The sequence below is a fragment of the Pezoporus flaviventris genome, unplaced genomic scaffold, assembly GCF_033815535.1.
Source record: "Pezoporus flaviventris isolate CSIRO_AGI_PZ_B2104156 unplaced genomic scaffold, CSIRO_AGI_Pfla_v1 ptg000096l, whole genome shotgun sequence".
Classification (NCBI taxonomy): domain Eukaryota; kingdom Metazoa; phylum Chordata; class Aves; order Psittaciformes; family Psittacidae; genus Pezoporus; species Pezoporus flaviventris.
In genome coordinates, this window is record NW_026892644.1 from 3,740,499 (window position 1) to 3,796,601 (window position 56,103).

A 56,103-nucleotide genomic window follows, 5' to 3' on the forward strand; every position below is an offset into this window, starting at 1 on the left:
TAGGTATCCAAAACCAATGCTTGTGACAACCAGTATGTTGTATGTATGTTACTTTATTCCTCTCCCTTTTCTTTGTGCTTACATGCACAGCCCTCTTCTGCAGTGTACAGTGGATAAGTGGCTGCTACAAAATGGGAGCCTCAGGCCCAGGGTGGTTTTTTGCAGCACCCCATCCATGGCCCCCATTCATGTGTCAGTCCTTTTCTTTCCACAGGAGTTGTCATGCAAAAGAACAGTTCTCTCACTGCATCAGGTCTCATTCTGTTGAAAGTAAATGGTCATGAATTGTTTTGCTTTTATGTTTTTTTTTCAGGGATAAAGATAGTTTTCATGTGGTTGCATGTTTTCTTGCTACAGGGAAATATATGTAATGGTGCAAAGTATTTTCTCAACTTCAGGAAAATATTTCTACAGCTGGAAGTTTTAGTAACCGTTTTTTCCCCCCACTCTACTTTCATCCTTTTTTCTTTTTTCTCTCCACAAAAAATACACTTGAGATTTGTGTTCCTCTGGTTTTCAGCTTGGCCCCTTTCAAAACTGACATAATTTTCAGCCTGCCACCTGTCCTTAAGCCCCTCCTTAAGTTGTGTATATTTCCCATTCATGAGGATTTTCCAGTGTTTCTCTGCTTTGCTTTTTTTTTTCTGAGGGAAAGTTTGAACCATTCCCATGAGTTCTGTCACTGAATACCACCATGAAGAGACCATCACTTCCCTCACCACTTTCCCTCCTCAGGAAGCTGCAGAGAGCAATGAGGTCTTCCCTCAGCCTCCTTTTCTCCTAACTAGACAGACCAAGAGTCCTTTAGCCACTCTTCACAGGACATGCCTTCCAGCCCTTCCATCAGCTTTCTTGCCCTCCTCTGGATACATTCAAGGACCTTCACATCCTTCTTAAACCATTGTCACAGAACTACCCACAATACTCAAGGTGAGGCAGCACTGACTCAGTACAATGCAGCTCTTGACCCTACTGTCAACCAGCACACCCAAGTCCCTCTCTGCAGGACTGCTCTCCAGCCACACCTCTCCCAGTTTATGCTTGTGCCCAGCATTACTCCACCCTAGGTACTGAAGCCAGCATTTGTTTGTGTTAAATTTCACACAATTGACTGCCCAGTGTTCCAATCTATTCCAATCCTTCTGCAAGGCCTCTTGTTGAAGTCAGGAGAATGAAAACCAAGCTCTTGGACCCAGTTTCCTCATTTACATTCACTGACTCGTATTCAAGCTCGAGCTCCAATGTATAATCTGCATTCATAGTCCATAGAAAAATCACATAGTCACATTTACAAGATGCGCTATTCCTAAGCAGATAAATGTGAGCTGTCTTCCATGTTTGATCACTTGAGTAAAAGAACTCAACTTTTTTTTACATAGTAACATACCAGTGTAAACCTCAGAGGTTAAAACCCTATGTTACCACTTCCTGTGTTCCTCTGGGCAGAAACCTGCTCTTTGCATTTTAAAACACTCCTGAAGTGTTTAAACTTAAGTCCTGCTACTTCAAAGAATAACTGGTCTGTCTTCACTCATGTGTGGCATCTTTCTCTTGAGAGGAAGCCAAAAAAAACTGTGAGAAAAACATCTTACTTGAATTGAGGCTATTTCTGCTGTGCTGAATCTTTCAGTCTTCACACCAAATAGTCACAATGCTTATGTACATTTTAAACAAAGACTTCAAGTATGCGTTATTCCCATAGATTTTGGATATGTAAAATCTGAAATTTCTTTTGTTTTTTTTTTTGGGGGTGTGTGTGTGTCTGTCTTCCCCTCCATTTATCGGGTTTCTGTTTGAGGTTTGTTTGGTAGGAAGGACACGTAGGAAGTCAAGGAAGAGGGCCAAGAGACCTGCGTGGCTAAATAGGGAGTTGCTGGGTATGCTCAAGTGGAAGAGGAGAGTTTACAGGTCATGGAAGGAGGGGTTGGCCACTTGGGAGGAATATAAGGCTGCTGCTAGAGGATGTAGGAAGGCAGCTAGGAGGACTAAGGCATCCTTAGAATTAAACCTGGCAAGAAGGGTCAAGGACAGCAAAAAGAGCTTTTTCAAATACATGGCAGACAAAACTAACACCAGAGGCAATGTAGGCCCACTGATGAACGGGATGGGTGCCCTGGTGACAGAAGATACAGAGATGGCAGAGTTACTGAATGCCTTCTTTGTCTCTGTCTACTCTGCTGCAGGCAGTCCTGAAGAGCCCTGTACCCCTGAGACCTTAGATGAAGTCAGGTCAATGAAGCGGTTTGCCTTAGTCGTTGAGGAATGGGTTAGAGACCAGTTGAGCAATCTGGACATCCATAAATCCATGGGTCCAGATGGGATGCACCCGCGGGTGCTGAGGGAACTGGTGGAAGTCATTGCTAGACCACTCTCCATCATCTTTACCAAGTCTTGGGAAACGGGAGAGGTGCCTGAGGACTGGAGGAAGGCAAATGTCACTCCAGTCTTCAAAAAGGGCAAGAAGGAAGACCCGGGTAACTATAGACCGGTCAGCCTCACCTCCATCCCTGGGAAAGTGATGGAACACCTTATCCTTGGTGCCATCTTAAGGCATATCAAGGATAAGAGGGTTATGAGGGGCAGTCAACATGGCTTCACCAGGGGGAAATCATGTTTGACCAATCTCTTAGCCTTTTATGAGGAAATAACACGGTGGATGGATGATGGCAGAGCGGTGGATGTGGTCTACCTTGACTTCAGCAAAGCATTTGACACAGTCTCCCACAGCATCCTCACAGCTAAATTGAGGAAGTGTGGTCTGGATGATCAGGTAGTGAGGTGGACTGCGAACTGGCTGAAGGAGAGAAGCCAGAGAGTTGTAGTCTATGGGGCTGAGTCTAGTTGGAGGCCTGTAACTAGTGGAGTGCCTTAAGGGTCAGTACTGGGACCACTATTATTTAATATATTCATCAACGATTTAGATGAGGGAATTGAGTGTACTATCAGCAAGTTTGCTGATGACACTAAGCTGGGAGGAGTGGCTGACACGCCAGAAGGCTGTGCTGCCATCCAGCGAGACCTGGACAGGCTGGAGAGTTGGGCAGGGAATAACTTGATGAACTATAACAAGGGAAAGTGTAGAGTCCTGCATCTGGGCAGGAACAACCCCAGGTTCCAGTATAGGTTGGGAAACGACCTGTTAGATAGCAGTGTAGGGGAGAGGGACCTGGGGGTCCTAGTGGACGACAGGATGACCATGAGCTAACACTGTGCCCTTGTGGCTAAGAAGGCCAATGGCATCCTGGGGTGTATTAGAAGGGCGATGGTTAGTAGGTCGAGAGAGGTCCTCCTTCCCCTCTACTCTGCCCTGGTGAGACCGCATCTGGAATATTGTGTCCAGTTCTGGGCCCCTCAGTTCAAGAAGGACAGGGAGCTGCTGGAGAGAGTCCAGCGCAGGGCAACAAAGATGATTAAGGGAGTGGAGCATCTCCCTTATGAGGAAAGACTGAGGGAGCTGGGTCTCTGTAGTTTGGAGAAGAGGAGGCTGAGGGGTGACCTTATTAGTGTCTATAAATATATAAAGGGGGAGTGTCACGAGGATGAAGCCAGGCTCTACTCAGTGGCAAACAATGACAGGACAAGGGGTAATGGGTACAAACTGGAACACAAGAGGTTCCACTTAAACTTGAGAAAAAACTTCTTCTCAGTGAGGGTGACGGAACACTGGAACAGGCTGCCCGGGGAGGTTGTGGAGTCTCCTTCCCTGGAGACATTCAAAACCCGCCTGGACACATTCCTGTGTAACATTATCTAGGTGTTCCTGCTCCGGCAGGGGGATTGGACTAGATGATCTTTCGAGGTCCCTTCCAATCTCTAGCATACTGTGTGATACTGTGATACTGTGGTTTTGTTTTGGTATTTTGTATTTAATTGCTTTTAAATATAACTCTAATTTCTTAGAAGTTAAAGGTTAGTTTTCCCTAATCTTGACTGAATAAGAGCACAAAAAAGGCTTAAAGCTTGTCTAATTGGCATTGTGTGTAAAAGACAGCATCTACATATTCCTTAATATATTTAAGCTTCTCTTTGTTTAATACTCAGGCACCACAATTCCTCTCACCAAATTCCTTTTTGTAATAACAGGCCTTGGGGCAAGGCAATCATATTTATGATGTCATTAAAAATTATAAGACTCGAACAAAGAAATCATCTGATGTATGAGACAATAGAACTGATCAAACATGAAAGACTATCTGCTTGGAGATAGACCATCTTGTGAAGTAGAGCCAAAGATGACAGATTATCTTTCTGTGTCTCTCCTTGAACAGATGAGAGAACTCACTTGGGTATTTCACATTTTTTTACTTCCATCTAGTAAATCTGTGTAAATCTTGCTTTCATTCTGTTAATTTTGCAGGATTCATTAAAGTGAAGGATTCTAAAGAGTTGTTACCAAGTAGTCATTCTAGAAATACTTGTGAACCCCATCTCAGCGGAAAAATTGGAAGATAGGTGCATACCTTTCAGAATGCAAAAAAAAAGCTTGTAACTATGTAGGAAATCAAGAGTAGAGGCCAGTACATTAAGTTGTTCCCATACAGTAGAGCTATATGGTTGACATTTGTACTTGCAAAGTGTACACATATCAGAGACTTGGATGACATATGTGAGCACCAAAGGATGTAAATAGAAATAATGCACTAGAATTAAGGAAAAAAAAGCTAAAAATGGACAATGAGACATGTTAGGTGGTAGTTGCCAGTGCAGTTGGCTGCTCCTCAGGTCTGCTGTAGATTTTTTTTGAAGTATATGTAGTATTTGGCAGAAGGCAAAATAAGAATGAAGGTATTCAGATATCTGTACTGTGCTTGCATTAATAACTTTTCAGGTATTAACAGGCTTGCATTTGATTATCTTTTGATTAGAAAAGTGAGATTCTACTCTAATTCCTACAGAAAATAAATACGCACTGACATGAGGATTAACCTATAAATCTTTTCCGTATTTGATGTCTATGATTCCTTGAACACACGTGTTTTATAAAAAATTCAAATAAGACTTAGTAAATAAAACATTAAAGCCCTAATGTACCTTGCAGCTTGAGACACATAGTATGATTTGCCAAACAGGGAAAAAATAACCAGAAGGTATTCCAGCTATCTATTTCCCAGCTATTTCTTATGAATCCAAAATATGTAGAATAGAAAAACAGAAATAGAAATTTAATAAGTACTAAACTCTTACCTTTAGTCAAAATACATCAACAACACAGTTTTCCTCTAATACATTTTCATAGATGAGTAATGCTAGTAGGTATTTCCTGCATTATTTCATTCAGTTCTAATAAAAAAAAAAATAGGTCTTTTCTGGATGTTTGCTGTAATTTTTCTAAGGCATAATAAGTCAACCCCTATTTGGGTAAAAAAATAATTTGGATGTAAGTTGTGAGCTAGATCAGTTTCTTTGTCACCTTTTCATAGGAACAAAGTCACCTACAAGTCAGAAAACAGATCTGTCATCTTCCACAGTAGAGCTAAGTTGGGAAAAGGGATGCATTCAGCACAACCAGGAGGAGGAGAACTGCACAGAAGTTGGAGGCATGTATTTAAATTACCAGTATATTCAGAATGTCATAGTGCTTCCCTGTATTGAAATTCAGTAGCAGTTGGCAGTTATTGCCCAGGTCCAGATGGTATGTAGTCATTGAAATCCTCCTTCGTTCTCTGTGCTCCTCTCACAGAGGCCAGTTTCAATTATGCACTTGAAGCAGTGCAGGGAAATCTGTCTTCTTGTGCCTTAAGACAAACCTCCCTCTAAGGAATCGGAGAGGACCAAGGCCCCTGTGGTGGCAGGGTAGACCATATCTTAGCTTGGCTTGCTGCCTTCCCCTTATGCATTTGATTGCTATCTCAAGAAGTTACTTCTCTCCTGTTTTGCCTGTGTAGGATGTTCAGAAGAGCATAGCAGGAATCTTTGCAGCCTGGCACCTTGTGTTCTTCAGTGCATTGCACCCTCTAGCTTCCTCTCTGACACAGCTGATGTATTCTTGACCACCTTCCGCCCTTGTTGCCCAAAACTTTCAAAGATCTATTAATGACTACACGACTGAAGGAGACCCAGAACTCCACTGACTGGGGCAACTGCTAGCTGTGGTTTCCTGGGGTGAAAACATTAACAGTAATAATGCAAGATTCTCAAATAATTCTCTTTTCCAAAATTGATAGATTTTTCTAACTCTGGATTGCAGAAATAACAGAAAAATCAAATTGTTGCTCTATGCTATATTTTATGTATTTTAACCTATGCTAGTAACGAACCATGTTGTGCCATGTGTTACATGTCTGGGATTATTATAAAGGCGATTGGAAAGATTGTATTTTGCTGGAGGACCATGAGCAGAGTCATGTTGTATATGCAATATGTGGAAAGTAGTCTTTTTAAAAATTTTAAATGACAATGAAAGTGAGAGAATCAGTCACTTGAGAGATTTGTGGAGGTAGCAACAGAATAAAACTGCGAAAAAAATTCAAAATAATGTCTTTGTATTGCATGTTTGTTCCAATCAAATTTTGCATAAGGGATAACTTCTGCACATCAGTAGTTTCACATGTGTCTAAAATGCTCAGACTGCAGAATAGCTGCCTTGCTCTTACATGAACCCAAGTAATCACAGTACTTCTGATGTCAATTTGGTCTCAATATTAAGTCATTAATAATTCATAGCTGATTTCATGATACTGTGATTTTTGTTGGGTGCTACTTGTGATTTTCACTTTTGCTGAATTAGTCATGTCCTGATTAATTATGCAAATTCTGATGATTTTCATCAATAGAAATAATCTATGCTTGAGTGTTGACAATTATTCTTTCAACTCTAATCAATGTTTCAGCTTAGATTTCAATCTGGTATTTTGGTGCTAGCGGAGAAAATCAGTGACCCAAAGAACTGACTGTTGGAAATATTATTGTTTGTGTGGACCTTCCTATTGAGTAGCTACACGTTACAGAATATGAAAGGAACAAAACATAAGAAACAAGAAGCCAAACAAGTTCCTGCTATATATAACATGCTGTACAGTAATTTCAAAATCAAATAAGAATGAAGATCATTAACACTGCCTCAGCTAATGTTTCACAGCTCTACAGAGCAGCAACACACACCTTTCCTTTCTTCCAAACACAATTACAAGAGTGATAGCACTTCAATGTTTAATATAGGTCCATTTTAAAATAATACAGTGGTCCAAGTTTTTAGGTTGACACAGAAGAATTCGTGGCTAAGAATTAATCGTAAGCTGTAAGAAAGTATCTCTTTTTCCCTCCTTTCTTACATGATATAGCTGCCTTTGAGAATATGAGCTCTTACAAATCAAAAATATTAATTATTCTACTTTTAAAAATCCCAGCAAAAGAGGCCACAGCTTGCTGAGATATTTCTGTGCTCCATTTTAAATGTCAGACGGTAATGGCAGTGTCAAAGCACAGTAGAGATGCTACCAACAGGGTGATTCTATCAGCATGGAAAGGCATGGCATGTACCTCCCTGACTCTGATCATTTGTCCTTAACAGCAGGGATCATTTCTGCCACTGCAAGGTGAAGTGGAAGAGGACTGATGAGGTTAAAACTAAGCTGAGTTTTCTTTGTTAGTTTAATTTTAACCTGAGTTATTTTTTGATCAACTTTATTGTAGGATTTCATGAACAATTGTGCTGGCATGAAGAAGGGGACACCTGAGGATTAAGAATAAATAGCAAAAGGAGAAGCAGACTTCTCTTCCCACCTCCCCAGTCCCCTTTTAGCAAGAGTGCTGGTTTGAAATGCTCATGAAGCTATGGTGTTGTTCTCTGTCCTGCTGTGGTCTGGTTCATAGGTGAGAAGATAAATCTTGGCTATCTCCTTATTCTCAGTTGTTCTCCGTTTGGACTCATCCAGACTACTGTTATTAATTATAAATATTAGTTTGGTGCGTGAAAGAGCCTTTTAAAATGTGTGTTAATTAAACCCGTGGTGGTGGGGAAAGCAAACAATGGCAATGTTGGATATACAGTTTCTTCTGTGTATAGCATTTTAACTGCAATAACATGTCCCAGTAGAAGTGGTATGTGGGGGATATCTACCAATTACCTACATTTTATCCTTGCAGAATATGACACTGAGTATCAACCAACTCAATTTGGGAATTTCACTCTTAACAATAGCAACATGATTTAGGCCCGGTCCAGGTCCAGAACTTCGAAGTTTGCTTCAGAGCCATCTGAGGTTGTGATCAGTTGTCTTGTCAGAAAGCTTTTGGTCAGGTATTTTGAGAATAATGGCCAGTAATGAAGAAGATTGTAAATTTTTTTTTATTTTCTTTTTCTTTTTAAATTAATAGATTATTGCCCAATAGAATTCACTGAACAGAGCAATTCTGAGTCAACCTATGATGGGTACTGTAGGAAGAACGTGAAGCAAGACATCATCATAGGCTCACTGCTTCGCAAATAAAAAGTTTTATCACGGATCTTTTGCACTTGGTCCTTTTTTTTTTTTTTTTTTTTTTTAACAGGGTGGATAATTTCTCCTGGCACTGGGGACAACCAAGATATTGAGAGTTGCCTTTTAGGGTGGCTCAGCTGTGTTGTCTTCAATGTAGAAGATTTTGGCTGAGCATTGAATATATCTTTGTTTAATCAGGTTATGGCAAGAGGACACAATCTTACTAATAGCTAGTAGTTCTGTAGTGGTTTGGGTAGAACCCAATTCCCATGTAAAAGATGTTCTCTTTGTCTATGTTCACACTGCTGTGAAGAAGTAAGCATGAAGCCACTGCCAGCCTGCAGGTTTTGGAAAGGCAGGCTAGCTGCTACGCTTAAGAGAAAGATCCCTAAGTGAACACTTCTGAGCTCATTTTCCTGCCATGTGGATGGGCCTTAATGCTCTTGTGCCTTGTATGGCTCCCACTACCCGTTCCATCAGGTCTTCTGACAGATTCCTGCAGCCAGCACTGGGGCAGACACAATGGCCCAAAGCCTTTTCTAGCAAGGCTGAAATCTGCTCATAAAGCAAAGGCAGATGAGATGTATTTACCAGGAGCTGGCTGAATTTAGGCTACCTGCAAAAGAACTGTCAATGTGGAGAGCTGCCAAAGTTCCTGGCAACATTTAAATCAGCAAGATATAGATATAGCACTGAATAGTTTTGAAATCAGCATTTAAAGAAAAACATGGTCTGTATTGGATATGTTTTCCACCTCTAATCTATGCAGTTATGTATAGAAAGTGTGGTTCTCCTCATTCATCAACTTTGTGCACTGTATCTTTATTAGCCTCAGTGAGGCTGTAATAATGACAATAGAGCATATATTCTCTGCTGAACTGTGCGTACTTTGGAAGGTGAGTGAATTTGTCTGCACCAAGATCAGCTCCTGCTTCCCCTTTTTCATTTGCTTTGATTCATCTTTCTTGCCAAAGAAATTTGGAGGCAGATTTTTTCCAGCTGCTCCTGCAAGAGTGGAGAAGTACGTATTGAAGTGATGTGAAGCATTCTGTCCTCCACACATCACAGCCAGCCTGTTCCTAAGTGGGAATTGTGCCTAGCTAAATTTTGATCCGTATCATTCCTGAGACATGTTACGCAGCACATACTGCAGTAGCTCCTCTGTACACTCTTTATGCTTTCTGAGCTTCTTCCTGTGAGAAAGGATTTATGAGCAAATTTGTGTTTTGTTAACATGTGATATAATGTATTGCTGTTCTGGTTATGACATTATTATTTTACGTGCTGTAGATGAACATGCAGGGGATGTCTTTGACACAGGGTAAGAAAATGAGTGTTACTGTCCAAAATGTGAGACAAGACTGCAGTAACACTAGTAAAAAGAAAGGTCAGCACAACCTTAATATGTATGGTAGGCAGTGATACTGCACTATTGCACTCACAGAACTGTTTAGGTTGGAAAGCACCTTTTGAGATAAACTACTTCAAACCAAATTATTATTTGTACAATAATATGCAATGGTTAAGGAAATACTTCTCCTTTGAAATATCCCTAATTTTCTGTGTATTTATAATACCCATGAAGAGAGTATTATTAAAATATTTTCCCTAAATAATATGAAAGCTCCTGCTGCCAGGAGCTGTTAACTCCCCAAGAAGGCTGCAGTGGGGATGGGAGTGCTGCTAGTATGTGAAGCAGTCTGGACCCTTCCTCCTCATGCTATAGCACCTCTGTATCTCTCGCTGCAGCTGTAGTCCTGTGCCTCTACAGAAGCTCAGTGCTGCTGCAGGTCTGGGGAAGAAGGTGGACATGGACTCCTAAATAAGGCACCATGTGAGAACAAGATGAAGTGGACAGCAGTGAACCACTGCACTAAGCATGCACCTGTGTTTCTGACGTTCTTAACTGCCTAAAGCATTTCTGAAAATTGGCTTTTGGCCACTAGAACCTGTGCAGCTAAGTGTAGATATCTCACAGTATCTAAAAGTAGGCAGAAGTAGACAATCCAGCCTCCACAAACATCGTCTCTGGACTTCACGAGAAGCCATTTCAGGAAGGCAGAACCATTCAAAACACACAAACAAAGTCACTTAGAACAAATCAAAAGCAAAATGTAGTTGAAGGGATGTGCCTGGAATTTGCATCCTGCCTTTAGATACTTCCACCTAATCATTAGATCTGGTTTTATTCCTAATCAAAAATATATGGAATGAGCTGTCTTTATTTTTTTAGTAGAAGCCATGTAATTGCAGTTGTGATGACTAAGGATGCAAGTGAAGTAAGGCTTGGAGAGAGAGGTAATTTCTTTCATCAGCCTAATTCAAACTGCTGGAAAGTCAGACTTCTCTTTGTGCTTGTTGTTTGTTTTGTTCTGGTTTTCTTATTTGGGTTTTATTGTTTGGTTTTGTGATGTTTGGGGGTTTTTTTCTTAATCTGGGTTCTGTTTTCTGATAATAATTAATTCATCTTCAGAGCTGAAGTTTCTTCCTGTACTTATCCACTCATTCAGATTACATTTGCCATGTCTGGCAGCCATGCTGCAGTTGCCCAGAAAAACTGTGCCATCTGTTTTATTGACTGGGACTTGATTTCTCTTAGTTTAGGAGTCATAGAAGATTTCACATTTTCAGATGATTGCATATATAGCAATACAGCTGCCTTTGAAAAAAAAAAAGAAAAAAGTTATCTGCTTTACATGTACTTTGCATTCTGAAGTGGATTGTCCAGTTTTGGAAATGTTTTTTCTTTAATTGTCCCTTCTTCCAACATTTTTCCCAGGCTACCAACTATCAACCTCTGCTGCTTAGCTGCAAAAGCCTGTGACTGCCTCTTTTGTGTAACAATTCACCGTTCTGCAGTGCTCTTCTCTTCTTCCTCCTTTTCTACCTTCTTGTTGGCTGTGACTACTGATGTCAGCTTTATGTGAAACCACATTTTGTGGGTCAGCCTTCACCTTTATATCATTAACAGCACAAAATTGTCCTGACACCTGACTGATAATTCCAGTCAAATAATGTACAAAAATATTAACCAAGAAGATTCCTTATATAAAAATTCCTCAAGGAACCCCAAACCTGGACAGCAAACAAATGTAATTCATTACATGCATCTATGTTGATTAGTATCCGCTAGTTTTTTTGTCATTTTTACATATAGGTTTGTTGTATATAGCAAAGAGTTTTGCTCCATGCAGATAGCTACAAGAGGTGTAGTGAAGCGGTGTGCAAGCATAGAGGAGGGTCTTGAACTGTTACATGTATGGTTTTAATTAACCAATTTACTTTGAGCACCCTATATGAAGAAATGAAGGGGAAGTTCAGGTTAGATATAAGGAAGAAGCTCTTTACTGTGAGGGTGGTGAGGCACTGGAATGTGTTGGGGAAGTTCAGGTTAGATATAAGGAAGAAGCTCTTTACTGTGAGGGTGGTGAGGCACTGGAATGTGTTGCCCAGGGAAGTTGTGAATTCTCCATCCCTGGCAGTATTCAAGGCCAGGAGTCCTGGGCAACATGGTTTAGTGTGAGGTGTCCCTGCCCATGGCAGGGGGGTTGGAACCTGGTGATCTTAAGGTCCTTTCCAACCCTAACTATTCTATGATTCTATGATGGCCGTAGAAGAGATGTGGCCTGTGATTAGCAGCAGGTCTGTAGAAACTTCAAGGGAAATACACTAAAAGATTTGCAAGACCAACATGAAAAATTTAATATAATGTAAATGGGAGAAGTATGGGAAGACACTTAATATCAGTAGCATTGTTGCTTGAGTAGGCCTGTGGTCTGTTCAGTAGAGTCAGATATCTGTGGTAAGGTGGGCAAACATTTAATCACTGAAGTAGGTACTGCAATGGCAAGCAGCTCTGTGAGTTTTAACTTGCAAGAAGGTGGTTCAGCTCTCAAGGGTCTGGCAAGTACCTGGTTGGGAGATCCACACTAAGGAATTGGGATTCATAGAATCATTTAGGTTAGGAAAGACCCTCAAGATCATGGAGCCTGACTGTTCACCTTGCACTGCCAACTCCACCACTAAACTACATCCCTAAGCACCACATCTACATGTCTTTTAAATACCTCCAGAAATGGTGACTCAACCACTTCCCTGGGCAGCCTGTTCCAGTGTTTGGCAACCCTTTTGGTGAAGAAATGTTTCCTAATATCCAGCCTAAGCCTCCCCTTGTGCAGCTTGTGTCCTATCGCTTGTTACTTAGGAGAGGAGACCAACACCTACCTCTTTCCATCCTCCTTTCAGGTAGTTGTAGAGACTGATATGGTCCCCAAAAAGCCTCCTTTTCTCCAGACTAAACAACCCCAGTTTCCTCAGCCATGCCTTGCTTAGACTCCCATTTGCAGTATGTACCCATTCATTTTTTCACAAGTGCAGATCAAATTATACCCTTATAGGATATAACAAGTTAAATCTACACACAAGCTCGGCACTTCTTTATGTCTGTTATTTTCCAAATGTCAATAATACTTGCTCTAACAGTATAATGATGTCAAAGCACTGCCATGCACAGGCACTTGTTGAGTTGCAAAAGGAGCTGATGCAGATTCATTTCCTCCCCTCCCAAACAAACTTAGCTTTTTCAAGTAGCTGAAAACAGAGTCCATTTGACCCCTCCCAGCACCTCTAATTAATCTGGCATGTATCATAACCTACTCTAAAATGATCAGAGTTATTTGGCACCTTTTGATTTTCAGGTTCATAAGTATTGTGTTTGTGAAAACTAGGGGAGTCGTGACAGGTTTCTCAGTGCTTGAATGAAAGCTCATATGTCTCACGGTGACTTGCTCAGTTCATAGTGACTACGGTTCAGGAGCTGGGGAATGATCCATTTTCTACTAGACTTCACACAGAGCTATTTGACTTTATACAGTTTTTCTGTTTTCCATCACTTTCCTTGTCTTTTCTCAAGCTCTAAATTTGACTCTCAGAAGCAGAAGAACACTTCAGTGTTGTGAAATGGAGCAGAATATGAAGGCAAAAGCAGAATTTGTTATAGACTTTATCATGCAAGTACTTCCCTTTATTATTTTATTGCTGTATCTAATGCCACATGGGACAAACTCTTTGCTGATTTTCTAAAATCTTTCTCAAGCTTTGAGATTCTATTTCCTTTGTAAGAAAAGTTATGGTCCTCAGATTTTATTGGTTATTGCTTTGGTTTTTCTTAATTAAAAAAACAGTTTTGTGTTCTGACTTTTTGGCATTTGTATTCTGTCATCCAATTGTCTTTTATTCCCTCCCCTTTGTTTTTCAATTTTACAAAGCAATTAAAAAAATAAATAATGAGAGTGTATTAATTCCAGTCTTTTCCAAAAGGCAGATTTGGAAATTTCTTTTTTGTTGTTATTCCAAACCCACTATGGCCTTTTTGTCATAAAGCTGGTGTTGCTGTTCTGCTTTTTTAAGTCTTTCTCTTTGGCAAAGAGTGTGTTTGCATTTTTCTGCTCTTTATGAATCATGAATTGCTTTTTTGTTCTCAGAAGAAAAGTGAAGAAAATAATGAATTGAGACTGAGTATTGGTTATACCCCATGGAGTCTGTCAGAAGTGCAAAAATAGATTACGGCGTGCTGAATAAAAGATCACTAAAGACTATTCCCTTAACATTCTAAGCTAAGGCTGGCTCCATCTGCAAACATTTGTTTTGCTGAAGGAGTATCTAAAAGGTTGTCAGGCCACATAGAAGATCAAAATTTAAGCAGAGACAGGACTACCTAGAAACAGTAATTCCAAGACTGCAAGTAGTTTTGAGGGCTAAGAGGAAGCTTCGAGTAAAATGCTTGGGGCACCCCTCGGATTCTCTGTGAAACTCTAAATTACTTTTGAATTAATTAATGAGACAGTTTCTGTTTACAGCGATAGACCTAAAGCTAAGGTCCTGTCTTGGAAAAAAAAAAAAAAAGAAAGAAAAGGAAAGCAAATGATGCACCTTGTGATGCCTCAAGGGACAGTTTTGCAATCACGCTGAGCCTAATTGATGAACATGTTGTGCTTGTGCTAAGTCCTCAAAGATTTCACAGCACATCAGCAGATATGCTACTATTCACAGTTCAGTTTGGTATTATTTAGTTTGTGTCGTTGCTGTGGAACTGTGGTAAAACAACATGTGATTTCATTCCAGCCAGTTCCCCCATAAAAATCATCCACCAGCCCATGGTATTATTCATGGAGGCACACCTGTGTGGCTGGGTTGGATTAGATGAACAGTAACAGCAGGTTTAAACAACAAGGAGAACAATTTAATGGAGACTGATTTAAAACATGGAGCTTTGTCGTTATGGGGAAGGAAAGAAGCAGTGAGAGATGCTGTGATTTCAGCTTCTTCAATAACTCTTGTTTACGAATGAGAAGAAACAGGAGAATCCAGCCTAAGGTAATAATGCTTGGCATTTGTTTTTCTTGTTTGATGTACAAATGTTTGTATTAGATTATGGCATACCTGTTGTGAGGAATGGAAAATAACTATTAGAAAACGGAAGACAGTTTGATCAGTTCTACCATTTGCCATCAATTTCATATGATATTGGACTAGTCATTATCTAAATTTGTTGAAGTGGAATTAAGATGACAATTTTTAATGAATGCATTAACATTATTAATGCTACAAAGTTAAACACAGGAGTGTCTTGTAGGTTTTTGCATAAATGGTAAGCAAAATTAGTTTGTAGAATCTCAGAGCACCTAGGGTTCTGCAAAAGATTTCAGATTGACCTTTAGGTTTACATGAGAGGATTTTTAGTTTATTAAAAATATACGTATATTGTAGACTATGTAGATTGTATATTGTATGTATATTGTAGAATATGTATATATTGTAGGCCTATTTTTTATATAGAAATCCCAGTAAGTTGTATTAATCTGAAATCAAAAGTTCTGCCTTTTTAAAAACGTGTGTTTCTCACTTTAAAACTAACATTGGGTTGTTCTGTTTAAACTGACCTTCTACAGGAAAATCGATTTGAGGTGCTATTAATTTTACATTAGAATAACCCCTCTGAGGTAATATAGTTGTGAAAAGATGCCCCTGGTTTTCTTCCCCAAGAGGTCACTATATCTGAATGAATATGTGAATGTCTGATGTCAGTAATATTTGAGAAGGTATTTAGTAAGTGTGGTTCTGAACTATACAATGACTGAGACACCTTGATTCTTCTGGACTAACTTCTCCAGCTTCCACTCCCAGTCATTCACAGAGGTGAAACAAGCATTTCCCAAGACTGGTAGAAACAGCTGGAGCTCTTTCTTGAAAGGAAGAACTTGCATGCTTTCAGGGCTTGACAGGAAAGCTAAAAGGTTCTTTTTTGTCATGATAATGATCTAATTTGCTTATCATTTTTGTTTTGCCTATGACTTTTCAACATATCTAGAGCTGTGTTTCATCTGTGCCCCCCCACTCAATTTAAATCAGCTTATCTGGTCATGGTCCGATTCCTGCTTCTCAAGTGATTCCTCTTTAGTTTGTGAGTCCAGGAGTAACCGTATTTTCTGTTCTTGGAATAGTCCTAAGAACAGATTGATGCTTTAGAAAAAACTGTTTGAGCACTGATTTCTAGGCTGTCCTTTTGTTTGCCTAGTCAGTTTCCTAGAAGTGATGATGTTGCTAGGGTCCCGGTGGCTTTGTACAATCAAAGAACTGTTTGGAAAATCCCCATGTACTCAAATTCTGTTTGAATTCAGTTGTGGACCTTTGCTCAGACACTAGGAATTATCTCTCAAGTTTGTAATAATTACACCCTTAGCTATATAATGCCTTCATTTCCTCTTATGTAAAATTGCATTTGTATTTCTAGCTTTTGATCTCTTTTAGAACTGAACAGCATTATTAAATTTGGGTGGTTGTGGCTTTTTTTTTTGTTATTTGCTACGAAAAAGAGCAGATCCATGGTAGGAATTGTTAATAAGCTTTAAAGAGCCAATATCCTAGCAAGTAATTCCAATGTCAGAAACTTGACTTTATCATTTCCCAAGCTTTTGCACTCTTCTGTGGAAGACACACACAAAAGAAGACGCATTTCTTTTCTGTGTCATAGTCACAGAAACTATGTAATTGGCTTTTCCACTTCCCATAGACTTGAAACAATTGGTTCACCTGATAGAATCTTTGCCCAAACAAATGTATGCAAAACTTTAAATCAGCCATTCCCTTTGCATTGGTTTTGCAGCAGTCTTATTGACATAGCTCGTATGCTTTATTACAGCAAATAGAGCAGGAGCGACGTAAGACATTTTCTGGCAATTCCACTCACATTATACTTTAGGGATTTTAGGCACCTTCCCTGCTTCAGCCTGCAGTGGCAGCATTTGACTTTCTCCATGCCACTGGCCAAGCCTGTACATATGCCACAGCATAGGGCTGGAGACAGTGTTCAGTTCATTGTTCTTCTGTATCTTTTATCCTTGCTCAGATCAGGAGTGCTGAAGTGCAGGAGGAGCTCAGTAAACAGCACAAAGAGCAGAATTAGTCTAATTTTAGGGATGTAAAAATTTGGGATAGCTAGTCTACATTATATGCATAGGCTTGTTCTCAAGCCAAGCCAATAAAAAAACAGGAATACTTTCACAGGGAAATTCATTTACCTTGAATATTCAGGCTAAGATGAAACAAAACGTCTACTCACTGCAGAATGCCTGATCCTTTACAGGAGAAGTACTTCAATTTCCTTTACGCCTAATACTATTCTACCTCACAGAGATGTTGGCAAACTTAACAGATTTGTAGTTAAGGCTTTGTCTGTGTGATCACAGCTAGTGATTGCACCCTTGAAGAATTTATCTGCCTTTGGATTTAGCTCCTTTAATTAAATATATTTCAGAAACAGGTATTAAAAAGAAATATAGTTACAAAGTCCAGAAATATTTTCGTCAAACTCAACACAACCTTTTTGTAATTTATAGCTGAAACATTTTATGCACTGCTTTTTATTTCAGTGTACCATGACTGAAGCTTAGTAATAATCCTGAGAGATTTCTCTTGCTTTGAAAGTACTGCTGAGAAATGCAGGAGAAAACTTTATACAGTTTCTTGTGTTGTCAAAAATGAGTTGGTCCTCTTCAGGTATGAGGAAAGAATCACCCTGAAGATGATTTTTATTCCTGCATGACATAACACAGCAAATTTGAATGTTCTTACAAGAAAGTAATAAAATTAAATGAGAATAGAAAGCATTACAAAGAACGGAAACAAATCAAATAAAATAAAGTACAGGGCATTATTCTTAATGGGGCATAGTTCAGTCCTTCAGATTTGTCCTTCACTCCTTTCTATGTAGACTATCCTGAGAATGCTAACAGTTTTTCAACAGAGTCAAAACCTGTGTAAAGGCGTATTACAAATCTTCTAATTAAAAGAATCTCTGCACTGCAACAAGCCAAGGGAATGCAGTGTGCCGCTTTCTGCTACATACCCCACCTCATATACCTGGCACAGCTGGCTGGTAAAGATGAGCACTGAGTGTTATTAGCGAGCACCAGCAGTGATTGTGGTGGTGCTTCATCTATGTAGTACATAAATGTGATCTCAACAGGGGACTGCACTGAGAATTTCTAGTATCACAGACCTATATTTTCACAGAATATATGCCACACACTACATTAATTAATTCCCTTCCTGTGAACTTTGGTGAAAATCGCTCAGAAATGCTTAATATACCTGCGGGAGAGAAGAGTTGAGTGTAACTAGCTGTATGTGCTCACACATGATGGTTTGTCTGTATATGTTTGTGTGGGAGTGGTTTAACTTCAATAGAATTGATGTGTGTTTGTACTGTTTAATTTGTGTTCCAGCACATGGCATCTCCACACATTGCCAGGGCTAAACCTGCCCTGATGGTGTGACACTCTGGTGTTTTGGCCAGTGAATGAGAAGTTTCTCTTGTATGGGAGCACTAATACCGATACAAGAGAGTTGCCGACAAAGCCTGGAAGGATGGAAAAGTGGGAGTGATGGAAGTGGGAGCGATGTGCCTTCTAATAGGTGCACCTCAGCAATTATATTAGGCAAGGGCATTGCTGGAGCACCATGAATATGAAAGAATAGCTGTTTGTCCTTTGACTACACTGTGAAAAGTGGTGCTCATTCGAGGCACATCAGTAAAAGTGGCAGCCTTCTAGAACAGCATCTGTGGGCGAGAATGTACTCCTTTGGAAACCCTGGTTTCTGAGTGAAAGTAGGACTATTCTGGCTGTCGACAGATTTAAGACCAGCAGGGAACATGCCATTCCTTGGCTGTATGAAGGAGGAGAGCAAATTGTATTTTTGGGTTTAAATACTCCCCTAAGATAGTGGGGGGTTTAGGGATGCCTCCATCAGTGCTCCATCACACATACAACACCCTTAAGAGGAACAGGAAAGACAGGACGGCAGCTACGCTTTGTCTCAGTATCTACACCAAAATGAGAGCCTGTTTATCTCACAGGGCAGAGCAGCTCTGCACTGATGCCAACAAGAACCACAGACCAAGGTGCCATAATTTGGTCCTCAGTAAACAACACATAATAACCAATGAGAAATAAACTCTTGAGGTATTAATTTCGTTTCCCAGGCTGGCTGTCTTGAATAGATTTTGCTCACTGTATAGCAAGGTTGCTGCGACAAATTTTGAAGATACAAGTTCAAGTGTTTTTTGGTTTCACAAGCACATGAGCTCAGTGAGAAAGAACAGACTGAGACGGCAAGGAGAACAGCCAATCCTGTTATATTTGTCTTTCTTATTACTGACTTGCCATGATAAATATGGAAAATTATATTTGGCTAGAAGGAGGCTGAGAAGGGAACAGATGGCCACCAAAAGAATACTAGAGCAGCTAATAGTCACTGGCATATTTCCGGGATAAAAATTTAAATCTGAAGCCAAGCAGAAGCACTATCCATTTTTCTCTGATCAGGGTACTGTATGAAACTGATCTTGCTATGCTCTGACTAGATGAAGGTGGGCTTCCTGAAATGCATTCACCGAACGGAATAAACAACATCTATCCTGCAGTTAACGGCTCTTGCAGTTATGCTGACAGAAATAGTTGACAAGGTGGGGAAAGTGTTTATGTTCCTTCTGTATTTTGAGTGTGTGAGAATGCATTTCGTATGGCTTTTTAATATATTGCACGATCTAACACCTACATTGCATTCTCTGTATTCTATAGGCTTGATTCAGTTTTGAATACAAAGAGAATGCAGAGGAGATGAGGAGACAATGAAGTCTGTATTTTACATAGTTGTGCATTTGATAATTTATAAAATTTTAATGCATTTCTAATTTCTGTGGTCAAGTGGGTACTGAAAAAATTGGCTAGCATTTTGGGAATTACGAAAATGTGTCACAGTTTCTGATTTTGCAGAATGCTGTATGCTCGGCTGTAAAACTCCTTATGACTGCAGACTAGGTAGTAAATAAGGACATCATTCTATTTCTTGAGTGATAGTTAGAATTAGCAAGGTAATACATGATTTGAAGGGCTGGAATAGTAGATGAGAGCTTGGTATTGAAGTGCAATATTGCAGCTGCAGGACAGGTTGAATGCTATAGGAGTAGGACAGCCAGGAGCGAAATGCACTGGGATAGTAACAGTTGATGCAGTTTCAATTCAAAGTGCATCTACAAGAGTTAAACAGTCATAACAGCTCAACTGTAGATCCCATCTTAGACGTACAGGATTATGGTAGAGCAGCAGCGGGTGGGTCATGTGAATCAAGACCATTGAATAAGTCACTGTGTGGACTAACTGGTCAACCCACCTGCTCAGCCACCAGCAGGACTACTATAAGCACAGATCAGTTTTTCCATGGATAAAATATTATGGCATTCATTTATTTGGGGGAATGTTAGGAGACTTGATCAGTTAACTGTTTTTAAAGTGTTTTGAATAAATTTCCCAAAGAGCACTGCAGAACTATAAACCCTTAGTAAGTGGGTTTGGAGAGACAAAAAATCACAGATTTCCATGATATTAAAAAAAAGGCACAACTACGGCCTGATGGACAGATATTTTTGCACTGTAAAAGGAGAAATGTCTGTCTCAGTATATCTTGTTAATCTTTCCCCAGTGAAATGGATTCCAAACTCTGGCACCAAATGTTGGAGCTCACTCAGCCTGTGAATTGTTCATGCTCTGCCTGTATACACAATATATTTTGAAGTTGATATTCAGTCATGTAGGCATCACTGCATATCTATTCAAAAGTATTGCTGAGAAATAAAATGCCATTTTGGAGTGAAGACTGCAGCCTGTACAGGTCTGTGAAGTCCACGGTTTCTGCTACTTTCTAAAGTGATAACTGCTACTTTCTAAAATCCTGGCTTTATATTGACTTGTAGTTAGAAGAGCACAAAGTGGTTAAGAAACCGTCTTTAAATGGTGTGTATTGTTTTCATGATCTCCCAAAACTGAAAAATCAAGATAGCTGAGAACAGAGTGGGAAAAAGCATACCATGCACTAAAATTAATAGTCTTATTAAGAGCTGAGTTGATATAGTTAGTATAGTTATGAATGTGTATCCCACACTCACCTTTCATAACAAATATGATTCTTTCTTCAAATTCAGGATATGTAGTTTGCATGTGAAGTGTTTGTCTGTGAAAATCCTCCGTCACTGGGCTTTCCATAGATCATCTATGCAAATTCACATTGAAGGATAGCCAAACCACAAGTATATTTGGTGCACTGGGTGAAGTATATCGTGCTCTAGGAAAGCCATATGTAGGAATGCAGTAGTCCAGTGGTTCTCTTCCGGGGGCATTTGTTGTGGTGGCTCTGGGAATGCATTGGATTTACAACACATAATTCCTTACCCCCTGCCATCGGATCTCCCATTTTAAAGATGGGAATTACTATGTCACACACACAGTATCACAGTATGCTAGAGATTGGAAGGGACCTCAAAAGATCATCTAGTCCAATCCCCCTGCCGGAGCAGGAACACCTAGATAATGTTACACAGGAATGTGTCCAGGCGAGTTTTGAATGTCTCCAGGAAAGGAGACTCCACAACCTCCCTGGGCAGCCTGTTCCAGCATTCTGTCCTGCAAAGACAGGTCTTAGTACCTTTCCCTTTCCTAATATTCTCCTCTGCTCCACAGATATCCATGATCTTTCCTTGCAAGCTGTACCGATTAACATAAGGCTAAACCCAGAGCTGTTGCTTTCAACTTGTTCTGTATCTGAAGTTTACTGTTTAAGCTTGCAGAATGACTTATTTTTATTATATTATTTTATTATGTTTTTTTTTTTCCTCACAACTTTTCAAATGAAAACAAAAATACCTGTCATGGACACTAACTGCACTAGTTTCTAGTTGGTCTGCCTAGCTTTAGTGGAGTCTTCATGACTGATGGTGAGACAGTTGAACCTGCATGTCAAAGGGCAGCATTTCCTTCATGTGATCAGATAGATTTGTACATAGAGTTTTCTCTCCATATTTTCTTAGGATGTATCTTCTAGAGGTCTCTAATCTAACCTCATCTCCAAGGATAGAGAGCCCATAGCCTCTCTGAGCAGCTATTCCATGTTAACAGAGCAGGATGTGTCAGAGCCATTGTACATATCTTCAGCTTGATGTGCACATTTGTAGCAATGCTGATGTGTTCTGCATATATTGAAATCACTGTACATGTATGGATCGGTTTGTACATAAGCATCCCTCACCCACTAGAGGTCCTGTAAGTTTATTGGCACACATGCAGCATTGGAATCTGAATTGTCCCTTCTGCTTTCAGGCTCAGTCAGAGGCAATTTCAGTGTGGCTAGGCTGCACCATGGCAGACGTTTTATGGCACTGGCCAGTACAAAATACATTAAGCATACTCCTCCAATATGTAGGCATATTTTCAAGTGGACTAACTGTAAGTCCATGACAGAGGCTTTTAAAAAGTGATCCCCTGACACCGATACTGGCACTGGATAGACTAAAAGTCATTGCAAAAAAGCAAAGACATCATCAGGTAATGTGCCCAATACAGGCCATGGAAGCCCTGGCTGTAAAACAGATGAAGAAGAATACCATGCTGCTTTATTTAAGAGTTTTTAATCTGCACCTCACATCTGTAGGATAATTTTTGCTGCAGATTTGTTATTTGGAAACCAAAATTCCTTGCTTCAAGTTCCTCTGCCCCTAGAGAAAATATTGCTGTTCTGCAGCTTCTGAACTTCTGTAATGGATCTCATGTGTCTACTTGGAGAAAGATGATTTTCTGACTGTGAGTGGAATGACATTGTATTTCAAACCCCAGGTACAAGGGAACACTTTTGACTAAACCCAGTGGGGTTCACTTCTGTCTAGAGAGCAGAGCTCCAAGCTGTGATAGCCACAGAGTTCTCAGTATCTACAGATTTCTGCAGTTCACTATAGTCTGTTATTGGGCAGAAAGTGCTACCTTATCATGTTAATCTTTATGAAAAACCTGCTGAAACCACCACCAAAATCTTAAAAATGATGAGCTGTTTAGCACTTTTCATGTTTCTTTTTTTCTTCTTTGTATTTATTGCTAATATTACCTGTCCATTGGAACCAATGTTTTTTTTTCTGTATCTCAGTAAATTTCAACATAGCTGTGTTTTCATTAAATCTGTACCACAAGTTGAATCAGCTTAGTGCTGCTCTTAACAATGGATGGACACACAATCTACCTTGTGAGGCAGTTTAAAGCTGTCCTTCCAAGCAGGCCCACTGTTGGCTTTTGAGCACGTATTTAGAGATGGCAAAAGCCCCCCCCCTTCCCCTCCACTGACCACATGGGCATATGAAGCATGCTGGGAGGCATAATGGGCAAAGCAAACTGTCTCTGCACCTGCCCACAAAACAGCTGTTTGACTGGGAGAGGAATTGCTAGACCATAGCCTGTTTTCAGTAGCTTTTGTGGTCCTCTCTCATATACTGTATTGGTACAGACATTGCCACAAAGAAAAGGAACATAAAAACCATACAGAGATTTCAGGATTATTTTTGTTTTCCAGTACCATTTTTATTAAAGCATCATTTCATGTTTGCAGTCTTCCCATGTGGATGCATTTTCTCAGCCTCAGCTGACTGTTCAAGAGAGAGATCATCTGGGATCAAATAGAGTCTTCCACCAGGTATGTGACTCTTCAACTGACTTTAAAAGTATCTGAAGGCTTGTTTTCTAGGGGACCCCTATAATAAATGAATCTGAGCAGAGGTAAATCCTTTATTCCCTGGTCTCTTCCTTTTCCCCTGTAGCTGTACGACTTCCTATCCCTAATACCTGTACTTCGGGTTTGCTAGCTGTTCAGTAGCATTTAAGACATTACTTATGTCTAATCACCCCTGTTTCTTGAAGGTTTCATCGAAAGTCCACTGGACTAAGTTCTAAGGTTTTAAAGACTTTTCCATAGTATTGGGAAATAAAATTTATTCACTGAAGTTGGTTGGATTGAGAGCTTTGTTTCTTTGCTTTTCGATGAGGTATCAAACCTCTTTGTTGTTGTCAAAATCTTGACAAATATGTTTCTACCCTTCCCTGATGGCGAAAATGTTACAGACTTGTATGTGTTGTAGCCTTAACTCTCTAGTCCTTGTTCTGCCTTTGATGATGCATGGTTGATCAGTTTCAGATCCATTTCAACTTTTTTTTTAACATTGTACAAAGAAATAGTCTACCACAAAAATTTTCTCTGCTGCTGAGATTGTGATTTCTCTCACTTAGATAGCAAAGATTATTAGAGGTTCTAACATTCATAAGACAACATCTTTAAATGACTGACTTTAAAGAATGAATGAAAAGAATTTAAAGAATGAAGAAATGTCTTGCAAATAACAAATAGAAGTCTAAAGGAAGGACTAAAAATCCTGGAGTTTTCAAATTAGTATAAGCCTTTATTTTTCAGTAAATTTTGCACAGAACTTGCCTTTCCCTCACCAACAAAGGGGCCTAGTCAAAGCAAACTCCATGGGAAATGAGGGGGAAGGAAATACTGAGAAACAAGTGCAGGGAAGACCTTCTCCCACTGTCCCCACTCCTGATGTTTGGCAGCAGCCCAATCCCAGTTTCTTTTCTACCATTGGGAATAGCTAATGACATTGCCTTGCCATTCACAACTCATTCCTTTTTATTACCCTACATAGGCTTTATTTTCCCCACTCAGAGGAGTTCTGCTGGAAGAGCTCTTTAGTTTCCAAGACCAACTGCCTTTTCCAGCTGAAGCAGTCCCTGCTTTGATGCTGAATGGAGGTGTCCTTGTGGGGAAATTTTCACGCCCTAAAATGTGCCAGGCTGCCTGATTCCCTGGACAAACTTCTGCCCGTTAGTACAGCAGAGCTGCAGGAGAGTCCCTGCTCTTTTCCCCTTTGCCATTAGGTGTCAGAAGTGAATCATACCTATTTTCCAAGGATTTAAGTCTCTCTGCATTACAGAGGATTGCTTTTTAGATCTCTGTGTAATATTTACATATGCTTTCTATTTAGAAAGTCAGTCGTGGTGTTTTTTCCCTCCCGCATCTGGAAGGTCAAGCAAAACATGGTTTGATTGCAGACACTGCAAACCCTCTCCCCCTTGAAAACAGCCTGCCTCAGATAACAAATAAGAGCTTGCAGAATGTCCTCTCCTCTATTCAGGTGAGTTGTAAAGCTCTTAGAAATCTTGTGTTTGCCTGGTAAATCAGCTTCTCTCTAAGTACAGCTAAGAGAGTGTCACAAGTGTGTTTGTGTGTGGGAAGAGAGAAATAATGTAGTGTCAGCATTTGCATCAGTTTCTGTTTCCAGCCTTAAAGAGAAAACAAAAGGAAAAGCTGTAAACAATCAGATGGATTACTTACCAGCACTGCTGTATATATCTCCAGATATTTCCGACTGGTTAGTTCATATCACATCGCCTGGATTCTTCTTGTCTTGGCAGCCATGTGCTGGTTATTTGAATATGGCTTTTGTACCCTCCTGACACTGAGACTGACCTTTTGTGTCTCCATTCTTCCCCAGTCTTGTGAGTCATCAGGCCTTTCTCAAAGGATGAGAAATTATAAATAAATTAAGGAAGCATTTAGGTTGGAAGGGTCATCTGAAAGACATCTAGCCCAGCCTCCCACTACAAGCAGAACAAACTTGGAGCAGGTTGCTTAGGGCCTGGTTCTGAGTATCTCAAAGGCTGGAGAGTCTACAGTTTCTCAGGGCAACCTGTTGCAATAGAGAACTACTTTAATGGTAAAAAAATCTTTTTCCTAATATCTAATCAGCATTTCCTGTGCTGTAACTTGTGTCTATTAGACACGTACCCATCTTTTCCTAGAACCATGCACCTCTGAGAAGAGTCTGGCTTTGCTTTCCCTATACCATCCTGTCAAGTGACTGGACAGCAGTAACGCCACTCCTGAAGCTTCCTTTTCAGCAGGCTGAGCAAACAAATTTCCTGCAGCCCTTTCTTGAATATCATATGTTCAGGCTCCTAACCAGTGCGACCTCTCCCCGGAATTCGCTCCAGTTGGTTAATGTCTTTCTTGTGCTGGCAAACCCCAAACTAGACGCAGTACTCTCAGCGTGGTCTCACAAATGCTGAATAGATGTGGAGATCTCTGGCTATCCTCTTGCTAACAGCAGCCAGGATGTGTTTGGCCTTCTTTGCTACAAGGGCGTGCTGCTACCTCACGTTCAGGCTGTTGTCAGACCCGCGTTCCTGCAAAGCTGGATCCTTTCTGTTGTCCCTCAGCCTGACCTGCTCTATGGGTATATTCTGTTCCAGGTGGAGGACTTAGAATTTGTCTTTGTTCAGCTTTAGAAGATACCTGTAGCCCCACTGACATCCCTTTGGGCAGCAGCCCTGCTATGGTCTGCAGACTTGGGGTGAACTCAATCTATTGTCCAGGCCATTAATAAAGACACTAAAATGTTCTGGCATTAGTATTGATCCCTGAGGGTTGTCACTGGTAACCAATTGCCACTAACCAGTTGTTGGAACCTGACCAGCCAATTTTCCACTCACTTGTCCAGTTCATATCTCACTGTTTGGGCTTCAAGCATACAGTGGGAGACAGTGTCACAGGCCCTCCTCTGGACTTGCTCCCACAGTTCCATGTCCTTCTTTTGTTGAGGACACCAGAACTGCACACAGTGCTTCAAGTGGGATGTGACAAGAGCACAGTAGAGGGGCAGGATCACCTCCTTCAACATGCTGGTCATGCTCCTTTTGATGCAGTCCAGGATGCGGTTGGTTTTTGGACTGCGAGGGCACACTGAAGCTGGCTCATGTTCAGTTTCTCATAGACCAATAGAATGGACGATGCGTATGCTTTTAGGAAATTGATTTTGAAGAACAATGAGCTCTCCTGATTTCCTTTGCCCTCCAGGGCAGTCTTCCGTGGGTTTATGATGAGAAGGTCCCTGAACAAGCCAAAAAGTGCTTTCCTGGAGAAAATGGCTTGTAATTCCACTTGTCTCTTTTCTCTGAGGATTTTAAACCCCATACTCACATGGTCACTGCCTTCAAAGCTGCCTTTTCTTTGATCTTCACATCCTCAACCAGTTGTCGCTTATGTTTGCGTAACAGGTCTAGCGGTGCCTCTCAAATCACCTGCATTGAGAACAGTCCAGAAATCTCCCCAGATGCTTTTGCCACTTCAGTGAATACTGGGGTGACTGAACTACCCCATCAATATCAAGGCCTTTAAGTTATGATGACTCTTCCCTGCTGTACCTAATTCAAACCTGTCTCTTTGCAGACAATCTTGCCCTAGTTCCTCAAATAGATTCTATTTCTCCTCAGCAGTTCTTGTTCCTCATCTTATGTTCATAGAAGCCATAGCCCTCTCTGTAGCTTCTGCCAGATCCACTGGATGTGTCATCTCTGCTGAGTCTTTTTCCCCCTCAATGAAGGGATTGAGGAGCACATGGCCTGGGACACCAAACGTTACATCATTATCTTAGAGTACAGTCTCCTGTCTCCGTATCTGGTGCTCTTTTGTTTCCATCCCTTCATCATCTCTTTGTGACTTGATTCTGCAGTCCATGCTTTGTTTTCCCATTCTGGAAACCCTGAGAATCTTCATGTGCTGTGATCCTGGTCATCTGCTGGTATAGGTGATATGTGTATATCCCTTCTTCTTCAATGTCTTCCTTCTAGTGCTTCTGAACCCACACATTCATACCAGTCTTGGTGTTTCTGTTATACATGTGTATGTGTGCAGACCCAAGCTGGTGTTCCTGCAGTTCATAAAGTCATTGAATGGTTAAGGTTAGAATGGACCTTAAGATCATCTAGTTCCAACCTCCCTGCCATGGGCAGGGTGGATTCAGTCCTGTGAGTTGCAGAAGCAATCTCAAGAATTCTAGCACAACTCTCCAGCAGATGTGTCCACATAGAAATCTGAGGTTGATAATGCCTATTATACTCTCTTTCCTGCTCTCTGTACTAGCATGTGTGCTACTGCAACTTAATCAAGCCATAGCAATTTGTAAAACTTACAAAAAGTGAGAGCCCATGTATTAAATGAACCTGGAAGATGAGCTTCCTTCTCTTATTTAGAGATTTCCCTTTATGTGGTCCAGTAACTTCTAGTGATATTGGCAAAATTGGCTGTCTGGGTAAGTAGGGTGTTCTAGTCCCCAAACATGCTTGTTCTCTTGCAGCACAAAATTGACATAAAGATCACTGAACAAACACAAAATAGATAGCTTGCAGCTTTGTCTTTGGGAATGTAGAATTTTTAAATCTGGTTTTGTATATATTTCTATAATTACAGATCAAACAAAATTCACCTTTTTGTTTGTTTGGGGTTTTTTTTGCTTGGCAGGAAAATGGAACGCAAGGAAATTTTTCCCAATTTAACCTTCCAGACAGTCTTCCTGAAAGTGATACCAGAGCCCAGACAAAGCCATCAGAACTGGAAAGCACCACCATCACTGTCAAACTGCCTATGACAGCTTCAGGTAGAATATAACAGAACTGAGGTGACAGGCTGCCTGCATTGATAAAGAGTACATGTAGTCAGGACACTCAGTGACCAAAGGCCCCATGCTAAATGGTCACTGAAATACTGAACAAACTATTTGGAGGACAGGTATACGGATGGTTTCAGGGATTTCCAAAAATCCTACTTTGGGATGTACACAATAGGAGAATGAATAGACTAACAGAAATATATAAATGAGAGAAGTATGCATTATACAAAATAATGTAGATTTGTCTAAGGTTTATGACAGAACATGTAGGTGACAGCACTATTTTGTTACAATGATCAAACACTTTTCCCACTTGCTTGTAGCTGTGACACATTTTCTCTCTGTGGGCTAAATTGCATTTTGGGAGTTCTCAGATCTAGAAAGTTCTGACAGAGTTTATCTGCTTTTAGAAGGAGTCTAGGAATAATAATAAATTAAAAAAAAAAGTAGTGACTTTTTGATTTGAAATGATATAGCATTCCTGCATTAGTGGATTAAGATCTGCCAGTGTTTAACGAAACACCCACATGCACGCCTAAAGAACATGTTTTGTAATGCTACAGTCTGATTATTTATCTAGATTTAAGCGATGCAAGTGGAGGTGTGAGGGTAGCTCAAATGTTTCTAGGCAGAAAGAATCAGAACTAGGGCAACAGCACATTTGGGCCTCACTTGATTCCAAATCTGATGCATCTGAACTTCCTTGACGTCTTCTATCACAAAAACCCCTTTGGTTAAGTAAAGCTTACTGCCATTTCTTAAAATATGATGATCAAACCAATAAAACCTTTTTTTTTTTTCCAATGAATGCTATGAAGCTTCCTGAAGCAGATAGGCAACATACAGGATTTTCAAAAATACCTAGGTAGATAACTTTGCTCAGAATCAAATAATTTTTACCTGAGCTCTTGCTGACAGATGATGAATGCTTTGCTGCTTTGACTGCTTTGGACATAATACTGTAAGTAATAAAAATAAAAAAAAGAAACATAAATTTGTGCAAAATGTCAACATTGTAGAATCATAGAAATGTTGTTCAGAAGGGACCTCTAACAGTCACCTACTCAACCTCCTGCTCAGTGGCATGCTGTACTGTAAAGTATTCCATGGTGAAAGCAATTTGCCACCAGGTTTCAACATTTTATTGATTGTTGGTTTTACATTCTTGTTTTCTGATTTAGAAGCCTTGAAATATTTTAGAAACCATTTAACAGTCTATGAGCAAAAGGAAATTCTCAATTACACGGAGCTATGGTTTCTTGGGCTGGAAGCTAAAAAGATTGAAGGTTTGCCAGAAACCCAGAATAATAATTGTTATGATGATGAGCATGGTTCCTACTTAAAGGTAAGTGGAAAAAGTATGGTATTCATTTTCAGATGGATAAGTTTGTAGTGACTGTATGCCAACTCTTAAGTGATATATGTGAGATAAATGTTGCTTCTAGAAGATATTCACATAGTGAAAACATCAGTACCAATCACTTTAAAGCTTAGAAGAGAATCCTAAAGAGAGGCCCACTTTGCATCTAACTTGGGATTGATTCAAGGTAGGTAGATTAATAAAGCATGCACTTGGTATTTTCTCTGTCACTCTTGTTTAACATAGGCTTAACATGAACTACTTTAAAGCCTGATCTTTGTAATAATATTTGAACCTGAACTGTTTGTTTTCTTTTGAAGGTTTTACATGACCATATTGCATATCGATATGAAGTGTTGGAGGTCATTGGGAAAGGGTCATTTGGGCAGGTGGCTAAATGCTTGGATCATAAAACCAATGAATTAGTGGCATTGAAGATAATAAGGAATAAGAAAAGGTGAGACATCTGCTGACTTTAAACGAGTATATTCAACTCTTTGTTATATAGGCTGTGACAATCTGGGATAATGTGAACAAGGCAAAATGAAACCCCCTCTACATCAGATCAGCCCTGCATGACTGAGAGCTGAGAGCCTACGTTTCCCCCAGGACTCAAAACCCACAGGAATATGCTGGGATGCTCCAATCACTCATTTTAACACAAAATGTTCTACACTATGGTCCTAAACAAGCTCTTCTTATTATGTGATTGGTTACAAATTTTCAGTTGAGTCCAGCTTGAACCAGAGTCAATGAAGCAAATGGGAATGAAGCATCAGAGTTTTAGCTGTTTAGTTTTCACCATCAGTGAACACTAAATGTAAGGGTGCTCTTCAAAACTATCTTACTGTGATAGGCGTGAAATATGGCCTTGTTCAAGTAAATGGAAGCATTCCTATGGACTTCGAAAGCACTAGGATTTTACTCTGGATGCTAATTTGAAACTTTTTCATTAGAACATTTTTTCAGACAAGTCAAAAATAACTACTCTTAAATGTTATGTAAGGCCAGTATATTTAGACAAGGAAACCAGCACAATGAATCAAAGTTACAGCAGTTAACGGGTGAATGGTAAATTTTTAATCATTGTCTGACATGTGGAGTTTACAGAAAGATCATAGTGTTCGTAGCATTTGTATTTCTACAAATGCTTGACTAAGTTAATGTTATCATTTCTATGTCATGTGATATTTCAGATTTCACAGCCAGGCTTTGGTAGAAGTGAAGATCCTTGATGCTCTCCTGAAGAAGGACAAAGATGACACTCACAATATCATCCACATGAAGGAATACTTCTACTTTCGTAATCACTTCTGTATTTCCTTCGAACTGCTGGGGTAAAGTATACTTTCCTTTACACAAATCTTAGGGAGCATTGTAGACCTTCTGCCTTACAAGCATTAATTTTTATGTCTTCTTCAGAAGAATTTCAGCTGTTAATGTTACAAGAAAGGAATACTGTCTAAATACAGACTGCATAACTGAGCCTTTGTTCACCAAAGGTGAACAAGAAAAAGCTCCATTCACAGGCTTCAGACAGATAATGACATGATCCATCCCTTATTTTTTTGTGCTGTATATTAAAGTCTTCGTCCCTGAAAGACCTATGGGGAAAAGAGTAAAATAATTAATGCAGGACTGTTAAACCTCAGGGTATATAAATACAGATAATATTAAATAATTTAAAAATATAGCTTTTTCCTGCTTTCTATGAACCTGTGCTGCAGGACACATCTTAGGAGAAATTTTGGAGAAATTTTAGAGAAGTAAGATCATTTTATTCACCAGCACCCTTATAATCAGGGCATCAATTTGGAATCATGGAGGTTACTCACAGTTCCCCATCCCTTAAATTGAAGCCCCCATTGCTGCACATGTTACAGTCCTTGCTGAATATTCATTATTGTATGGAAGACTTAATCTCAAAGAGACATAAATTCACTGTGTTGCTGCTTGTCAGTCTGTCACTCACAGACACAAGAGTTGACTCCTTACCTCCACAGAAGACACAGACCACTCTTTTCAGAAAGCTACTATGGAAACTCATAGCAAAACGTTCATGGGGTAGCTGGAGACCAGCCCTACTGTGGTGTCACTGGAGTCATGGGGTCCTGGGCTGTAAGAAGCTGGGGGTAACCTCAGGCTACTAGGGAGAGTCATCAGGGCTGCTGGTGCTCCGAGTGCCTGGGTAGCATTCCCATGTTGCAACATCACTTAATGACCTACTGGAAGGAGCTAAGATACAATGGTCACAGGAGAGATATAAAAACCTAACAAGGCCTGACTTCACAGGGGTATTTATCTAGAAGTATTTACTGCTGATTAAAGACTCTTTAGGTGAAAAGGATTTATGCAAACTGCCAAAGCAAAGAGAAATGAGAGCAAAAGGAGACTGAAGAAAATTAATTTCTCTCAGTTCCTGAATGGTAGTTGTTCAATGATAGTGAAAATCAGCACAGCTGCATAACATAGCACTGAGTTTAGCAAGCAAGCAAGGCACTGACATTATGCCTTTAGATCTGGAGGATCAGGGAGATTTCTGGGCATATTACATGCAGAACAGCATTCTCAAGGAGAAAAAGAGCTAAGTTATTTTCTTCTGCTTGAGTCCTTCCTCATGTAGGAAGAGAGGCTAAATACTCTCTTGATGCACTGTAAGCAATCATGCCTTTAAAAATAAGTTCCCTAATCTCTTTTCTGCTTTCTGTCTTCTTCCACCCCCACAACCCCCGCAGAATAAATTTGTATGAGTTGATCAAAAAGAACAATTTCCAAGGTTTCAGTTTGTCTTTAATTCGACACTTCACTCAGTGTGTGCTGAGATGTTTACAAGTGCTCTACCAGGAAAGAATCATTCACTGTGATCTGAAGCCTGTAAGTACAGTTCTTTCATAACCTGTTATTCTGCACAGAATACGTTAGCTTCAATTTATTTTTTATTGACTGGGAGGGAACTCTCAGAAGAATCTTTAAAACCCAGTAGGCTATTTGTACTGAAGCTGTAGTTTATTCCAGGCTGTGTTACTGCTAGACCCAAGTAATTCTTTCCATTGATTCAGTTCATTCACTGCAATTATTATACGAGTTCAGCTGGTTGCCAAAATGCATGAAGATATGAATCAAATTCAGGTAATAACATTTTGCTTAAAGAAAGGAAAGAGTACTTGTGGAACTAAGTATTTCAAGATAAGGGACATTATAATTCAAGGAGATATGGAGATGATATTCAAAAGGCATCTATTTCAGGTTCTTCTGTTAAGTCTATTTAATTTTATATAAGTAACTGTAAATTAAGCAGCCTAGTAGATGGCAAAGGAATTCTACAGTACAAAGTTTAGGGTACTCACCTATTTCTGGAGGAACATCTGTGAGCCAAGTCCTGCTGCTATATCTGCTAAGCATTCATGCTAGGTGAAAAATTTTCATTTTCCTTAATCCCCAGTATTAGATTTTTCAAATTTTCTGAGATTTTCTGAGTATTGTAATTCTATTTTAATTTCATGTGAATGTTTCTCTTGATTTATTTACAAAACTGCAAATGAACCAGTAAATCAATAAATTAATCAGCTCTCAAGTAAAAATGAGAAGGATGAAATTCTGCTCTCACTTTGCTTAATGTATGTTGACACAGAATTCTGAAGAGTCACATACTGTCTGTACTCATTGTCTTGACAACATCTTTGCCAGATCAATTTGCAGTGAGAAGTGAGACTTGCAAATAGCTAAAATATCTTAATCAGAAACAATTAGCCCAACGGGAAATCTGTTTTCAGGAAGCCACTGACAAGGAATGAGGTTGGCAATATCAATGAGTGTATTTAAATAGAGTAATATATTAGTGAACATCTAATGAGTTTGCTAAAAGACAATTTTGTTCTCATTCTACAATTGTACAGTTTTGTGAATTTATGTGTTTGAAACTCACATCTGTTACTCCATCTGCCTCCTCTGATATTTCTAAATGTAATGTAGCGTATGAAGTTTCTCTGGACTTAATGCTAGGTAACCACTGCCCCAGAACCTGGTCTTGCAGTTAATCAGCTCCCTTGCATTGTGAGACATTTAGTATTAGAGACAGAGTTCTACCATGAGCATGAAGGGCAGAGGGAGGATGCTTCTTCCCTTAATAAGACCAAGAGCACTTTGGTAGTGGAAGTCAGTACTTGCCTTGAGTTTCATAGTAGCAGCTTCTCCCTCTTGTCACACAAAGTATTTCCTAATGAGCCTACTAATTAGCTAAGAAACTACTTTCTCATTATTTGGCATCAACCTGGGAACTGCTCAGCACTTCAAAGCTTTGACATATAATAACTTTAAAACTGGTTGATAAAGGCAGTCATCTCTCCACTGAGAAATGGAAAGAAACCAAAGAAAACCCTTGATTTAGGTAGATTTTTAATGAGGATAAAAGTCAGCTATGCATAAGAGAGCTAATAGGCTATGTTTACTCATTGGTGCAATTATTCCTGAGCTAGCTGTTTAAGAATCACTTCTCAAGCTGGAATTGTAGGGAATTGCAGGCACACAGTGCTGTACCCATCTGCACCCAGCTAATAATCCATAAGACCCTACCATTTCCATCCATCACTTCCTGGGGATCCCAGAGAGCCTTTCTCAGTGGGATCACACCATTGTGAGATGGAGAGTGGTATGCTTAAAGACAGTCTGGAGAAAACTGAAAGCAGTGGATGGAAAAACCGTGAAGCACTGCTTATTCATGGGACAGGGGCTTTCTGTGGTTACAAAAGGATGGTTCTGGTTAATATAGCACAGCATACAACCAGATGCAGTTTGCCTTTTACTAGGTTAACAAATAATGAGGTTTGTGGAGCTCACTCTACTCACACAGCAAGCATTCTTGCCAGCTGGTACCTTGATGACACCACACACTGCACAGTGCAGTGGCTTGGATTGTATGATGTCCTCGTCTAGCTAACCTTCAAACTGGATAACTCCACAAATCTTGCCTCTTTGGTTCATTTCACATTATTGGATGCTTACTCATGTTACCAAATACATTCCCAAGGAAGTTCTAGTTTGAAGCTTTCATTATGCAGATAAGTGTAAGCCCGATGTGTTATGCATTGATTACTTTCCAAAGTGTTAATTAATCTAATGTGGTGTTAAAACCCCTTTTTCCCTGTGATTCTTTTTTCTCTTTAGGAGAACATACTATTATACCACAAAGGCCAAGGCTCAGTTAAAGTTATTGATTTTGGATCAAGCTGCTATGAACACCAAAGAGGTTTGCAGAAAAGTCAAGTTGATGTAATTTTCTTAATAAGCTTTCTTAATTTTGAATAATGTGAAAACTACTTCTTTGCTTGAGCACATATAGTGACCTATGTCCTTAGAATCTGATGAACTATTCAGCTACTGGTAGTAGAACAAATACTAGTTGGAGACAAATATTCTATTGCCATGCTTTTTCTTCATCCCAAGCCTGATGACTTGGGATCCTCTATACCTGTTGAAATCAGAATTTCATTTTGCAAGAGTGACTAGCTCTTGCTAATAGGCATACGAGTATAATCTCAATACTTCACTTAGCAAGGAATTTATCAGGTGCAGAGAGCCTTTCTCAGTGGGATGGTTACGTTATAATTGGTACTTTTTGGATTCATACAATGGGAGGAATGGAAACTATGGTTTTAGTCCAGAAAATCTAAATTTGGTTGTTTGTTGTTTTTTTGTTGGTTTTTTTTAATCAAAGATTTAAGTAGACTGTGCAAGAGGTCACAAAAACCAAATTAGTAGAAGAGAAATGAATGCATAAAAATTCACCTAATAATAAATCTTAGTAGACATATTGTAAAGCAAGAATGATATCATCATCAGGAATGCAAATATTATCTGTTAAAAAAAAACCACAACAAACACAACAATGAAACCCAAAACCCAAGAAAGAAATCTGCACTGCATTTCATTAACTTAGAAAAACAAAACTAGTCTTGTATGGCTCATATTTTTCCTATGAATGATGGATATTTAAGATGATTTAAACTTTTTCAGCTATATTTTGGGATTCAGACCACTAGATTCAGACCACTTGCATCCCAGTTTTGTAGGAGTGTGTAATCATTTTAAGTTTGCCCATATTTGAGTAGAAGGTAATCTGAGATGCAGCCTGAAATATTTGGGTAGGCTGACAAACTGAAATGTAAAACAAGTGAAAGGAAAGATGGAGCATGACTGAGGAGAGGAGACAGTCAGCTGAAAAGAGAATTGGTTCAACCCTCAAAGTGGTATAGGCTTAGAGAGTGGAAAGCAAAAAGTCAGCGATTTCTTTGGAATGGCAAAAATCAGACAACAGTTGTGCAGTTGGTCAGATGCACAAGGGTGGATTGCCACTATGGAACTCTCTGACTGTACAGATTTGGAGGAATCACATATCATGCAGCACTTACTTTCAGGATGCTTTCCTTCCAGAAAGATGGAATGTGGGATGCAAAGAAGTGCATAAATACAAAGTGATGATCAGAGAGGTAGGAATAAGAAAATAACAGAAAATAACACAGTAAGTGTGTTTAGTTGTCTGAATGGCAAGAGATAAAATAATTAGACCTCCCACTATGATGAGTCCTAATTTTGGAATGAGATCTTTTGACATCTGCTCTGGGACGGTAATGCATTAATAGAGAAATCAGAAGGCAGTAGAAGTTCCTTAGGTGTCAGTGAAACCAGTATTTCCTACAGTGCAAGCCTGTAATAATGAAGAACTGTTGGTTGATGGAAGGCAAAGACCTCCAGATAGGAAAATGAACATGGAGTAAGTTGAATCAGCACTAGTAGAATAATTTCCTTCAGTGAAATTGGTTGAACAATTTCCAGATAGAATAGTGGAAAGTATATTACCCACTGATTTTAGGATGGGATTAGAAAAGGTTTTTAGAGCCTGTGTGAGCAACCCCTTAATGTTATCTAATGGGTAGAGGAGATTTATGATGCCTGAACATGTATTTCACTTTTCTGTGAAGTCTGGAATTTACGTTTCTGTCCCAGTTACGATATTTTGCTTCTTGTCTAATTTTCTGTTTTGATATAGTGTACACCTATGTTCAGAGCCGGTTTTATCGCTCACCTGAAGTGATTCTTGGTCATCCTTATGCTATGGCTGTTGATATGTGGAGTTTAGGCTGTATTATAGCTGAGCTTTACACAGGCTATCCACTGTTTCCAGGGGAAAATGAAGTTGACCAACTTGCCTGCATCATGGAGGTAACTTTTGGGATTATCTTTCTAATTGTATATTCACCCAATAAACTACATTGCCAGAAACAAAGAAATCTCAAGAGATAATGAAATATAATTGGCTATAGGCTGACCATTTAGAGGGAGTTTTATTACAGAGACAAAGAGCCCTTTGAGATGATGGGTTTTAAGGCAAAACTGTTATTTCCATTCCATGTGCCAAACACCACTTTGCACACTCACTGTTTTGCTTTTGAAGGAAACATATTCTATTCTGGTCAGAATTTGTATGGAGAAGTTAGAACAGAAGAAGTGTATATAAAGGGAAGAAAAAGCAATCAAAATGATAATTTCTCTCTTAGAAATCTGTGTCAATTGCATCAGATCTCTTTAGTCCAGACTCCTGCTGAGAAAGAGATTTTTGCTAACATTTAAGTAGTCAGCTGTAGCGTTGTCTAGAGATCTTGAAAACCTTGAAGTCTTGAGTAGAAACCCACTGGGTGGCCTACTCAAGTGCTGCTTTACTCTCGTGGCGAAAAAGTTTTTCCTAATAGTCACCCTGCGCTTCTCAAGCCGCAGTTTGTGGATGCTGCCCCTTCTTATACTGTCTGTACATATCAAGGGGTTTGGCACTATCATCTTAATGTTTTTCAAAGAGTTTTAGGAATGTGCTGTGACATCTCCAACCTCAGATCACTTACCCAGTGCAAATCTTAGAATAGGTGCAAAACTGAAAGCAAGTTGCTTAGTTACTCCACACCAATCACTAAAATGCAACCTGATACTGAACTCAGCCCCGAGTTCTGATCCTTGCCATGTTAATTTGTGCAAGACTTTTAAAAGACAGCATCTCTCCATGTTACCTTCTACAACTGCTGTCATTAACAGATATGTGGTAGTGAAGATTCCGGTATCATCCTTTATAAGATCACATTTTCTGTGTGCAGGCAGCTTTAGGGAATCCCTTAACTCCTTCCACAGTAAGTGGCACAAGATGAAATGGTTTGCAGACATTTCACAGTAAATTGTGGCATTCGACTTCCTTTCAAATGGAGAGTGAAATACCACCTCTCTCCTGATGCTTAGTATGTTTAACATACTTGTTAGGTGTGTTAATGACATGAGGAGTAACTTCATGAATTCATTTTCTGTGTTGAAGGTATTGGGTCTTCCACCAGCTGATTTTATCCAGGCTGCATCAAGGAAGCGAACATTCTTTGGTAACTGCTTCTGATTGTCGTTGTCGACTCCTCCCCGCTAGTTAATCACTAGTTAGTAGCACTGGTAAAGAGCAGAGCCAGATAACCTTAGCTAATTCTTATCTAACAAAACTTTTTTCAGGGACAGGTACTGGGGAGAAGCAAAAGGGTAACATGAAGTTTACAAGTGAACCTGCCGCTTTCCTCTTCATGTCTTATGGGCCTTTCATTGCCAAAGTGACAGGGAAGGAGTTGAGAAATCCATTCCACTGTTACTGCTTAAAAATACTGCTCAAAGGAACACAGCGAGCTTTGGGAACTGATACACGTTGAGTTCATTCCTTTATGTATAATTTGGGTTTGGAAATCACACAAACCCAAAAAACCACAGCATAGGATTCAGTCTGTAGGATGTGTACAATATTGTTTGCCACAATGCTGGCAGACTATCAGTCCAGCAGGGCAAAACCAGAGTTAGTGGGATGGATATGGGCACTGGTTTTGCAGCTCTTAAATATTTGGTGAGGATGTATGTCATTTTTTTTTGAGCTTTTTTTTTTTTTTTTTTAAGATTCCAAAGGTTTTCCTAAATCCATAACTAACAGCAAGGGGAAAAAAAGATGCCCAGACTCCAAGGATCTAAGCACAGTACTGAAAACCAATGATGCTGGTTTCTTGGACTTTCTGCAAGGATGTCTGAGGTGAGTTCATAGTTTTGACTTACATGCAGCAGGCTAGTTCTGACTTTGCTTTCATTCTATTGTTCATTTAAAACCTTTGTACCTGTTGGGGTTTTTCTTGGTAGGGTGTTTTTTGATTTGGTTTGGTTGCTTTGGTTTTGTTTTCCATGGTAGCATTTGCATAACAGTATTATTCATAGCTTACTCCAGAGAGAAATCATTGCACAGAAAGCCTATATGGGATTGGTCTAACGTACAGAAGAAAGCTGACATCATCCTGTCTAAAAGCAGATCTTCTGATGCTGAACAGTAAACTCCAAAAGCAATGTTTTTTACTCATTGAGAACTTTTACAGTTAAACCTTTCTGTTTTATCAGAAAAGGTTCATTCAGATAACATAGATAATGGTAATGCACTGTCTCAAGGCAGTGTGCATATGGAGATCAAGGTTTGGTTTTGTATTTAAATCTAACTCCTGCTCCTACTAGAAAAAGTCTTCTTGTTTCCTCCAGCAGAAGTTATACTTGGAGCTGACATAGGTGGCTTGAATGCCTTTATGGAATTTTCTGTGCTAGGGCTTGGAAATGGCAATCAGGTGTTATACTGTAGTATATGAATGAAAACAGTTCTCCTTCTTTGAATATGTGCTTACAAAGATCTTGCTCTGCATGCACATTCCCTCAGATGAGGTTAGACTCTTTTTAGTTCCACTACACCATATGCCTCACCTTTAGCAGAGGATTTTATTCAGCCATGTCTCCAACCCAGAATCAATGGTATTGATTGCTTTCTCTTGATTATGGTAGTTAGTGTGGAGAATTACTTAGCATAGTTAGCACAGTGTTACCTTGTAGTTTGTATGCTGATTTAAGACCTTTTTCTCCTCCTCATAGTTACAGTTATTTTTCATTGATAGCAGTGGCATTTCACATTTCAAGAACTAGCTGATAAACTGTATTTTTCTATTCTCTTGTTTGGAATGGATTTTTATAAGTCACTGGAGCTCAGAGTGTGAAAAGAGTCTAGTATGTCTCAGAACCTATCATCTCTAGGATAAACTGTTGACTTTAGTCAAGGATTTTGCTACTGAATACCTAGTATGACAAGTGGTCCGCAGCTTTTTTCTTAAAGGAAATTGATGATTTGCACATTTTTGTATGTTGCTAAATGCAAACTGCATGTAACTGTTAACAGCCTTCAGACAAGGTAGAAATTCTCTATACAGAAACTTTTTACCTAGTATCACAGAATAATTTAGCTTGGAAGGGACCTCTGGAAATCATCTAGCCCACCCTGCCACTCAAAACAGAGCAAACTTGGAACAGGTTTCTCAGGACCTTGTCTGGTCAGGTTCTAAGTATCTCCAAGGAGGAAGATCCACGGCCTCTTGGGCAACTTGTTCCAAAACTGAACCTCACTCATGGTGAGAGTGTCAGTGGCAAAGTGCCTATGTGTTTGAGTGGGGGAAGAGAGACATGATTTAGTCACCAGCATGTCATCTGTTATCACAAAATAAATGGGACTTTTCAATAAATGAAGTACTGTGGGAGAAGCTCAAACATTATCATGTTTATTTTCCAAGGCGGTCATGTTATTAAAGCATTTTACAGGGTGGGACTCCACAGACCCTGCTGATATGAGGTGCTGTTTTACTAATAGGTCTTTTTGCTTGGGAGATGGTTACTAATGGGGTTTTACTCATCCATCAAACTAAGAGACTGACCATGCAGGAACAAACTTTTGTCTGGTTGCCTTAAATACTAACCTCTTGCACAGGTGCACAAAGGCTTTCGGGATGAGCTTGGATCCTAACTTTTATTCTGTGGTGGCAGCAGAAGCTGGCCTCATAACTTTTCCAGTGTTATGCAAGACTAGTATTTTTTGTCATTTTTAGCACTGACTGTAGGTTTCTTTCTAGCAGTTCAGTAGTACTTTAACAAAGAAATCCATATGGTTACATGATAAAAAGAAAATCAACCCTCTCTGTTTCACAAAGAGATTGCTTGTAATGTTCTCATTTTGCTAGATTTGAATGAATCATTGATCCATTTTGTTTTGCTGGCTGAATCATAACATTTAGGAAATAGTTTCTGTGAATCAGAAAAAAACTCAACCTTGTGAACAAGTATCTCCAAGTCGCACATTAAAAATGGTATGTGTTGGGATTGTTTAAATTTTCAAAGGAATGAAGTATGGTTTGAAAAGAAAACTCTTTTGGAGACAAAAAGAATTGAACTCTTTTGTCTTTTTTGTTTGCAAATCTGTGTCTGTCCAAAGCAGCTTGATACATTTGCCATAACTTCACAGATAGTTTTGTTCAACTTGTATATAACTGTTTTGCAGATGAAAACATCAAACAAACAAACAAAAAATCATTCAGCTTTTGTGAGGACAAGAATCTGTTTGTTTTCCTACATTATTTCTGTACAGTTCTGGACAGCACTAAGATGAGACAAATCAGAATGTAACGGTCTGCAACTGATACAGAGATTTGTAAAAGAAGTATTAGGACTGACAGTAACACAGTAAGAATGGAAAAGTAAATGTGTTTGAGCACTGGAAAAAAACGGCAGAAAAGGGGTTGAAAGAATGGTATGTACTGGTAATGAAGGCCATTGCTCCTGAAGTAAAACTGGGGAGCATGTTGTCTGTCACAGCCAGGAAGCCTGCACTCTGGTGAGACCACAGCACAGTGACAAATGTCAAAGCTCACAGCCACTGCATGGCGACAAGGCTGCAGATTGATTATCACATATGCTGTTCATTTTCATTTGCCCGTTAGCCTGAAAGGAAAACAAATATATGTTCCAAAAGGAAAAATAGATCATGAGTAGCTACCCTGCCTAACATTTATGGAGACCGAAGTTAGCAAGGCTCTGATCTGAAGGAACATGCCCAATGACTTGTGATGATGGCTCAGTAGCTGACAGCACTTGTCCTCTGTGTGACGCACAAATGCCCTTGTCCAAAACACTTGGTACTTGTGAGTATGGGGGTGTGAGAGCTGAGTAAATGAAAACTGTGAAAACATGAAGTCAATGTAGAGATTTTGCAAAATAAAACAAAACCAAACAACACCTTTAATTTCCATAATAAGATCTCACGTGAGTTTTGTTACACTAAGTCTCTAGAGTAGTTTCAGTGCAGCTAAATTAGGGAAGACGTATCTTCTAGTGAGTTATCCCATGTCTCATTTATGTTGTCTTTCTTGGAGTTTGCATTGACAGAATGTGAAAACCATGAAACAAATATTCAGTAGGGTCTCTACCCTATTAACACCTTGAACTGTGTATTAAAAATGATTTGATGCTGCAGAAAGGTTGATCAGCAAAGCACACAGTGCTGGAGAAAATAAAAAGTTTTGAAGGATGGAAGAGATCACATACGATTTTTCTTAGTTTTCAGCTAAAAATCTGTTTCAGAAATATTCTCATGACCGGACTTTCAGAAGATAATACTGAATCTTTTGGCTTAAATTAATTTTCTGTCATAAATAGTTCAATAATTATTTGTCTACCACGGATTTAAGGTGGGAACCTGCCCTGCGCATGACTCCCGATGAAGCAATGAAGCATGCGTGGATCCAGGAACCAAAAATATACAGAGCAAAACAGAATTCAAGAGTGCTGAGTGATGTCTCTTTCCCTACACTGGAAAAGAAAAAAGAGAATATTCGTAAGCATGTGCTACCTGGAGAACTAAGTGCATTTATATCAGTGTTTGGTATTTCTTTAAATGTGAAGTAAGGTGAGGTGATAGTACACAGTGTGCAGATAATGGATGGTCACTGGAATGTGGTGGTTAGAGCCACTCTTTCTCACTTCTGTAGAAATGCATTACTTATGTTTTATAGCAGCTGCCAGCAAGGAGTCTGGCAGTCCCAAAGATTTACATAGAAAGATCTCCTCCCTGCTGACAGCAAAATAACAATGGTATCTGACACCCCACTATAATGCACTTCACTTTCAGAGGAAAAGAATGCACCAGTGCTAGTTGTAAGACCCAGAGAAAATTTTCAACTGTTTTTTCTTTTGTGAATTTGTGACAGTCGTGTTTACCTGCTGCTAAGAGCCTGCAGTCTTACCTTATCACTGTATTTATTTCCTATTACAGAAAATATCTGGAAAGAGATGGCTGACAAAGTGGAAACTGAAGTGGAAAGTGAACTGGCTGAAAGACTGACTCCTACTGTGCCCTCTGCAGGCACAATAGAAAATGATTTGCAGAACACAAGGAAACATGTTCTTCCAGAGAAACATTTGGAAACGCAAACGGAAAAGCCTGTAAACAGTAATCAAGTAGAACACAGTGGTGAAACAGTTCTTCCAAAACATTCTCTTTTTTTCCCACCGATTAAGTAATACACTGCACAAGTGATGATTAGTTCAGTTGCATACCTGTTATATTTTGTAGGTATTATTTGTACTCAGGAATATAAGCTGTATCTGTCTGTACATGGGCTGTGCACATTGTAAGTATATTTAATGTTCATTTTACCCTCAAATAGTCCAGGCAAGCAAAATGGAATTTGAAAACCATTTCTTTTTCTTATCTATATCCTTGTAATCCGAGATTCTTCACAACCAGCAGCAATAAAATGGAGACTGTAGAGGTGGAGAGTGGCTTATTCTTGATGTTATAATAGACTTCTGAATTTTAGGTTTCCTGGATCTAAATGAAAGAATGCATTGCCTGAACAATCTGAATCCTTTCACTTACTTCAGCATAAATCAGCAATAATTCATGGATAGGATTACTGGATTTACTTCTATATTAAAAAAAAAAAAGAAGAAGATAAATCAAACACAGCATCTTCACTTTCCTCCTCTATCTCCTTCTTCTTTATAGTGAAGCACTAGATGGAAACTGCTGTCACACCTTCTTAGCAGAAGAAGCATTTAGAAATGCAAATTATGTTCTTTAGCTCTTTAGCAGCAGCAAAGAAGAGTGGTATTCTGGGCCCGCTGCTGCAGAGACTCCACTCAGTATTCATAGCAACAAGAAGGATGGATTAAAGCAAGCTGTTTTGATTCAGGAAAATTGTCTTCCATGGGAAATTTAACTTAACTCTGAAAAAAAAACCCAGATTTGTATGACTTCTGTGTTTTATATGTTTAATTAGTTTAAACATTTAACTCTGTCTTTTCACTGCATTTGTAAAGCATCCATCTCACTGTGACACATTTTACTGTGGCTCATGGATGGTATCGCAGTTTAAAAGGAAATAATGAGGAAATTGTTCTATGAAACGCAGCTGCTACTGTAGCAGTAATATTGCAGTAGTCCCAAGAGAAACAAGCGTTCGTAGGTGTTAAGTCACCATAACAGCAAACTCCACAGGCTCTTTGTGCAAAAGGAAAGCCCAAAGGATATGAAAATGGTCCTCATACAGTTCTAATGTAACAGTGAGTAAACAAGCCATCTGACAGGGTACAGAGGTGACAGCACAACAAAAGGCCTATAGCAAGTGTGTTCTCCTACTGAATAGAAAGTTGACGGTAACAGTAGCCTCAGAAAATATGGGCTGCACAATGCATCACAAGAATTCTCTTGGCTTCAGGCAAATCCTGGAACTCATGAAGAAACACCTGGAAGATGAGTGACCCAAGGAGGGCAGTGGACCATTACTGAGTGTAATTGAGTAGTCAATTATAAGGGTATTTTGGCAGACAAATATCACCCTACTGTGATGCAGACACTACTGACAAGCAGGACAACTTGCAACACCAGAATTGTCTGTATCTCTGGCTTCAGAGAGACTCCTTTGAAGCTGAGAGACTATAAAATGCTCCCATTCATCACCAGAATGATGTACTGGGAGAAGTGAGTTCTCTCTTGTGGTGGCATTTAGGTGATGGAACAGAATACCCAGGGTGAGTGAGCATCTTGTAGAACGTGGGCCAAGCCCTTCTCATACTTCTCAGAGAATTCCCACCCCACGTCAGAGCTGAATGAAAGAGTCAAACTCATCAGTTTTAATGAATATTCAGATAGGTTTTTGCAGATATTTGGAAAATACTTTGACTCTTTGTTACAAGTCACACAAAAGATAAGAAGCAAAGGATTTATGCTTAAGTGCAAGGGTTCGATGTGGACTAAGAACAGAAAAAATACTTATCCTGATACCACATAATATAAAAAGCCATATTCTTATACCCTTGCAACTATAATTTGTACTGTTTTGATTCAGTTGCTGCTCATTCTTCTTCTCTGTTGTGGTACATTCACTTGACTGCTTAGACTGCTCCAAGTTAAAATACCTGTCTTAGAATTAGGCATTTGTGTATTTGTCTGCTGTACTTCAGAGGCAAAGTTTGGGGTTGATTATACCAGGTTGTTATTGATAGTATTGCCTAGTCTTAATGAAGCTCTAAACCTCATTTGGTGTATGGGCTTGTGTGCTGCAGCCACATTTTCTTCACAGTTAATAAATTTCAATAGCTTTTTGTAGTAAGCAGCATCATATTACTCCTCATGGCATATGCTGATGGGTTTTTCAAGGCATTCAATGTTGAGGGAAAAGTGACAAAGCCACCTGAGACCACAGTTCAGTTAGATTATCCTTCTATTCACAGAAGACAGACAGATGGCATTTTACTGTAGCTGACTGCCATGTTTTTCCTGTCTTCTCCTCCTTTCTGACCTGCTGGGTTTTTTTAGGTTCTTCAGCCTCCACAGCGATTTCTGTCTTCAAAATCTTTCCTAATAAGGGTTCTCTCAGATAAGTGTTGACTTTTTTTTCGGATATGACAGGAATAAATTGAAATTACTTAGCAGAAAGACCTATCCCTCAGATGTCATCACTGCTTTCACATTCCTCTGCAGAAACAAGGAGATCTATCAGATCCAGGTAGCATGTTCATCTATGTGCTGTAGACAACAGCCTTCGAAGAAGGTTGAGAAGAATCCTTTGAGAAGTTGCTGGAACCAGTACTATTGCAACAGCGGGTATTTACAGGACGTGAGACACAAATCTTTAGGAAATAAAGCTGTGCAAACACAAAGCCTCATTGAACAAGCTGTTATACCTCTTCTGTTTTTGAAACCTCATTAAGAAAACTTTGTCTTTAAAAAAATAATGATAGAACGTACTCCTAACCCTGCTGTCTTTCTGGATCCGAATTAACTTTGCAATAATTGTATGTCACCACCCTCGCTAAGAGGCTGCCTTAAGTACAATTGCTGTGAGTCAAATATACAGTCACTGCCAGAGCCCAGACAAGACCATGGGGATCTTAACTCTTCTTATATGCACTAACAGCTATTTTAGATGGCCTATTGACTGAGGATATCCACACATTGCTGACAGAGATGAGACAGGTACAGCAGGAAAACTGTGCCTTCCTGGAGCAGCAGGTGAGGGCAGGTGAAATACAAGAAGGCATCTCAAATATAGACGCCTATGTGTGGACAACTGAATTATGTCTCCTTATTCAGGGCTCCAGTGACAGCTCATGGATAGGGATGCACGTGTATTTATTTAGCCCTCTATATATCTATGCATTTTTCTCAAACTTAATTCTTCCCTAAAAGTCTTATAGCTCATCTTCAGCAAGAGGTTTTTCAAACTAAGTTCAAAACTGAACGTTTTGAAATGAGTGACTAGCTTTATACTAACAAATGAGAAGGCATTTAAATGGTATAGAAATGCTGCATTTTGGATTTATTCCATGTCACTTAAGTCACTGTAAAAAACAGTTGTTTGGTCTAAGTTAGTCTAGGCTTCCTCTGCCACTGATCGTGAAAGCGACCTAAATAAATCCCTGGATATCCACTTTTGACAGCCTTTGGTCTTTGAGGTGCAGGTTGCATTTCTTTCCCCATTAACAAAGCAAGAGTCTGTGAGATTTTTTTTGTTTTTTTTTTGTTTGTTTTTTTTTAAATTATTTTGCTAAAATTGGCCTAAAAGAACAAACAAAAGTGTTAAATAACCTCAACAGAAGGTCAAATACTGTGACATGAAATACGCATGTTGCTTCAACTGGTTATAACAGGAATCCCATGCTTCCTACCCTGCACTGCAACAGGGAGCTGTTGGACTGGGGAGACATGGCAGTTGGAGTTGTCTGTGTGTCAGGGATGTGTGTGCTGCCAGCAAAAAATCTCAGCACCGGAGCCTTCATGGTCATTTCAAAAGAGTACTGGGCACAGCATTTTCATTCTTCTTGACTTTGTGGTACATCATCATAATCTCCAAAGAGAAAACTCAGTGAAGCATCACTGCTTTCCCCTTCTTTCTATGTCTGCTGCCTGAGGCAGACCCTCAACAGTGCTGTTGCACCCTGTGGTTCTGACTCTCCTCTTTCTCTTTATTTTTGGCTCCTGTATAAGCACTTACATTTTTAAAGGAAGCAGTTTTTATCTTCTTTCCTCTACTCAGGTCACCCATAATTATATAATCTTCTTTGGCATGTTGCTCACTGTCAATCTGTGGTATCTTCCTGCTCCTGGATATCTCTCCCACGCCCCTCAGCAGTGGCATGCAATCACCACATCCTGCTCTATCAAAGAAGCCATGCAGGTCTAATCTTTGTCACACAGCTAAACAATCCCTCCTTGTAATCCTCCGAAACGCATGTCTTCCAGCAGTGTCTCAATTGCATCCCCTAATCTCACTCTCCCCCCACCTTGTGAGAGAGAGGTTTTCTGCTTAAAAGAATGAAGAAGTAACAATGGTGAAAATTTCTCATGCCAGCAGCTCTGCAAAGCACCCTAATGCAGGCACGCAGATTCTCTTCCCCCTTTCTCTCCCCCCTGTATCATTAACTGCCTTTGGTTCTCTCCACGGATTGGCTGAGTCCGTCAGTTTTGATATCCCTGTGCTGTCCTTTGCATTACCATATCCCTCAGCCATCTAGTTCTCCCAGAACAGTGTTTTGGGACTCTCAGGAGCAGAGAAAATTTGAAATGTTTTCATTGTACTAACATAATTCACAAAACAAACCACAAATACACTTGCTGTCCACAACATAACCTGGGATTCAAGCAATCTGTATGCAATCTGATCTGTTTAAGCTTTGTCCCTGAAAATGAGATTAGATATCCCTTCTTCTCTGTTATTTATCTGTTCTGCAAGCACTTGTCTCAGCAGACTAATACAAATGGGCTTTTCTAGGCTTTCCTAGCAAGTAAATAGGAATGAACTACCACGTCATTCAAAACTGACATACCTGGGCTATGCCTACAGCCACTATAGTCACTGGGCTACAGTGGATTAGGCAACTGAACAAATCAGAGAAGAAATGCACAAGGCACTTCCTGGCAGAACCAGTTGGAAACCTATGGAGGCTGTTTTTCATATCATTACACCAAAAGGTCTTAAGCAGGGAACAAATGATGCCTTTTCTCTTTCCACTCACTCCCACCAAGGCATAATGCATGCAAAAGCATTTTTCCTATTCTACCATTCCACTACAGTCCCTATTTTCATGTGCCACAGCAGCTTCCTCTGATAAACCATGGCTGTAAGACTCACCAGCCCATTTCCAACAAAAACTTGCCAATAATCATCACACCAGACAATAGGATGACATAGTCGGGGTTCATTTCAACACAAAGGAAAGTTAGTCAGAAGAGCCTTTTTTCCCTGGTGAGAAGAGCCAGCATTCACCCACCCTGAGGAAGTACTGGGTGGGAGGTACATGCCTTGTTGGGTTTTTTTGGTTCTGCAGTACAAAAGAGCTATTGAAATGTTTTAAGATGTATATGGCATGGTTTCACTGAGGCAGCGTGCCAGGGCATATTATGTAAAGTGTTGATCTTTCCTACGTATTAAATTGGATATAGAACAGTCGGTTCGCACTCCTCCTTTTTGGCAACAGGCCCAGCTTCATGAGCTTCCATATAAACTGGGCCACTTGTAACACAGTAACTGTCCAAGGTGTTGGCAAGACTCAGAAACTCCAGTGGTCCTGTTGATGATGGCAGTTCTCAAGAATCCAGGGTATGCTCTTCTGCTTGTTCCTCCCATGTTTTTGTTCTGGCCAGTCTGCGTCTCCACTGCGGCATTCCTCCACCTTCCGGGATCCTTCAAACATGGTCTACCTCTACCAGGACCATGATGAACAGGAGCCGATGACATTTGAGCTGCAGGTCCATACAACTGGCTGGATGGCATTTGGATTCAGCCCTCATGGAGAATTGCCTGGATATGACATTGTGATAGCAGGTGTCTTCCCAAATGCCAGCATCTACTTCTCTGTAAGCTGTAAACACTTTCTTTGCATCCCCCTTTGCAAAAGATCATGCTCCAAGTATATTAGCTTGAAAACAAATGGGCTCAACTGGCTAAAGATGAGTGTCTGAGGCCATTTGAAAACCTTAGTTGGCATGGCCTCTGACAGTCTAGAAGAAGCCAGGTCTTCTGCAGGTCCTGTGTCTTGCCTGCTAGCCCCATGCAGCTATCTGAGATACCCTGTGGTATCCCAGATAGCACTAGATGATGTTGCTTAAGTAAATAAACTGTTCCCATCTGCAAGTCAAAACCACAGCCAGAACAAATTAGATATGGCTGAAGCAATCACCTACCACAAAGCTAGAAAATGTTGCGGAAGTGTAACTTCTGATTCATCTAAACCACAGGTCAGTTCAGACAGGATTCAGATGTGAAACACCCATGTTTTCCCTCACTGAAGCTCTTCAAAGGTCAGTTTACTTGGTTTCCTCTGCATTAAGTAGAGACATGTACACCTCCAAAGGTTGCTTCTTCCTGATGGTCTTAAATGTCTCCCATAGGAATAGAATAGGACATTCTTGGAACTTGCTGTTTCTTCCATTGTCTGTAAAGCAACCACTAAGGATAGACGTCTGATGTTAAAACAGCTGGAGTTTAGAAGAACGAAGTACCACTGTGGGTGTTAAATTTCAAAGAAAAGGATGTTATTTGGGGGTTTTTATTAGCGAAAAAGAAATAGGCAGTCTAATGTTATCCAGATACAGAAAGAAAGTTTACACTGATGAAGTGTTTGTAAGTCACAGTGGCTTTATTTCATTCGGATGTTTTCAGTTCCTTTTTTACACAACTGTAAAAAGTGGTTTTCATGCAATGTGTCAGAGTTCATCTGAAATGGGGAAGCTTTGGGTGAGGTAGCTCGCCTTAATCGTGGCCTTTAGCTGGTTGCAAAACTGTTCTTGAAATACCCAGTTTAGAAGTCTTTTTTGTGATTGTGACACAAACAGGGAATTTTTGGCTGTGAATGACTATGGGGAAAAAAATACGATCTATTTAGAAGAAACACTTATTCTTTATTTTTGTAACAATGATTTTTTTTAAAGTGATTTGAGGTAAAAGAGAAGCAGTTAATTTATCTGAAAAGAACATCATGAAATAAAAATAGAAATATTTTGTTTCAAAAATATTAAATATTCTATTAGTTTCAGAAGAGATATTTAACATTTTCAATGTTTTTCTTCATTGGTAGCTGAAACTCTTTATTTATATCAGGAAATAATTTTGGTCCACAAAAGTTTCAGGTTTTTTCAAATCTTTTACATGTCAGAAAATATCTCCCAATTATTTAGGTCTGGGGACATTCCAGTATACAAGCACATTAATGACCACAAAAATCCACATTTGCTCAGTAGGCTGCAAAGCACATCCACGGAACCCTTGGAGCAGTCTGAAGGGAAAACCATGCGAGTTACTGTGTATGAAGTTTGAGTGGGGTTTTCCATTTACATTCTTCCTTCTAGCCCTCTCTCTCACATCCTTCGTTTTTGTTTTAATATTTCTCTTTACTACAACCATAACAAAGTCATTATCTGAGTAATATCCAATGGGTGAAAAACTAGTGAAAAAGGCTTGTTTTCGCAAAGGTGTTTTTTTCCCCAGCTGTTTATTGCCTTCCTCTTTCATAAAGTATACTTAACTTTAAATATTTTATTTATTTCAAAATAGCTCATTTGCAGACTACTTATCTTTGAATTTGGATCTTTTAATGAGACAGTGCAACAGGTATTTCACACCTGCACCGCTTTATGTTTAAATATTCAGACAGTGAGTATCTGGATACTGTTCTACGTGTGGGAGCTGTACAGTGGTGCTATAGATCTTTTCATAACTTAGAGCAAGCAGATGCAGTTCATATATTGTTAATGTGGTTTTGGCAATTTTTACAAGTAATTAGCATTCTTTGATTCTATGATATAGTGCTATGATGACTTACATAAAAAGCTAACAAAACTGTAGTCCACTGATTCCCTGTTAGTAGCTACTGCAGAGCACAAATGAACTCAATGATCCTCCTGGATCTGCCCCATCATGTAAGGAGAGCAGCATGCCTCATTACTGCATTTGGCACTGAAGACACAGTCCAATTCTTTAAAGGACAAAGATTTTCCAAGTCCCTTTTCTTGATGAGGTACAAAGGCCCATCTGACTCAACTGATCCCAAAATATTCTTCACCTATGACCGGAGGTTGGACAATGTAAGTATTGGACAAGAACTTGGCATGTTAAAAATTTACCCTTCTTTTGCCTTTCTTTTCAAAATCGATCATGCCCATGATGTTCAAAAGATGGATGTGACTGATCTTGGAAACATGCAAATAGAGCTGGCAAGAGTAATGCCAGGAATGGAGTGGGAATGGAAGGCTTGCTATGTGTGGGTAAAGGGCTTATTTCTTAGGAAAAGCTGTGAGGTATTGCCTGTTCCCTTGACCAAGGGAAGTCAAACACAGACACACAGACTGTGGTGTTTCTGAACTGCAATATAATTATTGACTCAGCATATACGTATACAGGTCTATTGTCTCGTCCATACAGCCCCATTTAAAAATATCTATAATATACTGAAGATATTTGCTGCTTCGCATCCTAGTCTTGTGGGAACTACACAATGTCACAGAGAAGAGAAACAATGGGTATGCATTTACCTGCTCTTGACAAGTCTTTGAGTAATAGCTCAGAATATTTAATACACACTACAGTGCGTGCTGCCTGCAGTATTAACTTATGCAGCATCTGTATCAGATTTATGGATTTTTATCAGGAAAGCTGGAGCCCCCCATTAGCATCATCTCATGATACATGGCCTATTCTTGTCAAATGGAGTTCAAAAGTACCAATTCCAGGTGGTATTGCATTAACAACTTCTTTCTTTAAACAGCACCAGCCCACACAGTCAGCACTCACCCAAGCTGCAGCAGAATCAGCTGATTAGTGTGGGCAATATTCCATAGTAAAGAGGGATGCTATTTTTATGTATATATTTGTGGGATTAATGCTATCATGTGCTGTGCCTGTGACTCCAGAAAACCAGCAATTAAAAATGTTCAATAACTGGATGGATGATTTCAGTTCACTCAGTTCATCTTACAACAGGAAAATTAGTAATGCAGTTCCCTTTTGGGAAACCAAAACAAAACAAACCAAACACCACACAAAACCCCACAAACAAACAAACAGAAAAATCTAAAAGAAAAAGAATTTAAGACCTTGTGGAGCTGACAAATGAGTTTGCCCTTCCACAGAATACAGTTTCATCTTCTTGACCCTTTAATCCTCTCACCCATTTTAACCAAACCCCAAGCAGTTCTTTGGTTAAAGCATCATCTTTCCTCTTCCCTTCCCCCATGTCCCCCACTGTTTTGGGTCTCATTCTGTGTGCACTGGCTGCCTTTGGCTTCTCCAATTCCCTGTGCACATTATTGAGTTGCCAGGGGAACCTTCAGGTAACCCATGTGTGTTTCTTTTCCATTTTGCTGTTCCGGTTGAAGAAACCATATATGCCTATACTTTTATCCCACTGTCGAGCAGAAACACCATTATCTACAAGGTAAATTTGCAGGCTTCTCACAACTGAGGAAAAATAGGACAGGACAGACTTGCTCCAGGCTTGCTCCTTCAATCACATATACGAGCCTGTCTTTTACAGCATTTTAGTATTAATTTGGGAGCATTCTGTTTGTCCATCACTGCCACTGGGATAAGCCAGCTAATTTGTCTGGCTTGCATGGAGATAAGCTCTGTCTGGTTTCCAGCTTTGAGTACCTTTTTCTTTCTGTACATCACACCTGAAGAAATGTTGCTATAAGTCTGATGTCTGAGTGTAGTTAGCTCAGAACCATGTTACCTATTGGTATCTTTGAGAACATTTTCCAGAATTTTCTATATTGAAAGTCCTTTGAAATTGATAAGAATATCTATATAAAAGGCCCTCGTTGAAGCTCCCTAATGGATCATCCCACCCCAAAACCACAAACACACACATATACATAGCATAGTGAGCATACTCACCCAGAAAATAGTTAGGAACAGAATTTAATAAGATAGTCTAGCTTGCAGTGATCAGGTTTGGTCAGACAAACATACTGACCAACAATCAGCTTAGGTACACCGAACTGTCCTTTTTGTCTCCCAGTCTTCCCATGTTTGTTTATCTCCTTCCCTCCCTTTGACCTCTTACCTAAGTGTCTGGTAACATTTTTTTTCACATTCCCACAATCCACTCAGAATATCCCTTAAATTTTACACAATCCCACAATCCCTCTCATACAACCCATCCATAGGTTTGCTCCCTCTTACAAGACCTGCAATAATCTTCTTTTTCTTTTCATCCATTTTCAAAGTTTTTCTTTGAACCTTCTAAGGTTTATGTTTTGGTGGTTCTTTTCATGGCCCACTGATAGTGTCTTACAATTTCTACTTTTACTCTTTTTATTATCTGCTCATTCTTTTAGTCCATGTATCTTTATGTTTAACTTCTATCTCACCTGTGTCTTGTCTTTGTTTTATACACAGCTGATACCAAGATATGCTTACAGTACCCAGCATGAGGTATCTATCCCAGAGTACACAAAGCCAGAAGAGCAATGTTCAGAAAGGCTAACCAGAGCAATCCTTCAATCAGTAGTGACTCACATAAGGAAATGGTCTTAAACCTGCTTTTAAAAAACAATGTTAAGATGATGTTTAAACGAGTTTCACCAAGTTTTTGACTTGATGTGCAGGTGTAAAGCACAGTGCTATGCTCTGACTGCCAGGATCTGACCCACTTCATTTAGAATTGCAGATGAATGGGATGCTGGTTCCAGACCTTCATGTCTTTGCCTGCTTGCTTCACACCCACCTGTCTGGCAGAGGAGTGAAAGCTGCTCGATACAGGTAAGAGAAGGAAACTCACAGTATTGCTGCTCATGCTATTGGGATCCCAGGAGGAGAGACCAGCACCTTTCTCACCACTTTCCCTCCTCAGGAAGCTGTAGAGAGCAATGAGGTTCTCCCTCAGCCTCCTTCAAACCAGACAAACCCAGAGCCCTTTGGCTGCTCCTCACAGGACATGCCTTCCAGCCCTTCCACCGGCTTTGTTGCTCTGGACACATTACAGGACCTTCACATCCTTCTTAAATTGTGGGGCCCTGGGCCGGTGTTGGCTGAGATACAGTTTATTTTCTTCATAGTAGCTAGTACGGGACAATGTTTTGATTTGTGCTGAAAACAGTGTTGATAACATGGGGATGTTTTAGTCATTGCTAAGCAGTGCTTACACAGTGTTGAGGCCTTTTCTGCTTCTCACCCCACCCACCAGTGAGCAGGCTCGAAGTGTCAAGAAGTTGGGAGAGGACACAGCTGGGACAGCTGACCCCAACTGATTTCCATACTGTATGAAGTCATGCTCTGCAATATAAAGCTGGGGAGAAGAAGCAGTAAGTGGCAGACAATTCAGAATTAGGGTGTTTTCTCTTCCTAAGCAACCATTATGCACGATGGACCCCCTGCTTGTGTTGGGAATTAGTGAACTAATGCTTTGCTTTGCTTTGCTTCATTGCACGGCTTTTGCTTTACCCGTTAAACTGTCTTTGCCTCAACCCATGAGTTTTTTTACTTTCACATCTCCAGTTCTCCCCTCCACCCCACAGGAAGGGAGTGAACACACAACTGTGAATACCTTAGTTGCCAGCTGGGGTGCAACAGGCACAAAACTGCACACATCAGTCAAGGTGAGGCAGCACCAATGCTGAAACAGCAAGATGATCACTTCTTTTGGCTGGCTGGTTCTACTGTGTTTTGATGCACCCTAGGATGCAGTTTGCCCTCTTGGCTGCCAGGGCACACTGCTGACTCCCTGTTGATCCTGCTGTCAACCAGCAAATTAGGCTGGAGGATGAGGTTTTTCCTGGCCAATTACATCTCCCATCAGCACAAAAACTAAATCTGGCATTTTCAAATGATGCTATGAGCTAGGATATTTCCTCCAACAATGATTCACAGCACAATGTCCACATAGCTACTGTCTCCTGCTCTATGAAAGCATTAGTCATGTGGGAATTAAACACCTGGAAAGCCTACAGCTTGTCTTCTCCAGACTAACCTATTCTAGTTGCTCTCTTTGCATGTTAAGCACCCTTTTTACTTCCTGAAACAGGCTGGATCAATACCATTTTATGAATTCCCATTTGCCATCAGGGCAAATACCTACAGAGGAGAAGAACCTGTTCCTGAGCTGCACAAACCCCACGTTCCTCAGGCCACAGCAAGTCAGCTTGGTTCTGGTTTAAAAGAGCTGCAGACAAATGAAGAGCCACAAAGCATGGCAGGGTCCTGTTTCAGCAGCACTGAATACATTTCTCTACGGATCGGGGCAAATATGTCATGCTTTCAGGTGTCTGCTTTTGAGAGCACTGTCTTCTGGACTCTAACACTACTAAAGGCAGAAACACTTGTCAACAGAGATGACCACATCAATCCACAACTTTACATTTAACAGCCTGCTATAAAAAGACCAGTTAGAAGTAGGCTTCCTTGCTTGTCACTGATTTCTGCATGACTAAAAGAGGAAAGAACTACTTCCTGAAAGTTAGATGGGGGAGAAGGCTATGAGCTGTCCTCAGTTCAGGGGACCATTTTAAAATCAGCAGCGAGAAGGAAGAAAGTAAAGGGGGAACAAGAATGTCAGAAAGCCTCATTTATGCTGACTTGAACTTGACTGAATCAACCCGGCCCAAACTACAGAAGGTCACAGATGTCCAAGGTAGGTAAATTGGTCTGAATTGAGCTTTCTTTGTATTCCTCAGCCTTTTGTGGAACACCAAAGCCTCAAACAGGACTAAGAAAATATGAGGGCCAGTGCTGTGAAAAATGCACAGGTGGGGGGTCCATCCAGGTCTTTTACCCCCAAAAAGGGGATTGTTATAGGGTCTAATTTTTGTTTGTTAAGGTACACATGTGAGGGAGAGCTTCTTATGCGATATTACGAGTAGTTTCTATCAGTCTGGGAGATTATTCCACAGTTGAATGCCAGCTTGTCCTGAACCAGGTGTGGTCTCAGGCACCAAACTGATTCCTGCAGCAAACTGATTAGGAGATCGAATGCCTAATGTTTCTGTTGTTTGAAGCAGTTTCATGCACAGCTTGTTCCTGCTTGCTGAGCATGGC

General features: G+C 39.9%; 2 protein-coding genes across 3 annotated transcripts in view; both read left to right on the top strand.

Annotated features, from left to right (window-relative positions):
• Positions 1-14,576: 14,576 nt before the first annotated feature.
• DYRK4 (dual specificity tyrosine phosphorylation regulated kinase 4) lies at positions 14,577-43,338 on the top strand. 2 transcript variants are annotated; one of them, XM_061476447.1, is made up of 14 exons: positions 14,577-14,795; positions 23,406-23,489; positions 24,838-24,987; positions 28,152-28,287; positions 29,481-29,644; positions 29,980-30,116; positions 30,856-30,996; positions 32,395-32,533; positions 34,823-34,904; positions 36,705-36,877; positions 38,010-38,070; positions 38,621-38,750; positions 42,259-42,404; positions 42,843-43,338. In XM_061476447.1, the coding sequence occupies exons 1-14, from the start codon at positions 14,700-14,702 to the stop codon at positions 43,088-43,090; spliced, it is 1,887 nt and encodes a 628-aa protein (XP_061332431.1). In that variant the 5' UTR covers positions 14,577-14,699; the 3' UTR covers positions 43,091-43,338. The 2 variants fall into 2 exon arrangements, with proteins under 2 accessions (XP_061332431.1, XP_061332432.1); XM_061476448.1 differs by lacking the exon at positions 14,577-14,795 and adding an exon at positions 19,094-19,446.
• Positions 43,339-55,076: 11,738 nt separating this feature from the next.
• The window catches only part of LOC133281109 (C-type lectin domain family 5 member A-like), a 12,422-nt gene continuing 11,395 nt past the window's right edge, over positions 55,077-56,103 (top strand). Inside the window, exon 1 of the mRNA XM_061476318.1 lies at positions 55,077-55,699. Coding sequence (XP_061332302.1) covers positions 55,618-55,699 — 82 coding nt within the window. The 5' untranslated portion in view covers positions 55,077-55,617. The remainder of the gene's footprint in view (positions 55,700-56,103) is intronic.

What these genes read in the sequence shown, in the direction of transcription:
- DYRK4 (XM_061476447.1), top strand. Translation starts at nt 14,700, where the DNA reads ATGGGGAAGGAAAGAAGCAGTGAGAGATGCTGTGATTTCAGCTTCTTC. An exon ending in TTCACTGTGATCTGAAGCCT is followed by an intron (nt 32,534 to 34,822) that starts GTAAGTACAGTT and finishes TTTTCTCTTTAG; the next exon opens with GAGAACATACTATTATACCA. An exon ending in TTTCTGCAAGGATGTCTGAG is followed by an intron (nt 38,751 to 42,258) that starts GTGAGTTCATAG and finishes CACGGATTTAAG; the next exon opens with GTGGGAACCTGCCCTGCGCA.